General features: G+C 46.1%; 1 protein-coding gene across 1 annotated transcript; it reads left to right on the forward strand.

Moving 5' to 3' along the window:
• The first annotated feature begins 11,730 nt into the window (after positions 1-11,730).
• On the forward strand, positions 11,731-45,712 carry LOC149449570 (uncharacterized). Its single transcript, XM_089693067.1, has 9 exons — positions 11,731-11,776; positions 14,019-14,176; positions 22,965-23,113; positions 28,367-28,545; positions 39,442-39,735; positions 40,456-40,608; positions 43,140-43,288; positions 43,398-43,498; positions 45,178-45,712. The coding sequence occupies exons 1-9, from the start codon at positions 11,731-11,733 to the stop codon at positions 45,281-45,283; spliced, it is 1,335 nt and encodes a 444-aa protein (XP_089549193.1). The 3' UTR covers positions 45,284-45,712.
• Positions 45,713-72,089: the final 26,377 nt, after the last annotated feature.

Genomic DNA, 72,089 nt, shown 5'->3' on the forward strand with positions numbered 1-72,089 from the left:
CCGCTCCGGTCTCAAGTCTTCTGCAGACTCTAACAGGTTTTCTTCTAAGATTGCCCTGTATTTGGCTCCATCCATCTTCGCATCAACTCTGACCAGCTACCCTGTCTCTGCTGAAGAAAAGCATCCCCACCACATGATGCTGCCACCACCATGTTTCACAGTGGGGATGGTGTGCTCAGGGTGATGTGCAGTGTTAGTTTTCTACCACACATAGCGTTTTGCTTTTAGGCCAAAAAGTCCCATTTTGGTCTCCTCTGACCAGAGCCCCTTCTTCCACATGTTTGCTGTGTCCCCCACATGGCTTCTCACAAACTGCAAACGGGACTTCTTATGGCTTTCCTCCAACAATGGCTTCTTCTTGACACTCTTCCATAAAGGCCAGATTTGTGGAGTGGACAACTAATAGTTGTCCTGAGGACAGATTCTCCCCCCTGAGCTGTGATCTCTGCAGCTCCTCCACAGTTCCCATGATCCTCTTGGCTGCTTCTCTGATGAATGCTCTCCTTGCCCGGCCTGTCAGTGTAGGTGGACAGCCATGTCTTGGTAGGTTGGCAGTTGTGCCGTACTCTTCCCATTTTCGGATGATGGATTGAACAGTGCTCCGTGAGAAGGTCAAAGCTTGGGAGATTTGTTTATAACCTAACAGTGCTTTAAACTTCTCCACAACTTTATCCCTGACCTGTCTGGTGTGTTCCTTGGCCTTCATGATGCTGTTTGTTCACTAATGTTCTCTAACAAACCTCTGAGGGCTTCACAGAACAGCTGGATTTATACTGAGATCACATGACACACAGGGGGACTCTATGTACTAATTAGGTGACTTCTGAAGGCAATTGGTTCCGCTAGATTTTAGTTAGGGGTATCAGAGTAAAGGGGGCTGAATGCAAATGCACGCCACACTTTTCACAGATTTATTGGTCACAAATGTTGGAAACCATTTCTCATTTTCCTTCCACTTCCCAGTTATGTGCCATTTTGTGTCGGTCCATCACATCGAATCCCAATAAAATACATTGAAAAAAAAATAAATTCTCCTGCAAAGTGATATCATACCAGCTAATGGGGGATGGAAAGGAGCGGGGGCAGGCATTTCACAACATATTACTCCCTGAATATGGGTGTAGAATGTAACATGTTATAAAAGGTGGACCTATGTCTGCTTCAATTTCCAGGTGGAGAAGTCGGTGCAACATCAGGATCATCAGGATCATCAGGTGAGGTGTGGACCTGCCTCGTTCTTTGTCTTCTCCATGTGGGGGTCGTACAGGTGAAGGGCACCGAATCCATAGCACATCATAAATGATAATAAATATCACAGTTGGACAAGTCTAAGATCTGTACATGAATTACCCCCTTGTCCTCCAGAAGATGTACCCCCCGTCCGGGCCAGGCCATTTTTTTTTTTCGATACAGCGCTGCGTTACTTTAGCTGACAATTGCACGGTCATGCAACGCTGTACATAAACAGAATTTTTGTCATTTTTTTTCTCCAACAAATAGAGCTTTCTTTTGGTGGAATTTGATTTTTTTGTATGTTTGCGCTATACGCAAAAACATTTTTTTTAAGTATCAAATACAAAAAAAATAAAAAAATCTAATTTCTTCATAAATTTAGGCCAAAATATATTCTGCTCCATATTTTTGGTAAAAAAAATTCCAATAAGCGTATATTGATTGGTTCATGCAGGTGAGAATATCCGTTAGCCAAGCTGAGGTCAGATCAGGAGAGCAGGTGAGAACATCTACTAGCCAAGCCGGGGTCAGATCAGGAGAGCAGGTGAGAAGATCTATTAGCCAAGCTGAGGTCAGATCAGGGGAACAGGTGAGAAGATCTATTAGCCAAGCTGAGGTCAGATCAGGGGAACAGGTGAGAATATCTATTAGCCAAGCCGGAGTCAGATCAGGAGAGCAGGTGAGAACATCCATTAGCCAAGCCAGGGGTCAGATCAGGAGAGCAGGTGAGAACATCCATTAGCCAAGCCAGGGTCAGATCAGGAGAGCAGGTGAGAACATCCATTAGCCAAGCCAGGGTCAGATCAGGGGAACAGGTGAGAACATCCATTAGCCAAGCCAGGATCAGATCAGGGGAACAGGTGAGAACATCCATTAGCCAAGCCAGGATCAGATCAGGGGAACAGGTGAGAACATCTACTAGCCAAGCTGGGGTCAGATCAGGGGAACAGGTGAGAACATCTACTAGCCAAGCCGGGGTCAGATCAGGGGAACAGGTGAGAATATCTATTAGCCAAGCCGGAGTCAGATCAGGAGAGCAGGTGAGAACATCTATTAGCCAAATCGGGGTCAGATCAGGAGAGCAGGTGAGAACATCCATTAGCCAAGCCAGGGGTCAGATCAGGAGAGCAGGTGAGAACATCCATTAGCCAAGCCAGGGTCAGATCAGGAGAGCAGGTGAGAACATCCATTAGCCAAGCCAGGGTCAGATCAGGGGAACAGGTGAGAACATCCATTAGCCAAGCCAGTATCAGATCAGGGGAACAGGTGAGAACATCCATTAGCCAAGCCAGGATCAGATCAGGGGAACAGGTGAGAACATCTACTAGCCAAGCTGGGGTCAGATCAGGGGAACAGGTGAGAACATCTACTAGCCAAGCCGGGTCAGATCAGGGGAACAGGTGAGAACATCCATTAGCCAAGCCAGTGTCAGATCAGGGGAACAGGTGAGAACATCCATTAGCCAAGCTGGGGTCAGATCAGGGGAACAGGTTAGAACATCTACTAGCCAAGCCGGGGTCAGATCAGGAGAGCAGGTGAGAATATCTATTAGCCAAGCCGGGGTCAGAACAGGAGTCAGGTAGAGAAGACAGATCCAGGAACAAGCCAAATCGGTCACAGTAGATCACAGTAGCAAAGGATAACGGACAACGGTACTGGGGAGCCAGAGATCAACCAGCAATTTGAGTGATGGGCTTTCTTATAAAGGCCATCTGGCGCCAAACTGAGCTAATGCGTGCATAAATATTTACCAGTGCGCATGCGTGTTCCGACTTGCGTCCATGCACCAATGCGCATAGATTTTCGCCAGCAAGCATTTCTGCGGCCATGCAAAGTACTGGCAGGAATGCTAGGTCTCTGAGTACCTCTGCTGACAGACCCTGTGTACACTGTGCTGCGTTTTCTAAAAGAGGTGATGGATCTGATTCCTGGCTTTGCAGGGACACACGATCCATCACTTCCCTCCTGTCAGAAGGGAGCTCTACCTTGTTCATATAGGCAGAGCTCCGATCTGTGTCTCTGCCAGATGATTGGTGGGTGCTGGAAGACATCCACTGCTTAGCACCCTCTGATCGGCTTCAGCTGTGAATAATCACAGGTGAAGTGGCCCTCCCTTGACACACGTACACGCCCCCTCCTAGGCGAAGGCGCATAATCACGTTTATATGTATGATTTTGCACAGGAAGGCCACCCTGTAGCGGTATATCTGCAATGGGGGGGTCCTAAAGCGGTTATTGGTTGTGAAATTAAAACATAACTGATGAATAATAAAATGAACAACCACAATTTATTATAAAAAGGTGTGTTCCTCGGGGGAGGGGCATAATCATACCAGGGCTGTACACTTCTCCTCTGCCATTGATTGGTACAGTAAGGAGTTTTCATCTCACACAAAGCCAATCACATGACTGGCAGCAGCCCGGGACAGACCAATAGTCAATGCTTTCCCCTCACTTTCCAAATGAAGACAAAAGGTAAAGCCGTGTGACGTGTCATGTGATGGCAGAAGTGATCCGAGTGACCGGAACCGGCAACACACAGGGGGGTATTTATACCGAATGTCCATGACACATCGCCCAATGAGAGCGAATCTACATCAGTTCTGTGTAAGTGGAGGAGGAAGAATCCAGGAATGTTAGGAGAGGATTTCCTGTGTTGGCTGGAAGGTTTCCTGGAATGAAAGCAGAAAATTCCGAGTCCGGCTTCTAGACGGAGCGTTCTATTCTAGGAATCCCGAGTCCGTCTTCTAGATGGAGCGTTCTATTCTAGGAATCCCGTAACCAGCTTCTAGATGGAGCGTTCTATTCTAGGAATCCCAAATCTGGCTTCTAAACGGAGCATTCTATTCTAGGAATCCCGAGTCCGGCATCTAGACGGAGCGTTCTATTCTAGGAATCCTGAGTCCGGCTTCTAGAAGGAGCGTTCTATTCTAGGAATCCCGAGTCCGGCTTCTAGACGGAGCGTTCTATTCTAGGAATCCCGAGTCCGGCTTCTAGATGGAGCGTTCTATTCTAGGAATCCTGAGTCCGGCTTCTAGATGGAGCGTTCTATTCTAGGAATCCCGAGTCTGGCTTCTAGATGGAGCGTTCTATTCTAGGAATCCTGAGTCCGGCTTCTAGATGGAGCGTTCTATTCTAGGAATCCCGAGTCTGGCTTCTAGATGGAGCGTTCTATTCTAGGAATCCCGAGTCCAACTTCTAGATGGAGCGTTCTATTCTAGGAATCCTGAGTCCGGCTTCTAGATGGAGCGTTCTATTCTAGGAATCCCGAGTCTGGCTTCTAGATGGAGCGTTCTATTCTAGGAATCCCGAGTCCGGCTTCTAGATGGAGTGTTCTATTCTAGGAATCCCGAGTCCGGCTTCTAGAAATACCATAAATAGTGTCCGGCTGTCTCTCCATCATTACTGACTGTCTCTATTATTCCATATTACAGGACAGTCTCTCCTGTGTCCGGCTGTCTCTCCATCATTACTGACTGTCTCATTTATTCCATATTACAGGACGGTCTCTCCTGTGTCCGGCTGTCTCTCCATCATTACTGACTGTCTCTATTATTCCATATTACAGGACGGTCTCTCCTGTTTCCGGCTGTCTCTCCATCATTACTGACTGTCTCTATCGTTCCATATTACAGGACGGTCTCTCCTGTGTCCGGCTGTCTTTCCATCATTACTGACTGTCTCTATTATTCCATATTACAGGACGGTCTCTCCTGTGTCCGGCTGTCTCTCCATCATTACTGACTGTCTCTATTATTCCATATTACAGGACGGTCTCTCCTGTGTCCGGCTGTCTCTCCATCATTACTGACTGTCTCTATTATTCCATATTACAGGACGGTCTCTCCTGTTTCCGGCTGTCTCTCCATCATTACTGACTGTCTCTATTATTCCATATTACAGGACGGTCTCTCCTGTGTCCGGCTGTCTCTCCATCATTACTGACTGTCTCTATTATTCCATATTACAGGACGGTCTCTCCTGTGTCCGGCTGTCTCTCCATCATTACTGACTGTCTCTATCATTCCATATTACAGGACGGTCTCTCCTGTGTCCGGCTGTCTCTCCATCATTACTGACTGTCTCTATCATTCCATATTACAGGACGGTCTCTCCTGTGTTCGGCTGTCTCTCCATCATTACTGACTATCTCTATCATTCCATATTACAGGACGGTCTCTCCTGTGTTCGGCTGTCTCTCCATCATTACTGACTGTCTCTATCATTCCATATTACAGGACGGTCTCCTAGATGTCCAGATCTTTGGATCCACTCCAATAATATGTGTTATTTCTTCTCTGAGAAGAAGAAATCCCATTCAGAGAGCATCAAAGACTGTGCAGAACGTGATTCCAGTCTTGCCCTTGTGAAGGAGAAGACCATACAGGTCATTGTCGGGGTCACCGATGGGATGGGGGGTGGGGAGAAGCTGGTACTACTTAGGAGACATCCAGGTAGATGATGGGAATAATCTGCTGTGTATTGTGTTCTCCAGAGACTGGTGGCCATCACAGGAAAGGAGTTCTGGGTTGGAATATCCCATTATAACATCCATGGTGGACTGTGGATAGGAAAATGGACAGATGGAAGCCCAGAGTAAGTATCACAGGGTTGGGGTTCTCTGCCTCCACAATGATTGGCTCACACTCTGAATGGGTGACAGGACAGTTCATTTCCCTCTACAGAACTCTGACAGCCATTGAGAATTCTATGAATAAGTACAAATAAGTGGTGTCATTAATCAGCAGCCCACGGCTATGACAGATCTTCTCTGACACCCCATGCTGACCAATCTCTTATAGATTCTAAGACAATTCTCACTCTCTCCCTTCTCTCAGTGGGTCCCTCATGGGCCCGAGTGACCCCTCTGATGCCCCCCTTGACCCCATTCACTTGTATAGGACTGGACGTGTTATATCTATGCAGTGTCCTCTATGGTTCCTCATCACCAGACACTGGAGTGTGACAGCCGGTGTGTGCACCAACCCAACTACATATGTAGAGGTCTCTGTACGTGTTTTACTCCATGGTCTCCTCTGTACCCCCATCTTCTTACTGCTCATCCTCAATCACTGTGTACATTCTCTACCATTCATCTCCTATCTAGAACTGTCACCGAAGGGACTGGAACATGTGCCAAGCTGGGATCACGTCTGACACTGGAGAACTGTTATACTGAACTGAACTTTATCTGTGGGAAAGGCATTGTGTGAATGTTTTGTTCTCTGTACAATAATCCTGAATTGTATATAAAGTACAGATGGAGTCATAGTTGTATTTTCTGTTTTGTGTTGATTTCTGTATTTCTCAGATAATAAAACGTTTGATACCAATATGTGTGTACTGATGTACTGAGTCTTGTGACATTAAAGGATGAGGAGACTTTTCTTGCACCGTCCTCAGATGTCTCTTCTGAAGAGTGTTCATAATAGGTTACACTGCAATGGAGCTTTTTATTTGGGGGGGGGCAAGAAAGAGTGAAGGGTTCAGGAGAGGAGGTTTGAGAAGGAGAAGTGAATTAAGAATTGAAGAAAGGAAAGGAGAGAAGAGAAGGGTTCAGGGAAGGAAAGGACAGGAGGTTAGAGAAGGGAATGTGAGAAGAATGGAAAGATTGTGTAATCCAGCCAAGAATGAATATGCCTGAATTATGTATTCATAAAATGTTACAAATAATAGCAAACCTGCTATGACAGACCGTAATAAAGTGTCAAAGGGAGGCCAAATGTATATTCTGTATATCCTCCCAGTGTGTGTGTGTGTGTGTGTGTGTGTGTGGGGGGGGGGTCATTTAGATCCTGTGAGTTCCCCACTGGACACCAGATGGTGTGTCTACATCCCACATTAGCACAGACAAGGAGTAAAGTCTCCCCTAACCTCAGAGACAAATGTATGAATTTCAATCTTCAACATTCTGAAAGGTGTAATAACTCATACCCCATGCAAAGGCAAGAGCCTGGTTGTACACTAAGAACATGTCAGACTTACAGATGGGTGGCTGTCAGGTTTCTGTGGTAGTGAGTCCTTCAAGTCTCAAGTCTAAGGACCAGCCTGCTTCTTCACCAGGGTGCCAGATGGTGGGGATGGACTTTCAGTAAGCTGAATCCAGTTTGAGGCCCCCAGGTACGCCTAGCTGAGGATGCAGAGACCCCCAGCATGTGCAGAGTACACCTGTAGGAGACTGAAGGGAAAAGCAAGAAACAAGCCAAGGTCAGGGCAGGCAGCAGGCAAGCAATAATGGTAGATGAAGCCAGGATTGGTACAAGGGAAGTCTGACACTGAATACAAGTAATGCCAGGCAAACCAAGATCCCAGAGAAACAGGGAAGTTGCTCTGGTAGCGCAGGCTCTGCTGAGCATGTCTTATATAGGGAAGCAAATTGGGAGGCAGGCCAGCAAGTGATTGGAGAAAAAGGAAATATAAACCCACAGAATAGCAGGCGGTGCCCATAGGTGAGCACAGGAGTCGGCAGCACATGAGTAAGTTATCAGGTCTAGTAGACGTACTGCAGCAAGGAGGTGAGAATTACACTGGCAGGAACTGCAGGCTATACGGTGGCAGTGGCGTTGTCACGATGAGGGGTCAGGCTCGAAGACCAGTTGCTATGGCAGTGGAAAGGCTCACACCGAAACCATCAGGATAGGTACACAGGCAGGTCACCTTGGTGGAGGAGAGGGCTCACCTGAGGTGCGGAGTCTAAGTACTAACTGGTGTACACCAGAGCTCCTCATGGTGGAGATGGATTTGGCTGCATGTTAGCACCATGTTGCGGTCCTCAGGATCACCCCACCAGGAGGTGAGCAAGCGGAGGTCCAGTAGTGTATTAAACAGGTAAGGATCCAAAGGATAGTCAGTAAACAAGCCAAAGGTCAGTAATAACCAGTCGCAGGTTGGGATCAGGCAGAAGCGTAGCTGAGAACAAGCCAAGGGTCAATAATAAGTAGCAGCAAAATATGGATGACAGCAGAGAAGGCAAGGAGCGAGATACTGGCTGGAGAGCACAATAATCTGGCAAACAGGAAGTGCAGAGACATGGCTTATATCAGGAAGTTCATGGGAGGAGCAAGGAGTTCAAGGTTCATGACAAACAAGGACAAGGCAGGATCATTCAAATAATTGCCAAGGGAGCTGTCCAGCATTCCAGGTGGCTCAGCAAGTAGAAACATTGCCACTCACCGCAGAAGGCCCAGGTTTGGACCCAGACTCTGACAGGTGTTCATCAGCTCCTTCATCAGCAGTGATATCTTCATCAGCTCTTCTTCTAAGTTTGGGAACTTTGGTCAACTTGATGCCATGACACCCAGAAAATGCTGGTGGGATTGAGCACAGAGCTGTATGTGGGTGGGAGCACCCTGTATACCATACACATGAGGGGGGCACATGCAGGAGAGCAGGCCACCCATTACACAGAGCTTCAGGCACATGAACCTTCCTTCTGCCAAGCTTGAACTTGTACAGGTGTGCTGATGCCACAGGTCACACACAGCCTCGTCTCATCCCCTGGTAGCCACTACTTAGCCCCTTCTCACCTAGAGCTCACATTTATACAGGTCTGTGATACTCTCCTGGTCCAGGACACAGCTTCCAAAGTCCATCTGAACACTCAGGCCCATGTTACCTGGCTCATACAACCTGATGGGGCCATCTCTCACTGCCAGGGGGTGACTGTGCCTCTCTTACCATCACCATTCCAACCACCACCAGCTCTTAGACCAACCAGGTTACACCAAACACTTCACAATTACCAGGACCCCACTCAACTGAATTTGTTCTTCTTCATACACACTGCAGGACAGTAACATGTATCTACATATGGTATACGGCCCCGGATACTGGTCCCCAGCTAAGTCAAGAATGAAACAAGTTGCATCATTGCTTGAAATTTTCAAAATATTTAAATGTGTAGCACTACCCCCTAAGGAGTCGCTGACATTTTGGGTCCCCATATAGTCCTGCCATGCCAGGCAGCATGCATTTCCTTTGCTCAGACTTGCATCCAGGAAACAGTAACAGGTCCGTGAGTTTGTTTTTTTGTATTTTATTAGGGGAATTGAACATGGATAGGGGAAGGGTGTATGGGTTGCCCATGAGTATAGCAACCGAGGACAATGTCCTGCAACTATGTACAAGTCTCTAGACAAAAATGTACTTCTTGGAGAGTTAGCCAGCATCTCCTCTAGTACCACCCCAGACCCCTGATTCTCCTAATCCGGGCTGCCTGAAGGAATCCCTGGTCAGGGGATCCAATGCCTGTCACTTTAAATGTAAGACAGTAAGCTAAACTAGTTTCCCACTGAAGTGCGCCTTCCCCTTTCTGGCCCAGGGGGTGCAGGTCTACTCACTCAGTCCTCTGTCTGTTAGCTGATGGGTTGGTGGCTCCTTCCCTGCTGCACAGGTGGTCCTCTCTCTAGGGGCTGATGTGGTGCTGAGTTTTCCTCCTTTACAATGTCCCTGCCTGGAGGTGATCCCCTCTCCACCTGGGCTCCCTCCCAGGCTCATGGTCTTCAGCCTCACCTCTTCATCTTTCACCCAAACTCTTTCCTCTTCTTCTCCTCTAGCTGAGCATGCTCAGTCCCTCTTACGGACTGTCCTGGTCCAAAGCCAAGCCTCCTGTTAGGGATTATCCTGGATCCCTTGAAAGCACAAACCATCCATTCCTCACTCCCTCCCACTGCTTTTAGAACTTTCTCCAAAGCTCTAGTGCTGGGGGAAATCCCAAAGAGCTGATCTTCAGAGCCTCTCAGCTCCTGCCCAAAATTTTACCCCTCTGACTATTACACTGATGCTGCTACTCAGCCCTTCTAACCAAAAATTAGAACTCTAGCTCCCCCTAGCTACCTAGGAGGGTGCTACAAATGTGTAACAGTCCCTACATTGGCAGAATATAAGGTGTGTCCCATTAATTATTCAAAGATGGTATTAGATGCAGGACATCAATGAATAGTTCCAAATCCTGGGGTAAAGTTAAAAATGTGTATTAGAAACAGTCCCACTATATACTGGGTTGCAGGAGGGGTGCTGTGGTCTACCCACTCAGTGTCCCATTGGGAGTCCCAGGCCATAAGACTCTAACCCAAGTTCTAGGGTTGGGGGGGCGCTCTCACTCTGGCCAGGCATCTTTCTCTATTGCTGCAGGCATCCAAAGAGAGAGAATTGAACTCTTCCTACTAAATAAAAATGGAGAAGGCCGGACAATGGCTACCAGCCCACCTACTAAGGGGGGTGACTAGAGATAAAGGGAAACTCTCACTTCCACCTGCCTACATGTGTATGCTGCCCAATGCCAGCACTAGAAGGATGACAACACCAAGAGACCATATAACAAGGGTCCAGGTGCCTTCTGGTCATAATCAGTGGAATACATGTCCAGGTTCCTCTAATCAGTGTAAATGGCCCTGTCATGTCAGCACAGGGTGCCACAACCCATAACAAGTCATTTCACGTTTTTGTATTTTTCCACGTATCCTCCATATACTGGAATGTTTATATAATGACTCCCATATACTGCCATCCACATCTTTATATGATATATGTCCTTCTATATACTGTATAAGATAGAATTTAGTCCTTCAGGGGTGTGGACATTTTTGGAAAAACAACTTGTCCAGGGACTAAATCCGTGTCCCAAGTGGTCTCTCATGACAATCTACTTGTCCAGATAAAAAAAAAAAATTAACCAAATTGTATTTAAATCTGAGGTGCTTTAATGGAATGTCTGGGGGTTTTAAAAACAAAAGGGGTTTCATGGCGACTTAAACATTTCATATTATTACCATTGTGCTGCTTATATCCTCCTCACCTCCCTGCTTGTCTCCAGCACTGCACCCGAGGACTAGCAGGGAGGAAAGAGACCTTGCAGTATAATGAACACTGATTGGGTGCTCATCAGGGAAGTGGAGTTTTCTCTTCTTGGGTTCCCCGCTGGCACTCCTGGCTCCTCCCTCTTGTTGGGTGCCCCCACAGCCAGCAGCTTGCTATGGGGCACACTCTGCTCCGTGTGTCCATTCACACACAGAGCCACGGCTTGGCCCCACCCTCTCTTTCTCCTCATTGACTCACTGGTTGTGACTGAGAAGAAGCAGTCCTGGGAGAGCCAAGACTCCAGTGCACATTGCTGGATCGAGAGGGGGCTTAGGTGAGTATTAGCAGGTGCTGGGGGGGCTGCTGCACAGAGAAGGTTTTTCACCTTCATGCATGAAATGCAAGCAGCATTATTTGGATGTTCTACACAAACAGCAAACTAAGACCGCTCCGTACACATTGGACATCTCTGTACATCTGCTAGAGAGATGCGGGGGATGTGTTGGCACTCTCATGTGATCCTCCACTATTTCTTTATTTCCTTTCCTTATTTAGAAAATCAGCCCCATCATATCTAATAGACGTCACACTCTTGTTCTGTCCCCGTACACGGCTGACCACAGAGGAGCTCTCAGGTCTCATTACCTCTTCCCCTCCAGCTGGAGAGAGCACAGAACATCATATGGGAGCAGAGACAACATGGAGGAGGACACCAAGTCTGCCTGGAGGAGCACTCAGAAAGCAGGTAACCTGGGGAGGGTTGGGAGAGAACAAAGTGAGAACATTTATAAAGCAACTGAGGCTCAAATCAGCAGTCTGCCTGTGCAGTGTGAGTGTAGGAATGTCTACAATGATCTTTGTGTCTCTTTTCTGACCAAAGAGACAAATGTAGTTTTGTGTGGTTGTGCCTCCAAATAGTGATTGTCCATCTCATTTCTCTGTTGTGCCACAACTGTGAGCGTCTTTTTATCAATTACATCTAACCTCCGAACTGTCACAGAAAGTAGAAGTGCTAAGAATAGAATAGATAGAATAAGACACTTCTATCAGTAGTCATTGCCAGAATACATCACCATGGCCATCACTTTCCCTATCACCAACTGTCCATAAGATGCTTCTATTGGTGGTCATTGCCAGAATACATCACCATGGCCATCACCCTCCAATCGCCAACTGTCCATAAGACTCTCCTTCCGGTGGTCATTGCCAGAATAAATCACCATGACCATCACCCTCTGTATCACCAACTTTCCATAAGACACTTCTGTTGGTGGTCATTTCCAGAATAAATTATCATGATCATCACCCTCATATCACCAACTGTCCATTAGACGTTTCTATTGGTGGTCATTGCCAGAATACATCACCATGACCATCACCCTACATACCACCAACTGTCCATAAAACACTTCTATCAGTGGTCATTGCCAGAATACATTACTGTGACCATCACCCTCTGATCACCAACTGTCCATAAGACACATCTATTGGTGGTCATTGCAAGAATACATCACCATGACCATCAGTCTCTCTATCACCAACTCTCCATAAAACACTTCTATTGGTGGCCATTGCCTGAACATATCACTGGCACACACACAGTCAGCTCTGTTCTTTCTCAGGCAGATTATTATACAATTCATGGTATTAGTGTTTGGAGAGATGTAGATGTCAAAGTACGAATAGACCAAGGAAGGTGACAGAGGAGATGGGGAGTGAGAACACTGATCATCACCAGTACTAGTTAGTCCCATTCAGCTGGACTTGTTCTGTAATAATGAAGACATTTCACAGCTTCTCCAACCATCATCTTCAGTTCTAATGAGTGTCAGGAACATCCTTCAGTATTTATATCAAACAACAAACAGAGAAAAAAATCCCAGCTCAACTTACCAACCAGCCTGCAACCAACCGGATTGTTCTATCTGACAGTTTGCATTAAAAAGAGGGGTTACAAATACTGTACAAATACTGTACATGTGTAAGCTTCAGAACCTCTTCATAGTACCCCAGTATTTTCTGCAGTCCTAACTCTATAATTGTGAGAGCCTCCATAGTAGAAGCACATGTATAATAATGGATAGACTGAGGGCAGGTATGGCTGGAGGGAGCCCACCTCTCTTTGAAGGCACAGGGGTGCACTGGACACCCAGCATATAGCACAATGGCAGCCAATGTGTCCAGTGTGTCCCCTCACCAGTATTCCAACAGTACAAACAAATGACAACTGCCCCAATCTATAACTGGCCTTGGCAGGGCAGATGCTCTGAAGAGGATAATGATGATAATGAATGTCAAATTCAAACATCCATAAACGTCCCCCCACCCTCACTCATCCCAATCACATCTGATCTATCCATCCCCCACATCATCACCAACCCAAACTATTTCAGTACTCTCTCAATCAATCAAAAGACCATTACCAAGCCGAATCTCTCAGCCAACCTAATCCCCTCGCTCATTCCTAACCCATCACCCAACCCAAACATTTTACCCGGACCAAACACCTTCCTCTATTGTAAACATACTACCTCAACCCCAATCTGTTCATCCTACCCAACACTCTCACCAAACCCAAATATCCTCACCCAACCTAAACATTGCCTCTCTCAAACCACCCTTACACAACCCATACAGTATATCCTCATTAATCACCCTCATTCATGCCAGAAATCCTCGGCCAACTTAATTACTCCTGATACACCCAACTATTTATACAAACATATTTATTCAACATAATTATATTTAATTAATCGACATGTCCTTACCAATCCCTCATTCAAACCAAATGACGTGTCCGAATCTACACATCCCTGAAGAATGGGGCAGTTCTGGGTTCCTGAAACTTGTCACCTGCACCTACAGATCTTAATTTAATGATTTTATTGGCATCAACACTTCTGGACTCTAATCTCCTGGAATGTCTCTCCTGTTCATCGTTCTTCCTCCAACCATCCTTCATCTTTATGTACTCTGTGTTTTTCCAGAATCTGATAGGGAGGGTGCAGACCCTGGATCCAGCTTTCTGAATGTGGTCCCTGCATCACTCATTTATGAGCATGTGGTCCTGGAGTCTTCTGAGTATGACAATGTGGCCCCGGCATCGTCCAGAGATATTCCTAAAACGTTCAGCTCTCAGCATGAGGTCATCAGATCATCAAGAAGAAAGCATGTGGTCCATGGAGCACCCCGCTGTGGTTGTCTGGTTCCTGCACTGCTCATGGTGTTGCTGTTGACATGTGCCACTCTGCAGTCACTGCTGATATCACTCCGATTATCAGGTAAAAGATTCCTCAGGGGTGGGGCTGATTGTACATACTAAAGTGTCTTGTGGGCGATCTTAAAGTCGTGCAGCGTGCACCAATCCATGTACCTGGCCAGGACTTGTACTGGAGATTGGCGCAATGCTTTTACAACTGTCACACAAGTCTGTGAGGAGAAATTGTTTTCTAAACTTGCTATTGGAGAAAATATATCAAAGGAACATCTTTAGAGGAGAATTATCACCGTACAACCCGAGTCATTGAGATTCCTATCCGATCATTTCCTAAAGTTTACATAATTGATATGTAGGTGAGGAGGATGTACTATACATAGAAAGAAAAGGAACCCTCTGTGGGGTGGTGGTTGGGACTGCTGCCACACATTGGGGGAGATTTACATACTACTTGCAGAGGAACCAATCAGCTTCTAACTTCAGATTTTTCAATTAAGCTTTGAAAATAAAACCTGAAAGCTGATTGGTTACTATGCACAGGTGCAAAAGATTCTTTGTACTTCACTTTCCAGTGTTAGTGAATCTTCCCCATTGGAAGCTTCATGGGTTTGATTGCAGAGTTATTTCTGACTTGTTTTTGTGGTTTCTTTTCAATATCGCATTTTATCATCAAACAAATGACTGACAGGACTCCTCCATACTCCTCCGTACTCCTCTGTACTCCTCCGTACTCCTCTGTACTCCTCCGTACTCCTCCGTACTCCTCCGTACTCCTCCATATTTATTTCTGACTTGAGTGGTTTAGTGTTTCATGTGATGGGAGGAACAAGTTAGGAGTTTTACCATTTGTATAAACAATGAATCTTCAGTTGCCCCTCATGTGTACTGAGTGTAAAATCGCTCCGTGTTGTTGGGTGTCAGTGTGCGTGTTATTTGTCACATGTATGTGGCAGCCCATTGATTTCAAAGGCTGCCCTATGGATGATACAAACACGCCAAAGTAGCTCATGTAGATTTGTGAGAGTTACACTTCACACATGTTACAACCATGCATTGTAATGTATTTGTTGAGTGCTTTCATGGTGGAAAAATGTGCGTCTACTTGGCGCATTTGGGGTGCCATTAACAATGAATGGAAACGCACGTGTGACATGTATATTATTTATGTGCATTACGTAAAAGTGTGATTCTGCATGCAGTCATGACATGCTCAGGTGTGAATGACAAGTACAGTGCCTTGAAGAAGTCCCCCTCCCCCTGAAATGTCCCCCATGTTGTTATGTTACAATGTATCCCCCCCTGAAATGTCCCCCATGTTGTCATGTTACAATGTATTCCCACTCCCCCCTGAAATGTCCCCCATGTTGTCATGTTACAATGTATTCCCACTCCCCCCTGAAATGTCCCCCATGTTGTCATGTTACAATGTATTCCCCCTCCCCCCTGAAATGTCCCCCATGTTGTCATGTTACAATGTATTCCTCCTCCCCCCTGAAATGTCCCCCATGTTGTCATGTTACAATGTATTGCCCTCCCCCTGAAATGTCCCCCATGTTGTCATGTTACAATGTATCCCCCCTCCTGAAATGTCCCCCATGTTGTCATGTTACAATGTATCCCCCCCCTGAAATGTCCCCCATGTTGTCATGTTACAATGTATCCCCCCCCCTGAAATGTCCCCCATGTTGTCATGTTACAATGTATTCCCCTCCCCCTGAAATGTCCCCCATGTTGTCATGTTACAATGTATCTCCCCCCCTGAAATGCCCCCATGTTGTCATGTTACAATGTATTCCCCTCCCCCTGAAATGTCCCCCATGTTGTCATGTTACAATGTATTCCCCCCCTGAAATGTCCCCCATGTTGTCATGTTACAATGTATTCCCCTCCCCCTGAAATGTCCCCCATGTTGTCATGTTACAATGTATTCCCCCCCTGAAATGTCCCCCATGTTGTCATGTTACAATGTATTCCCCTCCCCCTGAAATGTCCCCCATGTTGTCATGTTACAATGTATTCCCCCCCTGAAATGTCCCCCATGTTGTCATGTTACAATGTATTCCCCTCCCCCTGAAATGTCCCCCATGTTGTCATGTTCCTAGATTATAAGCTCCAAGGAGCAGGGCCCTCGATCCCCTCATGTTTTGCATTGTATTGGTATTGTTCTGTCACATGTTCTGTCCCCCTTTGTAATGTACAGCGCTGAGCCAACTATTGGCGCTTTATAAATACTGTATAATAATAATAATAATAATGTTACAATATATTTATCAGGATTGGATGTGATAGGCCGACACAAAGTGGCACATAATTGTGAAGTGGAAGGAAAATGAGAAATGGTTTCCAACATTTGTGATCAATAAATCTGTGAGAAGTGTGGAGGCATTTGTATTCGGCCCCCCAGAGTCAATACTTTTGTAGGACCCCCTTTGGCTGCAGTTCCAGCTGCAGGTCTTTTTGGGGATGTCTCTTTGCACATCTAGAGAGGGACATTTCTACCCATTCTCCTGTGCAGAATCCCTCAAGCTCTGTCAGATTGGATGGAGAACGTCTGGGAACAGCAATTTTCAGGTCTGGCCACAGATTCTCCATTGGATTTGGTTGTGACTGGGCCATTCTAACGCATGAATATGCTTTGATCTGAACCATTCCATTGTAACTCTGGCTGGATGTTTCGGGTCGTTGTCCTGCTGGAAGGGGAACCTCCGCCCCGGTCTCAAGTCTTCTGCAGACTCTAACAGGTTTTCTTCTAAGATTGCCCTGTATTTGGCTCCATCCATCTTCCTATCAACTCTGACCAGCTTCCCTGTCCCTGCTGAAGAAAAGTATCCCCACCACATGATGCTGCCACCACCATGTTTCACAGTGGCGATGGTGTGCTCAGGGTGATGGGCAGTGTTAGTTTTCTACCACACATAGCGTTTTGCTTTTAGGCCAAAAAGTCCCATTTTGGTCTCCTCTGACCAGAGCCCCTTCTTCCACGTGTTTGTGTGGACTGACACAGGGAAACGCAGGCTTCAGATATGGTATAATAATAATATTTATTATTAGCTGCACAAATAAACACACACAGTGCAAACAAAACTAACCTTAAGCTAATAGGTACACAGTGCAAACAAAACAAACCAATAGGTACACAGTGCAGTCAGGGCTGGAGAGGTGGAGTGGTCAGGCAGGCCAAGCCCACAGCATGGATTTCCTCAGGGCGCGGGGTCTAAGTCCCACCACTATTGGCGAATCCATTCCTGACAGTACCCCCCCCTCAAGGAGCAGCGTCAGGAAGCTCCAAACAGTCCTAAATGGGCAAAATGTTCCACTGCCAGGGTCTGGTAACTGGCGGGATATCAAGGACTGGCACATCAGGCTATGCAGCGGGCAGAGGCACGTCAGGCTGGGCACCGGACAGGGGCACGTCAGACTGGGCACCGGACAGGGGCACATCAGGCTGGGCACTGGACAGGGGCACATCAGACTGGGCACTGGACAGGGGCACGTCAGGCTGGGCACCGGACAAAGGCACATCAGGCTGGGCATTGGGCCACCAGGCGGAGCAGCGGGCACCGGGCCACCAGGCGGAGCAGCAGGCGCCGAGTCATCTGGCAAGACTGCGGGAACCGGGTCATCTGACAAGACAGCGGGCATCGGGTCGTCAAGCAAGACAGCGGGCGCCGAGTCATCTGGCAAGACTGCGGGCGCCGAGTCATCTGGCAAGACTACGGGCGCCGAGTCATCTGGCAAGACTGCGGGCGCAGAGTCATCTGGCAAGACAGCGGGCACCGAGTCATCTGGCAAAACAGCGGGCACCGGGTCATCTGGCAAGACAGCGGGCATCGGGTCGTCAAGCAAGACTGCGGGCACCGAGTCATCTGGCAAGACTGCGGGCACCGAGTCATCTGGCAAGACTGCAGGCGCCGAGTCATCTGGCAAGACTGCGGGCACCAAGTCATCTAGCAAGACTGCGGGCGCCGAGTCATCTGGCAAGACTGCGGGCACCGAGTGATCTGGCAAGACTGCGGGCACCGAGTCATCTGGCAAGACTGCGGGCACCAAGTCATCTGGCAAGACTGCGGGCATCGGGTCATCAAGCAAGACAGCGGGCTCCGAGTCATCTGGCAAGACAGCGGGCACCGAGTCATCTGGCAAGACAGCGGGCACCGAGTCATCTGGCAAAACAGCGGGCATCGGGTCATCAGGCATCAGGTCATCTGGCTCGACAGCGGGTACCGGGTCATCTGGTTCGACAGCGGGCATCGGGTCACCAGGCATTGGATCGTCTGGCTCAACAGCGGGCATCGGGTCACCAGGCATTGGATCGTCTGGCTCGACAGCGGGCATCGGGTCACCAGGCATCAGGTCATCTGGCTCGACAGCTGGCATCGGGTCATCAGGCATGACAGTGGGCATCGGGTCACCAGGCATCAGGTCATCTGGCTCGACAGCGGGCACTGAGTCACCTGGCATGATAGGATCATTAGGCTGGATCAGTTCATCAGGTTGGGTACAGACATCAGTCTGGGTAGAGACATCAGGCTGAATTGCGGGTGCCGAGGCACCAGGCTGAACCACGGAAGGCGGGTTCTCAGACGGCAGCAGGCTGACCGGTTTGGATACTGGCAGGATGGTATTGGTTGGAAAGAATTTTCGCTTTTTTCTGGTTTTAGTTACTGGAGCACTGCAAGTAAACGCAGGTCTGTAAACGAATGGAGCAGCTGAAGACAGAGAAGAGCTGGAGGATGGAACAGGAGAGGGAACAGTTGCTACAGAGGACTTCTTTACAGGGTTAAAGAAAGGATAGGTGCAGCGAGTGGGAGCAGGGGACTGGTATGTGGTAGTTAGAGTATACTGGGCCGTCACTGGGGGTGCTGTCGGGGATGCAGGAAGAGTGCCTTGAGCAGAGGAATGATGTTGCAAGCTGACTGAGGCTGGGTGTAACAAGTCTGACCATGCCTGCAGTATGGGTTGAACAAAGCTCAGCTTACACAAAGCCTTTCTGGTCAATGACTGCACTGCGTTTATACAATCTGTTAGTACCTGTTGTGAACATGCAGAATAACGCTCCAGAAAGTAATCCACATCATCCTCCAGTAACCAAGCCAGGGACTCTACCTGGTCGGCACTAAATGGCAGCAAAAATTCATCCCTGCATTCGGGGGTACCAGATGAAACCAACTCTGTACAAGCCTGAATCAATGGTTGCACCTCAGAGAACTCTGTGACCTGATCTACTAGAACATGAGCGAACCGTATACATTCTAGCAATTCATCCCGGGGATACTCCTTCAGAGTCTGATAAGCATACTCCCTGTCATCAAACACTAGCAGAGACAAATACACAACCTCATCAGGATCCATCCTTCCCATCAACAAGCCAAGATGGCTTCCCTGTGCAGCCACTTCTGGTCAGGATTGACCTTGGTGTTCTGTTAGGGATCCGGGTATGACCAGAGGTGTGTGGACTGACACAGGGAAACGCAGGCTTCAGATATGGTATAATAATAATATTTATTATTAGCTGCACGAATAAACAAACACAGTGCAAACAAAACTAACCTTAAGCTAATAGGTACACAGTGCAAACAAAAAAAAACAATAGGTACACAGTGCAGTCAGGGCTGGAGAGGTGGAGTGGTCAGGCAGGCCAAGCCCACAGCATGGATTTCCTCAGGGCGCGGGGTCTAAGTCCCACCACTATTGGCGAGTCCATTCCTGACAGTACCCCCCCCCCCTCAAGGAGCGGCTTCGGGATGCTCCAAACAGTCCTAAATGGGCAAAATGTTCCACTGCCAGGGTCCGGTAACTGGCGGGATATCAAGGACTGGCACATCAGGCTACGCAGCGGGCAGAGGCATGTCAGGCTGGGCACCGGACAGGGGCACGTCAGGCTGGGCACCGGACAGGGGCACTCCAGGCTGGGCACCGGACAGGGGCACGTCAGGCTGGGCACCGGACAAAGGCACATCAGGCTGGGCACCGGGCCACCAGGCGGATCAGCGGGCAGCGGGCCACCAGGCGGAGCAGCGGGCGCCGAGTCATCTGGCAAGACTGCGGGCACCGGGTCATCTGGCAAAACAGTGGGCACCGGGTCATCTGGCAAATACAGGGGGCATCGGGTCATCAAGCAAGACTGCGGGCACCGAGTCATCTGGCAAGACTGCGGGCGCCGAGTCATCTGGCAAGACTGCGGGCGCCGAGTCATCTGGCAAGACTGCGGGCACCAAGTCATCTAGCAAGACTGCGGGCGCCGAGTCATCTGGCAAGACTGCGGGCACCAAGTCATCTAGCAAGACTGCGGGCGCCGAGTCATCTGGCAAGACTGCGGGCACCGAATGATCTGGCAAGACTGCGGGCACCGAGTCATTTGGCAAGACTGCGGGCACCAAGTCATCTGGCAAGACTGCGGGCATCGGGTCATCAAGCAAGACAGCGGGCTCCGAGTCATCTGGCAAGACAGCGGGCACCGAGTCATCTGGCAAGACAGCGGGCACCGAGTCATCTGGCAAAACAGCGGGCATTGGGTCATCAGGCATCAGGTCATCTGGCTCAACAGCAGGTACCGGGTCATCTGGTTTGACAGCGGGCATCGGGTCACCAGGCATTGGATCGTCTGGCTCGACAGCGGGCATCGGGTCACCAGGCATTGGATCGTCTGGCTCGACAGCGGGCATCGGGTCACCAGGCATCAGGTCATCTGGCTCGACAGCTGGCATCGGGTCATCAGGGACGACAGTGGGCATCGGGTCACCAGGTATCAGGTCATCTGGCTCGACAGCGGGCACCGAGTCACCTGGCATGATAGGATCATTAGGCTGGATCAGTTCATCAGGCTGGGTACAGACATCAGTCTGGGTAGAGACATCAAGCTGAATTGCGGGTGCCGAGGCACCAAGCTGAACCACGGAAGGCGGGTTCTCAGACGGCAGCAGGCTGACCGGTTTGGATACTGGCAGGATGGTATTGGTTGGAAAGAATTTTCGCTTTTTTCTGGTTTTAGTTACTGGAGCACTGTAAGTAAACGCAGGTCTGTAAACGAATGGAGCAGCTGAAGACAGAGAAGAGCTGGAGGATGGAACAGAGGAGGAAGCAGTTGCTACAGAGGACTTCTTTACAGGGTTAAAGAAAGGATAGGTGCAGCGAGTGGGAGCAGAGGACTGGTATGTGGTAGTTAGCAGAGTATACTGGGCCGTCACTGGGGGTGCTGTCGGGGATGCAGGAAGAGTGCCTTGAGTGGAGGAATGACGTTGTAAGCTGACTGAGGCTGGGTGTAACAAATCTGTCCATGTCTGCAGTATGGGTTGAACAAAGCTCAGCTTACACAAAGCCTGTCTGGTCAAAGTCTGCACTGCGTTTATACAATCTCTTAGTATCTGTGGTGAACATGCAGCATAATGCTCCAGAAAGTAATCCCCATTATCCTCTAATAACCATACCAGGGACTCTACCTGGTCGGCCCTAAATGGCAGCAAACATTCATCCCTGCATTCGGGGGTACCAGATGAAACCAACTCTGCACAAACCTGAATCAATGGCTGCACCTCAGAGAACTCTGTGACCTGATCTACTAGGCAATGAGCGATCCGTATACATTCTAGCAGTTGATCCCGGGGATACTCCTTCAGAGTCTGATAAGCATACTCTCTGTCATCAAACACTAGCAGAGACAAATACACAACCTCATCCAGATCCATCCTTCCCAGCAACAATAAGCCAAGATGGCTTCCCTGTGCAGCCATTTCTGGTCAGGATTGGCCTTGGTGTTCTGTTAGGGTTCCGGGTATGACCAGAGGTGTGTGGACTGACGCAGGGAAACGCAGGCTTCAGATATGGTATAATAATAATATTTATTATTAGCTGCACAAATAAACACACACAGTGCAAACAAAACTAACCTTAAGCTAATAGGTACACAGTGCAAACAAAACAAACCAATAGGTACACAGTGCAGTCAGGGCTGGAGAGGTGGAGTGGTCAGGCAGGCCAAGCCCACAGCATGGATTTCCTCAGGGCGCGGGGTCTAAGTCCCACCACTATTGGCAAGTCCATTCCTGACAGTCAGTTTAGGTGGACGGCCATGTCTTGGTAGGTTTGTAGTTGTGCCGTACTCATTCCATTTTCGGATAATGGATTGAACACAGTGCTCCGTGAGATGTTCAGAGCTTGGGAGATTTGTTTATAACCTAACCCTGCTTTACACATCTCCACAACTTTATCCGTGGCCTGTCTGGTGTGTTCCTTGGCCTTCATGATGCTATTTATTCACTAATGTTCTCTAACAAACCTCTGAGGACTTCACAGAACAGCTGGATTTATACTGAGATCACATGACACACAGGGGGACTCTATGTACTAATTAGGTGACTTCTGAAGGCAATTGGTTCCACTAGATTGTATTTAGGGGTATCAGAGTAAAGGGGGCTAAATACAAATGCACGCCACACTTTTCACAGATTTATTGGTCACAAATGTTGGAAATCATTTCTCATTTTCCTTCCACTTCCCAGTTATGTGCCACTTTGTGTCGGTCCATCACATCGAATCCCAATAAAATACATTGAAAAAAAAAAAATTCTCCTGCAAAGTGATATCATACCAGCTAATGGGGGATGGAAAGGAGCGGGGGCAGGCATTTCACAAACATATTACTCCCTGAATATGGGTGTAGAATGTAACATGTTATAAAAGGTGGACCTATCCTTTACGTGTCTGCTTCAATTTCCAGGTGGAGAAGTCGGTGCAACATCAGGATCACCAGGATCACCAGGATCATCAGGATCATCAGGATCATCAGGATCATCAGGATCATCAGGATCATCAGGTGATGTGTGGACCTGCCTCGTTCTTTGTCTTCTCAATGTGTGGGTCGTACAGGTGAAGGGCACCGAATCCATAGCACATCATAAATGATAATAAATATCACAGTTGGACAAGTCTAAGATCTTTACATGAATTGCCCCCTTGTCCTCCAGAAGATGTACCCCCCGTCCGGGCCAGGCCATTTTTTTTTTTCGATACGGCGCTGCCTTACTTTAGCTGACAATTGCACGGTCATGCAACGCTGTACATAAACAGAATTTTTGTCATTTTTTTTCCCCAACAAATAGACCTTTCTTTTGGTGGAATTTGATTTTTTTGTATGTTTGCGCTATACGCAAAAACATTTTTTTTAAGTATCAAATACAAAAAAAATAAAAAAATCTAATTTCTTCATAAATTTAGGCCAAAATATATTCTGCTCCATATTTTTGGTAAAAAAAATTCCAATAAGCGTATATTGATTGGTTCATGCAGGTGAGAATATCTGTTAGCCAAATTGGGGTCAGATCAGGAGAGCAGGTGAGAACATCTACTAGCCAAGCCGGGGTCAGATCAGGAGAGCAGGTGAGAAGATCTATTAGCCAAGCTGAGGTCAGATCAGGGGAACAGGTGAGAACATCTATTAGCCAAGCTGAGGTCAGATCAGGGGAACAGGTGAGAACATCTATTAGCCAAGCTGAGGTCAGATCAGGGGAACAGGTGAGAACATCTATTAGCCAAATCGGGGTCAGATTAGGAGAGCAGGTGAGAATATCTATTAGCCAAGCCGGAGTCAGATCAGGAGAGCAGGTGAGAACATCTATTAGCCAAATCGGGGTCAGATCAGGAGAGCAGGTGAGAATATCTATCAGCCAAGCTGAGGTCAGATCGGGGGAACAGGTGAGAACATCTATTAGCCAAGCTGAGGTCAGATCAGGGGAACAGGTGAGAATATCTATTAGCCAAGCCGGAGTTAGATCAGGAGAGCAGGTGAGAACATCTATTAGCCAAATCGGGGTCAGATCAGGAGAGCAGGTGAGAACATCTATTAGCCAAATCGGGGTCAGATCAGGAGAGCAGGTGAGAACATCTATTAGCCAAATCGGGGTCAGATCAGGGGAACAGGTGAGAATATCTATTAGCCAAGCTGAGGTCAGATCAGGGGAACAAGTGAGAATATCTATCAGCCAAGCCGGGGTCAGATAAGGAGAGCAGGTGAGAACATCTATTAGCCAAGCTGAGGTCAGATCAGGAGAGCAGGTGAGAACATCCATTAGCCAAGCCAGGGGTCAGATCAGGAGAGCAGGTGAGAATATCCATTAGCCAAGCCAGGGTCAGATCAGGAGAGCAGGTGAGAACATCCATTAGCCAAGCCAGGGTCAGATCAGGGGAACAGGTGAGAACATCCATTAGCCAAGCCAGGATCAGATCAGGGGAACAGGTGAGAACATCCATTAGCCAAGCCAGGATCAGATCAGGGGAACAGGTGAGAACATCTACTAGCCAAGCTGGGGTCAGATCAGGGGAACAGGTGAGAACATCCATTAGCCAAGCCAGTGTCAGATCAGGGGAACAGGTGAGAACATCTACTAGCCAAGCTGGGGTCAGATCAGGGGAAAAGGTGAGAACATCTACTAGCCAAGCCGGGGTCAGATCAGGAGAGCAGGTGAGAATATCTGGGTAATGCCCATAGGTGAGCACAGAAGTCGGCAGCACATGGGAAAGTTATCAGGTCTAGTAGACATACTGCAGCAAGGAGGTGAGAATTACACCGGCAGGAACTGCAGGCTATACGGTGGCAGTGGCGTTGTCACGATCAGGGGTCAGGCTCGAAGACCAGTTGCTATGGCAGTGGAAAGGCTCACACCGAAACCATCAGGATAGGTACACAGGCAGGTCACCTTGGTGGAGGAGAGGGCTCACCTGAGGTGCGGAGTCTAAATACTAAACAGTGTACATCAGAGCTCCTCATGGTGGAGATGGATTTGGCTGCATGTTAGCACCATGTTGCGGTCCTCAGGATCACCCCACCAGGAGGTGAGCAAGCGGAGGTCCAGTAGTGTATTAAACAGGTAAGGATCCAAACAGAAGCGTAGTCAGTAAACAAGCCAAAGGTCAGTAATGAGCAGTCGCAGGTTGGGATCAGGCAGAAGCGTAGCTGAGAACAAGCCAAGGGTCAATAATGAGTAGTAGCAAAATATGGATGACAGCAGAGAAGGCAAGGATCGAGATACTGGCTGGAGAGTACATTAATCTGGCAAACAGGAAGCGCAGAGAAATGGCTTATATCAGGAAGTTCATCGGAGGAGTAAAGGGTTCAAGGTTCATGACAAACAAGGACAAGGAATGATCATTCAAATAATTACCAAGGAAGCTGACCAGCATTCCATGTGGCTCAGCAAGAAGAAACATAACTGTTCACCGCAGAAGGTCCAGGTTTGGACTCAGGCTCTGACAGGTGTTCACCAGCTCCCTCACCAGCAGTGATATCTTCATCAGCTCTTCTTCTAAGTTTGGGAACTTCGGCCAACTTGATGCCATGACACCCAGAAAATGCTGGTGGGATTGAGCACAGAGCCGTATGTGGGTGGGACCACCCTGTATACCATACACATGAGGGGGGCACATGCAGAAGAACAGGCCACCCATTGAACAGAGCCTCAGGCACATGAACCTTCCTTCTGCCAAGCTTGAACTTGTAAAGGTGCGCTGATGCCACAGGTCACACACAGCCTCTTCTCATGCCCTGGGAGCCACTATTTACCCCTTCTCACCTAGAGCTCACATTTATACAGGTCTGTGATACTCTCATGGTCCAGGACACAGCTTCCAAAATTCATCTGAACACTCAGGACCCATGTCACCTGGTGCATGCAAGCTAATGGGGCCATCTTTCACTGCCAGGGGGGTGACTGTGCCTCTCTGACCACAACCATTCCAACTACCAACACCTCTGAGACAAACCAGGTTACACCAAACACTTCACAGTTACCAGGACCCCACTCAACTGAATTTGTTTTTCTTCACACACACTGCAGGACAGTAACATGTATCTACATATGGTATACGGCCCCGGATACTGGTCCCCAGCTAAGTCAAGAATGAAACAAGTTGGTCCATTGCTTGAAACTTTTAAAAGTATGTAAATGTGTAGCACTACCACCTTAGGAGTTGCTGACATTTTGGCTCCCCCTATAGTCGTGCACTGCCAGGTAACATGCATTTCCTTTGCTCAGACTTGCATTCAGGAAACAGTATCCAGTCTGTGAGTTTGGTTTTTTGGGGGATTTTATTAGGGGAATTGAACATGGAAAGGGTAAGGAGTGTATGGGATGCCCAAGACCTAGCAACTGAGGACAATGTCCTGGAACTATGTACAAGTCTCTAGACAAAAATGTTCTTCTTGGAGAGTTAGCCAGCATCTCCTCTAGTACCACCCCAGACCATCTGGGTTCCCTCCCAGGCTCCTGATCTCCAGCCTCACCTCTTCATCTTTCACTCAAACTCTTTCTTCTCCTTCTCCTCTAGCTGAGCATGCTCAGTCCCTCTTAGGGACTGTCCTGGTCCAAAGCCAAGCCTCCTGTTAGGGATTATCCTGGATCCTTTAAGAGTACAAACCAGCCACTCCTCCCTTCCACTGCTTCTAGAACTTTATCCAAAGCTCTAGTGCTGGGGGAAATCCCAAAGAGCTGATCTGCAGAGCCTCTCAGCTCCTGACCAAAATTTTACCCCTCTGACTATTACTGCTACTCAACCCTTCTAACTGAAAATTAGAACTGTAGCCCCCCCTTAGCTACCTAGGAGGGTGCTACAAATGTGTAACAGTCCCTACATTGGAAAAATATAAGGTGTGTTCCATTAATTATTCAAAGATGGTATTAGATGCAGGAGATCAATAAACAGTTCCAAATCCTGGGGTAAAGTTCAAAATTTGTATTAGAAACAGTCCCACTATACACTGGGTTGCAGGAGGGGTGCTGTAGTCTACCCACTCAGTGTGTCATTGGGAGTCCGTCCCAGGCCATAGGACTCTAACCCAAGTTCGAGGGTTGGGGGGGGGGGGGGCGCTCTCACTCTGGCCAGGCATCTTTCTCTACTGCTGCAGGCATCCAAAGAAAGAGAATTGAACTCTTCCTACTAAATATAAAGGGAGAAGGCCGGGCAATGGCTACCAGCCCACCTACTAAGGGGGGTGACTAGTGATAAAGGGAAACTCTCACTTCCACCTGCCTACATGTGTATGCTGCCCAATGCCAGCACTAGAAGGATGACAACACCAAGAGACCATATACTGTAACAAGGGACCAGGTGCCTTCTGGTCATAATCAGTGGAATACATGTCCAGGTTCCTCTAATCAGTGTAAATGGCCCTGTCATGTCAGCACAGGGTGCCACAACCCATAACAAGTCATTTCACGTTTTTATATTTTTCCACGTATCCTCCATATACTGGAATGTTTATATAATGACTCCCATATACTGCCATCCACATCTTTATATGATATATGTCCTTCTATATACTGTATAAGATAGAATTAAGTCCTTCAGGGGTGTGGACATTTTTGAAAAAAACTACTTGTCAAGGGACTAAATCCGTGTCCCAAGTGGTCTCTCATGACAATCTACTTGTCCAGATAAAAATATTTTTTTTTAACCAAAATCGTATTTAAATCTGCTTTTCAGGAATGTCTGGAGCTTTTAAAAACAAAAGGAATTTCATGGCAACTTATACATTTAATATTTAATAAGTGCGTTTTATCCCCTCCTCACCCCCCTGCCTGTCTCCAGCACCGCATCCGGGGACTAGCAGGGAGGAGAGAGACCTTGTAGTGTAATGAGCACTGATTGGGTGCTCATCAGGGAAGGGAGTGTCCTCTTCTCGGATCCCCCCACCGGCGCTCCTGGCTCCTCACTCCTGTTGGGTGCCCCCACAGCTAGCAGCTTGCTATGGGGGCACCCTCTACTCCATGTGTCCATTCACACACATGGCCATGGCTCAGCCCCTCCCTCTCTTTCTTCTCATTGACTCACTGGTTGTGACTGAGGAGCGGGAGTCCTGGGATAGCTGAGACTCCAGTGCACATTGCTGGATCGAGAGGGGGCTTAGGTGAGTATTAGGGGGTCCTGAGGGGTCTGCTGCACAGGCAAGGTTTCTCACCTTCATGCATAAAATGCAAGCAGCATTATTTGGATGTTCTACACAAACAGCAAACTAGGACCGCTCCGTACACATTGGTCATCTCTGTACATCTGCTAGAGAGATGCGGGGGTTGTGTTGGCACTCTCATGTGATCCTCCAGTATTTCCTTGTTTCCTTTCCTTTTTTAGAAAATCAGCCCCATCATCACTCTTGTTCTTACTGTCCCCGTACATGGCTGACCACACAGGAGCTCTCAGGTCTCATTACCTCTTCCCCTCCAGCTGGAGAGAGCACAGAACATCATATGAGAGCAGAGACAACATGGAGGAGGACACCAAGTCTGCCTGGAGGAGCGCTCAGAAAGCAGGTAACCTGGGGAGGGTTGGGAGAGAACAAAGTGAGAACATTTATAAAAGCAATTGAGGCTCATATCAGCAGTCTGCCTGTGCGGTGTGAGTGTAGGAATGTCTACAATTATCTTTGTGTCTCTTTTCTGACCAAAGAGACAAATGTAGTTTTGTGTGGTTGTGCCTCCAAATAGTGATTGTCCATCTCATTTCTCTGTTGTGCCACAACTGTGAGCGTCTTTTTATCAATTACATCTAATCTCCGAACTGTCACAGAATGTAGAAGTGCTAAGGAGCAATTTATAAATGTGCAGATATGTACCTGAAGCCATCCCTCCATCACCATGACCATCCCCCTCCGTATCACCAACTGTCCATAAAACACTTCTATCAGTAGTCATTGCCAGAATACATCACCATGGCCATCACTTTCCCTATCACCAACTGTCCATAAGATGCTTCTATTGGTGGTCATTGCCAGAATACATCACCATGAACATCACCCTCCAATCGCCAACTGTCCATAAGATGCTTCTATTGGTAGTCATTGCCAGAATACATCACCATGAACATCACCCTCTGTATCACCAACTGTCCATAAGACTCTTCTATTGGTGGTCATTGCCGCAATACATCATCATGATAATCATCCCTCATATCACCAGCTCTCCATAAGACTCTTCCATTGGTGGTCATTACCAAAATACATCACCATGGCCATCAACTTCCCTATCACCAACTGTCCATAAAATTCTTCTATTGGTGGTCATTGCCAGAATACATCACCACAATCATCACCCTCCATATCACCAACTGTCTATAGGATACTTCTATTGGTGGCCATTGCCTGAATACATCACCATAATCATCACCCCCCATATCACCAACTGTCTATAGGATACTTCTATTGGTGGCCATTGCCTGAACATATCACTGGCACACACACAGTCAACTCTGTTCTTACTCAGGCAGATTATTATACAATTCATGGTAGTAGTATTTGGAGAGATGTAGATCTCAAAGACCAAGAAAGTTGGCAGAGGAGACGGCAATTGAAAACACCGATCATCTCTGGTACTAGTTAGTTCCATTTAGCTGGACTTGTTCTGTAATATTAAGGACATTTCACAGCTTCTCCAACCAGCATCTTCATAGAAACATAGAAAAGTGATGACAGAAAAAGACTGCGTGGTCCATTTTTCCGCCTGTTTTGTTTTTTTTTTTTTTTGGGGGGGGGGGGTTATGTTTGTTTTTTGTTTTGTTAACTTTTTTTGTATAGATATGTTTGAAGCTATTTACTGTTGACTGGCTCACTGTCTATGCTGGCAGTTTATTCCAAGCATCTACTACTCTTGTCAGTAAAATAGTATTTTCTGAGATTAGTTTGAACGTTTCTCCAGTTAGTTGGAGGTCATGTCCTCGTGTTCCTGATTTTGGTTTCATGTTGAAAATCCTGCCCTCCTGAACCTTATTCACCCCTTTAATGTATTTAGAGGTTTCAGTCATGTCTCCCCTTTCCCTTCTTTCCTCCAGACTGTACATGTTAAGTTCCTGAAGTCACTCATGATATGTTTTAGCCCTCAGACATTTCACCCTTTTTGTTCCCCATCTCTGGACTTGTTCTATCTTATCAATATCTTCATGTAAGTGAGGTCTCCAGAACTGGACACAGTACTCTAAATGAGGTCTAACTAAAGATCTATATAGAGGAATTTGGACCTCCTTCCTCCCGCCGGTGACCCCTCTAGTGATATAAAGATCTATATAGAGGAATCAGAACCTCCTTCCTCCTGCCGGTGACCCCTCTAGTGATATAAAGATCTATATAGAGGAATCAGGACCTCCTTCCTCCTGCTGGCGACCCCTCTAGTGATATAAAGATCTATATAGAGGAATCAGGACCTCCTTCCTCCTGCTGGCGACCCCTCTAGTGATATAAAGATCTATATAGAGGAATCAGGACCTCCTTCCTCCTGCTGGCGAACCCTCTAGTGATATAAATATCTATATAGAGGAATCAGAACCTCCTTCCTCCTGCCGGTGACCCCTCTAGTGATATATAGATCTATATAGAGGAATCAGGACCTCCTTCCTCCTGCCGGTGATCCCTCTAGTGATATAAAGTTCTATATAGAGGAATCAGGACCTCCTTCCTCCTGCCGGTGATCCCTCTAGTAATATAAAGATCTATATAGAGGAATCAGGACCTCCTTCCTCCTGCTGGCGAACCCTCTAGTGATATAAATATCTATATAGAGGAATCAGAACCTCCTTCCTCCTGCCGGTGACCCCTCTAGTGATATATAGATCTATATAGAGGAATCAGGACCTCCTTCCTCCTGCTTGTGATCTCTCTAGTAATATAAAGATCTATAAAGAGGAATTGGGACCTCCTTCCTCCTGCTTGTGACTCCTCTAGTGATATAAAGATCTATATAGAGGAATCAGGACCTCCTTCCTCCTGCCGGTGATCCCTCTAGTGATATAAAGTTCTATATAGAGGAATCAGGACCTCCTTCCTCCTGCCGGTGACCCCTCTAGTGATATAAAGATCTATATAGAGGAATCAGGACCTCCTTCCTCCTGCCGATGACCCCTCTAGTGATATAAAGATCTATATACAGGAATCAGGACCTCCTTCCTCCTGCTTGTGATCCCTCTAATGATATAAAGATCTATATAGAGGAATCAGGACCTCCTTCCTCCCTCCGGTGACCCCTCTAGTGATATAAAGATCTATATAGAGGAATCGGGACCTCCTTCCTCCTGCCGATGACCCATCTAGTGATATAAGGAACTATATAGAGGAATCAGGACCTCCTTCCTCCTGCCGGTGACCCCTCTAGTGATATAAAGATCTATATACAGGAATCAGGACCTCCTTCCTCCTGCCGATGACCCATCTAGTGATAGATCTATATAGAGGAATCAGGACCTCCTTCCTCCTGCCAGTGACCCCTCTAGTGATATAAAGATCTATATAGAGGAATCGGGACCTCCTTCCTCCTGCCGGTGACCCCTCTAGTGATATAAAGATCTATATAGAGGAATCGGGACCTCCTTCCTCCTGCCGGTGACCCCTCTAGTGATTTAAAGATCTATATAGAGGAATCAGGACCTCCTTCCTCCCTCCGGTGACCCCTCTAGTGATTTAAAGATCTATATAGAGGAATCAGGACCTCCTTCCTCCCTCCGGTGACCCCTCTAGTTATGCATCCTAGAATTGTATTTACTTTCCGCACTGCCTGGCCACACTGTTTTCTCATTTTGCAATCATCTGAAATAAGCACCCCCAAATCCTTTTACTCTGAAGTGCTGGCTAACACTGCACCCCCAATGTTATACTCTTTCAAGGGATTGTTTTTCCCTAGGTGCATTATTTACATTTAGAAACATTGAACTGCAATTTCCACATTTTTGACCAATCTTCCAGCAATGCCAAATCCTATTCCATGTTACAGACACCTCCATGGATATCCTCTCTATTACACACCCTTGTATCATCAGCAAAAGAACATACCTTACCCAACAACCCTTTAGTTCTATCACTTACATACAGTATCTCCCAGAAGTGAGTCCACCCCTCCCCCGGACTGTATACAATGCATGTATATATATATATATATATATACACAGTATCTCACAGAAGTGAGTCCACCCCTCACATTTGTGTAAATATTTGATTCTATCTTTTCATGTGACAACTTTGCTACAATGTGACGTCACGTCAAAATAACTCAACACACCGCCATCAATGTCTACACCACTGGCAACAAAAGTGAGTCCACTCGTAAGTGACAAGGTCCAAATTGGGCCCAATTAGCCATTTTCCCTCTCCAGTATCATGTGACTCGTGTTACAAGATCTCAGATGTGAATGGGGAGCAGGTGTGTTAAATTTGGTGTTATCACTCTCACTCTCATACTGGTCACTGGAAGTTCAACATGGCACCTCATGGCAAAGAACTCTGAAGATTTGCAAAAAAAAGAATTGTTGCTCTACGTTGCTCTACGTAAAGATAACCTAGGCTATAAGAAGATTGCCAAGACCCAAGACCCTGAAACTGAGCTGCAGCACGGTGGCCAAGATCATACAGCGGTTTAACAGGACAGGTTCCACTCAGAACAGGCCTCACCATGGTGGACCAAAGATGTTGAGTGCACGTGCTCAGCGTCATATCCAGAGGTTCTCTTTGGGAAATATGCATACAAGTACTGCCAGCATTGCTGCAGAGGGTGAAGGGGTGGGGGGTCAGCCTGTCAGTGCTCAGACCATACGCCACACACTGCATCAAATTGGTCTGCATGGCTGTCATCCCAGAAGGATGTCCATGTCCTGTGGTCTGATGAGACCAAGATAAGATGGGTTCAGATGGTGTCAGGCGTGTGTGGTAGCAACCAGGTGAGGAGTACAAAGACAAGTGTGTCTTGCCTATAGTCAAGCATGGTGGTGGGAGTGTCATGGTCTGGGGCTGCATGAGTGCTGCTGGCACTGGGGGGCTACAGTTCATTGAGGGGTCCATGAATGCCAACATGTACAGTGACATACTGAAGCAGACCATGATCCCTCCCTTCGGAGACTGGGCCGCAGGGCAGTATTCCAACATGATAATGACCCGAAAAACACCTCCAAGATGATCACTGCCTTGCTAAAGAAGCTGAGGGTGAAGGTGATGGACTGGCCAAGCATGTCTCCAGACCTAAACCCTATTGAGCATCTGTGGGACCTCCTCAAATGGAAGGTGTAGGAGCACAAGGTCTCTAACATGCACCAGCTCCGTGATGTCAACATGAAGGAGTGGAAGAGGACTCCAGTGGCAACCTGTGAAGCTCTGGTGAACTCCATGCCCAAGAGGGTTAAGGCAGTGCTGGAAAATAATGGAGGACACACAAAATATTGACACTTTGGACCCAATTTGGACCTTGTCACTTAGGGGTGTGCTCACTTTTTTTGCCAGCAGTTTAGACATTAATGGCGCTGTGTTGAGTTATTTTGAGGGGACAGCAAATTTCCATGTTATACAAGTTGTACACTGACTACGTCACATTGTAGCAAAGTGTCATTTCTTCAGTGTTGTCACGTGAAAAGATAGAATACAATGTTTACAAAAATGTGAGGGGGGGCTCACTTCTGGGAGATACTGTAGAACAGGACCTAGTACAGAGCCTTGTGGTACACTAGTTACTGGTCTCTGTTCTGAGTGAACCCATTTACAGTCACACTCTGGAATCTATCCTTTAGCCAGCTGCATATCCACTGAACCACCCAAGGGCTAAGTCCTAGCTTGTCCAACTTTTGTATTAGATCATTATGTGGAACTGTATCACATTCCTTGCTAAGATCAAGATATGCCATGTCCACAGCACCACCCCAGTCCAAGACATTGGTAATATAATCAAAAATTCCAATCAGATGAGTCTGCTATGATCTCCCCTCAGTAAAGCCATGCTGCTTTGGATCCAGCAAGTTGTGTGATTTTAGGTGATCAATGATCCTTCCTTTCAGGAGTGATTCCATTAACTTGACTACAACCGATGTTAGACTCACTGGCCTGTAATTGCCAGCTTCTACCTTGCTGCCCTTCTTGTGGATCGGTACAATATCAGCTGTCCGCCAGTCACGGGGAACTTCTCCTGTTAGAATAGATTGATTAAAAAGATCAGTTAATGGTCCAACAACTAAACCTCGAAGTCCTCTCAGAACTCTGGGATGATCCGTCAGGGCCCTTTGCTTTATTAATCTTTAATCAAGCCAGTTTCCTCTGCTACCTCTGTCTCCGGAAATCCAAAAAATGTTCCATCATTGCTAGAACCAATATGATTTCCCAACTTATTATTGTTAGTATAATTTATTTCTGAGAAGACTGAACAAAAGTAATTGTTTAAGTGGTTTGCTACATCCAGGTCTCCCTCAATATAAGTGTTGTGCCCAGTTTTCATTTTAGTGATCCCATCGTATGTTTACTTTCTATCACTAACATACCTAAGAAGGTTTTATCTTCTTTCTTTGTAGATTTAGCAATGTCCTCCTCTTTCTGTGCTTTGGCAGCGCTGATAATGTGTTTGGCCTCCTTTTGTCTATTCTTATACTCTTCTCTGTCGGCTCCGCCTCCTGTTTCCTTGAATCTCCTATATGCTGATATGTTTTCCTTTACTAGCCTACTTATCTCTTTAGTGAGCCATATTGGATTATTCTTCTGTTTAATCCCACTAACTTGCCTGACATGTAATCTAGTTGCCTCCAGGATGGTAGACTCTAACAGTGCCCACGGATTACTTACTCCGGTCATTTTTCTCCAACCTTGCAACTCATTTTCAGAAATTCGCCCATTTCAGCAAAATTCATTTTTTTGAAATCTAAACCTTTTTTGTTTTTGTGTATGATTTTTCACTTCTGATTTTAATATCAAACTAAAAACATTGGAGCTCACTAGAACCCAAATTTTCTCCCATCTCAACATTAGACAGTCGATCCTCATTTGATTGCCTCGGGTTGGACTTTTTACTACCTGCTTTACAGAAAGCCCATTCAGTGCTTCCATTGCATCCCTGTAAGAATCGGAGAATTCCAGTTAATGTCAGGCATGTTGAAGTCACCCATAATCAAACCCTCCCCCTTCATTGCCGTTTGAGTTATCCCATCAATTAACAAGTTATCATAATCTTCAGTCTGTCCTGGGGGTCTGTATATGACACCAATTCTATGGGAAGATCCCTCTCTGGTTGGAAGGCAGACCCAGAGGGTCTCCAATATTTCATTTTTTGTTTGAATTAATGTTCTCTTTATGCTATTTATGACATATATGACAACTCCACCTCCCCTCCCCCTACTCTGTCTTTCCTGTATAGTGTATACCCTGGTATAGTTATTTCCCAGTCATTTGAATCCTTGAACCAAATTTCTGTAATTGCAACAAGGTCCAAGTGGTCCCTAGACATAAGAGCTGTCAGCTCACAAACCTTGTTGCCTAAACTCGGGGCATTAGTGCCATGACATGACAAACACTGCCATCTACTGCTTTATGTTTACCACCAGAAACTGTAATTGAAGTGACCCCATCAGCCCCGTCCTGAGCAACACCAACCCTCACATTTGTTTCATCCTTCTGGGGACCGAAACGCTCCTCAACAATGACATCTCTGCCCCCATTTCTCAGTTTAAATACATGTCCAAAAAACTCCTAAATTCCATATTAAGAAGCTTAGCACCCTTTATCTCTATTGTACAGCTCAATGTCAGACCATCTGATGGCATCATGACTAACGTAACCAAAACCTCCAGCTTTGCACCAATCCTTTCACCAAACATTGGACTCTGCTATACCAAGTACTTCCTCTTGTTGTCCATTATGCACAGGTAAGACCTCCAAAAATGTAACTGTACAGCCGAACTGTTGAAGATCCTGTCCCAAATACTGAAAGTCCTTCTGTACAGAACACACATCATTCTGGGACAAAACAATTGTGCCAATGTGAACAAAAACATCAACATTGCACTCTTCACCAGCTTTTTTGACAATTTTTAAATACACCTTTTATCTCTCCTAACAGTAGCACCAGGTAAACATCTAACTTCCTGTGACATTTCCTATAACTTCCTTTGACATTTCCTCTAACTTCCAGTGACATTTCCTCTAACTTCCTTTGACACTTCCATTCTAATGACACTTTGACATTTCCTCTAACTTCCTGTGACATTTCCTTGAACTTCCTGTGACATTTCCTTGAACTTCCTTTGACATTTCCTCTAACTTCCTTTGACATTTCCTCTAACTTCCTTTGACATTTCCCCTAACTTCCTTTGACATTTCCCCTAACTTCCTTTGACACTTCCATTCTAATGACACTTTGACACTTCAGTACTGAGTGTCAGGAACATCCTCCAGTATTTCTGTCCACACAGATATCTCAGTCACCTTCATCCGATCACCATGGAAGGTGTTAGGGCAGATGATGATTGTACAAGAGCATGATGGGAGTTGTGAATGTCTGTGAAACCATCTTGTTCTATTTTCATCATCCAAACCCATGGTGTCCTGAAGTCAGGGGCAAGTGTTAACTATTCGAGTTAAATGGCTAAAGCTTTGAATTGTTGTATTTCTGGGGTAAAATGGCAGTTATATGTGGGTGAGATATGATATCCAAGGCCACCGCCGCTGCCTAAATAAGAAGAAAAATGTCTTCATCATTATAGTCCAGCTGAATGTGAACAACTACCATTATATATACCATGACCAGGATACACGAGAACCTTCACAGACAACACAGATCATCTTTTTATTTGGTAGAAACACTAAACGCCTTCTCTTTGCATGTAAAACCAATATACTATCTTACAAAACAATGTATCCTCCGTGAGACAGAATAATATATTACTACTCAACCATAAAGTGTACCAACAAAAAATGATGAATTTAGAATAATGTGATGTGAAAAATGTTATCTGCCCCTTAAAGTGAAAAATCACTTGTGACCATATGTTAAAGTGAGATACGGAGCTATACAAGCATGCTATGTAAACAGTATTCCAACTGTGATATAAACATACAAGACCTAAAAGTGATATAAATCAATGAGTCTAAGAGCAAAATAAAAACAAGAACAGGAGTCCCACACCAAGTTGTAGATCAAAAACAACGGTGCATAGTCTTCTGGTGCCCAATAAATTGCTCCATGCAGATCCTTTGTGCTCCACCACCATAAGACAATATATTGCACTCACCAACCATCCATGACCTCTTCATTAAAAGAAGGCCCAATGTGCTTTGTGTCCCCAAGAATTTGGTACATCAATGTATATCTTCTCAATGGTCTCCCAATTTACTCCATAGCCAAGGTTACCACGAAGGAGAAATGTCTCATAGTATTGTATATTTATTTAAAACATGGATAAAAATCAACCAAATATGCACTCACATTGGTTGGTGCCCAATCCTCGGCTCAGGACCCTAGCACTGCTCAACTGGGATGTCGGCGCGTGTTCCATGTACCGGAAGCGGATGTGACGTCACCGAACCCAGATGTGGCTGGACGTGATTCTGCCTCTACATGTTTCCCCTAACCGGCATCTTCAAGAAGCATCTTTTTATTGTTGTTTTACTTTAATCAATTATCTGATATGAGAAGGAATATACAGTGCTCTGGAGAGAGGGTGTCTGAGAGGTCCTGCTACTGGCCACAGTCATGGTATATTAACTCCCACCGATGACATCCCTATAGTAGCCTTATGGTTTTGATATATCAAGTGGATTTTTAGGTAAAACAGCCCAAGTACCATCCTCCAATTCATACACCCTTATTACATTCTAACTGTCAAGGTCCTACCTTTTCCCAGAGGTTATGTTACTCCATGTGCTGGCATCCATCTTGGATTTCTGCTGTGCATGATGGGAATCTTTTATGCCTTCAGGTCTCTGAGGTCCATCCCCCAGAGGGGTGTGGCTGAGTACATATAAGCCTGTGATCCGCACATGCTCTTTGCACTTGTGTCTTGGTCTTGCTACAGCTCTGTGTATACGCTCGTGACTCTTCTGGTATCTGACTCGGCTTGTGACTAAGACCATTCTCTGTGTTTTCCTTCGATCTGACCTTCCGTTGCTGAACCCGGCTTGTGACCTGTGATTCTCTGTCTACTGTTCTGTACCGTTTTGTCCCGTTGTTGTTGACCCGGCCTGCCTGACTACGCTATTGTCATTCTTACCAGCTACACGCCATTGGCGGCGGCCATTACCGCAGCCGGGGTGTCTCGGGGGCCGCGACCTGGTTCCTGGTTGCGTCAAGTCCATCCCCACCATCAGGGGCCCTGGTGAAGGGCAGCCTGGGACTTAGACTCCGCGCCCTGAGGGACTTCGGTCTGTTGGTGGTGGTTGTCGTCAGCCAGTGCGTTACCCTGCCACTAGGCCTACCTGTCCGTTCCACAGCCCTGCCCTGACACTAACCAAAGAGCCAAAACAAAAGCCAAAATCCCATTTCTATATGAAATCTCTTATCCAAGCCACTCTCAGCCAGCTCACCCCTCACTCATTCTAAACCTTTCATCCAACCCAAGCACCTTCTCCCATCCCAGATTCCCATACACAACCCAAACATCCTCATGCAGCCAACTTAATCTCACTCAGTACAAACACCTTTATTGCACCCTAACCCAATCAGAAGACACCCCTAAGCCAAATGCCTCCTTAAACAGCCCACAATACCCATGAAAATCCTTCAATTGAGACATATACACTGCATCTTCAGCCAACCTGATCACCAATACTGAACCAAAATGTCACCAAGCCTAAACATTTTACTCAACCCAAATCTCTTTATCTAATCAAGACATTCTTCAGTAGCCCAAATGTTCTTACTGAACCCAAACACCCTCACCCAAACCAAACACCTTTCTCTACCGCAAACACCTAACCTCAAGCCCAGTTGCTTCAATGTCTTTACCAGGGGCGGACTGACCATTTGAGCACTCAGGCACTGCCCGAGGGCCTAGGGTCAGTAGGGGGCCCCATGAAATGCTCCTGGTACCTTTTTGTATAGGCTTTTTTGAGTGTGGGCAGGGACACATGAGCCCCATAATCCCCTATTGCCCGGGGGGCCCCATGAGTTGTCAGTCTGGTCTTTACTCAGTCCAAACGTTTTTACCAAGCCTAAATGTCCTCAACTGAGACATCCTTACCTAATATAAATGTCCCAACCCAACCCAAACAACCTCATCCAAACCAAATGCCATGACCCAATCTACACATCACTGATGAACAGGGCAGTCCTGGTATCCTGAAATACTGTGGCTGCACCTACTGATGTTGATGAAACAATTTTACTGGAATAAACAGTTTTTGGGGCTCTATCCTCTTGGTGTTCTGCTCCTGTTCATTGTTCTTCCTCAACCCTTCCTTCATCTTTATGTACTCTGTGTATTTCCAGAATCTATCAGTGAGGTTGTGGGCTCTGGATCCAACTACCTGAATATGATCCCTACAGCATCCATTGATGAGCATATGGTCCGGGAATCTTCTTTGTATGAAAATATGGTCGTATCACCATCCTGGATCAGCCCTACGACATTCATCTCCCAGCATGTGACCCCAGCATCATCCAGAAAAAAACATGTGGTCTATGGAGCATCCCGCTATGGTTGTCTGCTCCCTGCGCTGTTCATGGCATTGCTGTTGATGATTGTCATTCTGCTGTCAGTCCTGATAGTTCTAATAGTTTCAGGTAAAAATAAACTCCTCAGGGGTGGGGCTAATTGTACATACTAAATACATTGAGAGATAAATCGGTGCAGAGATTCTGAATTGTATAAAACAAGTCTATCCAGAAAGACATCTAGGTGTTGATGGCTATTTCTAGAAATACTTTCCCTCACAACTGCTTCCAGGTCTCCTGATGTCCAGTTGCCCCTGTGTTGGAGACCAGATTTTCCCTGAATGGGAAGGTCTCTTATCTGGTTGATATTCTGGATTGGTCATGGCCAGGGGCGGACTGACAACTCATGGGGCCCCCGGGCAATAGGAGATCATGGGGCCCCTGTATCCTTGCCCAAACTCAAAAAAGTCTATGAAAAAGGAACCAGGGGCATCTCATGGGGCCCCCTACTGACCCCGGGCCCTCGAGCAGTGCCCGAGTTTCCAAATGGTCAGTCCGCCCCTGGTCATGGCCAATGTAAGCTGGGTCTGCTTGCAGCTTAGTCCTGGTTCTGGTCTGATAACAGAAGTCCAGGAGACAAATGACCAGTGTGACCATCAAACCCCACTGTGCGCCATTTCATACCATCAGAAGAGTGACAGTTCTCTAGAAAAATACCTCTGTATTGTACTGTACAGGAAGTATTATAGATGGGAGACGGGCAAGAGGCTGCAGTCCCGTCTGCACATTGTTCCTGAATATGATTCCTGCTTCTCAGGACTTGTTCCTAATGGTGGATGTGTATCACAGGAAAAGAGAGAGACGTCAGGAGAGACGACACCGACACCAAATCCCACCTGTGTGTGTCAAAGGAAGAACCGACTACAGATCTACCGATGAACAGAAGCCAACAATGCGACCAATGTGAGCAAATCTACCTCCAGAGAGAGCAGAGCCAACAAGGTGATACCGCGTCCCTCCATCATTACTGACTGTCTCTATCATTCCATATTACAGGACGGTCTCTCCTGTGTCCGGCTGTCCCTCCATCATTACTGACTGTCTCTATCATTTCATATTACAGGACTGTCTCTCCTGTGTCCGGCTGTCTCTCCATCATTACTGACTGTCTCTATTAGTCCATATTACAGGACGGTCTCTCCTGTGTCCAGCTGTCTCTCCATCATTACTGACTGTCTCTATTATTCCATATTACGGGACGGTCTCTCCTGTGTCCGGCTGTCTCTCCATCATTACTGACTGTCTCTATCATTCCATATTACAGGACGGTCTCTCCTGTGTCCGTCCTTCTCTCCATCATTACTGACTGTCTCTATTATTCCATATTACTGGACAGTCTCTCCTGTGTCCGGCTGTCCCTCCATCATTACTGACTGTCTCTATCATTCCATATTACAGGACGGTCTCTCCTGTGTCCGGCTGTCTCTCCATCATTACTGACTGTCTCTATTATTCCATATTACGGGACGGTCTCTCCTGTGTCCGGCTGTCTCTCCATCATTTCTGACTGTCTCTATTATTCCATATTACGGGACGGTCTCTCCTGTGTGCGGCTGTCTCTCCATCATTACTGACTGTCTCTATCATTCCATATTACAGGACGGTCTCTCCTGTGTCCGGCTGTCTGTTCATCATTACTGACTGTCTCTATTATTCCATATTACAGAACGGTCTCTCCTGTGTCCGGCTGTCTCTCCGTCATTACTGACTGTCTCTATTATTCCATATTACAGGATGGTCTCTCCTGCGCCCGGCTGTCTCTCCGTCATTACTGACTGTCTCTATTATTCCATATTACGGGACGGTCTCTCCTGCGTCCGGCTGTCTCTCCATCATTACTGACTGTCTCTATTATTCCATATTACAGGATGGTCTCTCCTGCGCCCGGCTGTCTCTCCGTCATTACTGACTGTCTCTATTATTCCATATTACGGGACGGTCTCTCCTGCGTCCGGCTGTCTCTCCATCATTACTGACTGTCTCTATTATTCCATATTACGGGACGGTCTCTCCTGCGTCCAGCTGTCTCTCCATCATTACTGACTGTCTCTATTATTCCATATTACAGGACGGTCTCTCCTGTGTCTGGCTGTCTCTCAGTCATTACTGACTGTCTCTATTATTCCATATTACGGGACGGTCTCTCCTATGTCAGGCTGTCTCTTCATCATTACTGACTGTCTCTGTTATTCCATATTACAGGACGGTCTCTCCTGTGTCCGGCTGTCTCTCCATCATTACTGACTGTCTATCATTCCATATTACAGGACTGTCTCTCCTGTGTCCGGCTGTCTCTCCATCATTACTGACTGTCTCTATTACTCCATATTACAGGATGGTCTCTCCTGTGTCCGGCTGTCTCTCAGTCATTACTGACTGTCTCTATTATTCCATATTACAGGATGGTCTCTCCTGTGTCCGGCTGTCTCTCCGTCATTACTGACTGTCTCTATTATTCCATATTACGGGACGGTCTCTCCTGTGTCCGGCTGTCTCTCCATCATTACTGACTGTCTCTATTATTCCATATTACAGGACGGTCTCTCCTGTGTCCGGCTGTCTCTCCATCATTACTGACTGTCTCTATCATTCCATATTACAGGAAGTTCTCTCCTGTGTCTTGCTGTCTCTCCATCATTACTGACTGTCTCTATCATTCCATATTACAGGACCGTCTCTCCTGTGTCCGTCCGTCTCTCCATCATTACTGACTGTCTCTATTATTCCATATTACAGGACGGTCTCTCCTGTGTCCGGCTGTCTCTCCATCATTACTGACTGTCACTATTATTCCATATTACAGAACGGTCTCTCCTGTGTCCGGCCGTCTCTCCATCATTACTGACTGTCTCTATTATTCCATATTACAGGACGGTCTCTCCTGTGTACGGCTGTCTCTCCATCATTACTGACTGTCACTATTATTCCATATTACAGAACGGTCTCTCCTGTGTCCGGCCGTCTCTCCATCATTACTGACTGTCTCTATTATTCCATATTACAGAACGGTCTCTCCTGTGTCCGGCCGTCTCTCTATCATTACTGACTGTCTCTATTATTCCATATTACAGGACGGTCTCTCCTGTGTCTGGCCGTCTCTCCATCATTACTGACTGTCTCTATTATTCCATATTACAGGACGGTCTCTCCTGTGTCTGGCTGTCTCTCCATCATTACTGACTGTCTCTATTATTCCATATTACAAGACGGTCTCTCCTGTGTCCGGCTGTCTCTCCATCATTACTGACTGTCTCTATTATTCCATATTACAGGACGGTCTCTCCTGTGTCCGGCTGTCTCTCCATCATTACTGACTGTCTCTATTATTCCATATTACTGGATGGTCTCTCCTGTGTCCGGCTGTCTCTCCATCATTACTGACTGTCTCTATTATTCCATATTACAAGATGGTCTCTCCTGTGTCCGGCTGTCTCTCCATCATTACTGACTGTCTCTATCATTCCATATTACAGGACGGTCTTCTAGATGTCCAGATCTTTGGATCTCCATCAATGACAAATGTTATTTCCTCTCTAAGAACAAGAATTCCCATTCACAAAGCAATAAGGTCTGCGAAGATCTTGACTCCAGACTGGCCATGGTGAAGGAGAAGAACATACGGGTCAGTGTCGGGGTCACCAGGTTGGGTGTGGGGTGGATATCAGCAGTTCTCAAGGGACATCCACTGATGGGAATACAGTGAATAATCTGTTGTGTATTGTGTCCTCCAGAGACTGGTGACCATCACAGAAAAGGAATTCTGGGTCGGATTAATCCATTATAACACCCTTGATGGAATGTGGAGAGGAAAATGGATAGATGGCAGCATGGAGTAAGTATCACAGGACTTTGTTTCCTCTTACACAGTAGACACACACAACCATTCAGTAGAAGTATCTCTGTATGATGTCATGCTTCCTCCTTCTTCCTCCTCAAGGATTTGCACACATTCTGATTGGATATCATAACAGAATAGTTCTCTTTACTGAACCCTGACAGCCAATGTGAAATCAATTAGTAAGTCCACATACAGTACGTGGTGTTATTACTTGTTAGCAGTCCAGGGTATGACAGATCTCCTATGGGGGGTCTCTTGTGTCTGCTCTCTGATGGCATCTCTCTCATCACAGATCTCTTATGGGGGGTCTCTTGTGTCTGCTCTCTGATGGCATCTCTCTCATCACAGATCTCTTATGGCACTCCTCTTCTGGTGCCCCTCCTATGGTAGCTGTCTTATGGCACTCCACTTCTGGCATTCCTCCTTTGGCAGCTGTTTTATGGCACTCCTCTTCTGGCACCCCTCCTATGGCAGCTGTCTTATGGTATTCCTCTTCAGGCCCCTATCCTAAGGCAGCTGTTTTATGGCACTCCCCTTCTGGCACCCCTCCTATGGCAGCTCTCTCATAGCACTACTCTTCTGGCACCTCTCCAATGGCAACTCTTATGGCACTCCTTTTCTTGTACCTCTACTATAACAGCTCTCCTACGGCCCTTCTCTTCCTGTATCCCTCCTATGGCAGTTGTCTTATGGCACTCCTCTTCTGGCATATCTCATATAGTAGATCTCTTATGACACTCATCTTCTGGCACCTCTCCTATGGCATCTCTCTTCTGGCACCTCTGCTATAGCAGGTCTCTTATAGCACTCCTCTTCTGGCACCTCTCCTATAGCATCTCTCTTATGGCACTCATCTTCTGGCACCTCTCCTATAGCAGGTCTCTTATAGCACTCCTCTTCTGGCACCTCTCCTATAGCATCTCTCTTATGGCACTCCTCTTCTGGCACCTCTCCTATAGCAGGTCTCTTATAGCACTCCTCTTCTGGCATCTCTCCTATAGCAGGTCTCTTATAGCACTCCTCTTCTGGCACCCCTCCTATGGCAGCTCTCTTATGGCACTCCTCTTCTGGCACCTCCTATAGCAGGTCTCTTATAGCACTCCTGTTTCCTGTCGTGGTTTTTCCATCCCAGCTCTCTTGTTCCAGCTTCCCTATGGTTGCTACAGGAGATCTCCTATGGAAGCTCTTTTATTGCAGTTTTCCTATGGACGCTCTTCTATGGCACCCTTCCTTTGGCAGCTCTGTTATGGCTGCACTCCTTTGGCAATTCTCTTAAGGCTGATCTCCTATAGCAGGTCTCCCAAAGAAAACCCTTTAATGAAAGCTCTCCTGTAGTAGTCCTATGGCACCCCTCATTTGATAACTCCAATGTGCACTCCCATGGCAGCTCTCTTACAGCTGCTTTGTTAGAGCAGATTTCCCAGGGCAGTCCTCTTATGGCAGCTCTCCCAAGGTGGTTCTGTCTTTCAATGGGGCTGTTATGGGCGCTAGTCACCCATCTGAAACACATCTGTGACCCCATTCCCCTGCATTGGGACTGGACATGTTATATCTGGGCAGCGCCCTCTATAGTATCTGTGTGGCCCCTGTACATATTTCTCCCCCTTCCCCATACTACTGCTTATCAACAATGACTGTGGGAATGCTCTCATCTGATTTAAACCCCTTTCTAGAAATGTCACTGGAGGGGCTGGAAGCTGTGCCAAGTTTGGATCTCACCTGAGGCTGGAGAACTGTTACAGAGAACTGTTCTATATCTGTGAGAGAGACCCTGTATGACCGCACTGATCTGAGGAACGCTGTGTGACCGCACTGATCTGAGGAACGCTGTGTGACCGCACTGATCTGAGGAACGCTGTGTGACCGCACTGATCTGAGGAACGCTGTGTGACCGCACTGATCTGAGGAACGCTGTGTGACCGCACTGATCTGAGGAACGCTGTGTGACCGCACTGATCTGAGGAACGCTGTGTGACCGCACTGATCTGAGGAACGCTGTGTGACCGCACTGGTCTGAGGAACGCTGTGTGACCGCACTGATCTGAGGAACGCTGTGTGACCGCACTGATCTGAGGAAGCTTGGGTGAAAGTTCTGGTCTCTGGGTCACTATCTTGAATTGTATATAAAATACAGATGGAGCCATACTTGTATTTTGCTATTTCATGCTTATTTCTGTATTTCTCAAATAATAAAATGTTTGCTTCCAATATGTGTTTACTGATTACTGTAAGATTAAAGGAGAAGAAAACTTTTCTCACGCAGTCCTCAGGTGTTTGCTCCGAGGAGAGTGTTTGTAATACACTGGAATGGAGGTCCTCAGAGGAGAGTGGAGAGGAGATGTTATGGAGAGGAAGGATAGAGGAGGGGAAAGGAGAAGAGAAGAATGGAGGAGACTGATAGGGAAAGGATTAAAAAAGAGGGGAAGGAAAACAAAATGGATGGCAGGAGAATTAATAAGTGGTTGGGGGGGGGGGGGGTGGGAGGTTATAGAGGCTGAAGGAAGAGGGTGCAAGGGTTTAGGTGTAGAAGAGTGAGGAGGGTAATAAATGGGGATGGAGAAGAGTTGAATGATGAAAGTGGAGAGAAGAGCTGGAAGAGGAGAAGAGTAGAAGGGGGAGGAATTAAAAAAAGGGGGGATGGAGAAAAAAGTAGAAAGGAGAGGTGTGTACTGGACGTGGTGGGGAGAGGAGAGGAAGAAAGGGATGAGGAGTGGGTGATGGATGAATAAAGGGGTGGTAAGGGGACAAGAAGTGAAGAGGAAGGATGGGGATAAGTGAAGGAGGGTGAGGATTAGTGATGAGCTGAATGTACCTGGGATGGGTTCATTTCACCAAAACATAAGTAAAGGTCAGGTGTCGAATCTGAATCTCACTGAAGTCAACGGGAGCCGAATGTAAAAAGCATTCTGGACTATTTCCTAGGCTACCAGGCAATGAACTGTAAAACTATTATTATACATTGTATCATTATATACATCCTATTATACATTGTATCATTATATACATTCCATTATACATTGTATCATTATATACATCCTATTATACATTGTATCATTATATACATTCCATTATACATTGTATCGTTATATACATCCTATTACACATTGTATCATTATATACATTCCATTATACATTGTATTGTTATATACATCCTATGATACATTGTATCATTATATACATTCCATTATACATTGTATCGTTATATACATTCCATTATACATTGTATCGTTATATACACCCCATTATACATTGTATCGTTATATGCATCCTATTATACATTGTATCATTATATACATCTTATTATACATTGTATCATTATATACATCCCATTATACATTGTATCATTATATACATCCCATTATACATTGTATCATTATATACATTCCATTATACATTGTATCATTATATACATCCCATTATACATTGTATCATTATATACATCCCATTATACATTGTATCATTATATACATCCTATTATACATTGTATCATTATATACATCATATTATACATTGTATCATTATATACATCCTATTATACATTGTATCATTATATACATCCCGTTATACATTGTATCATTATATACATTCTATTATACATTGTATCATTATATACATTCTATTATACATTGTATCATTATATGCATGCCATTATGCATTGTATAATTATATACATTCTATTATACATTGTATAATTATATGCATCCCATTATACATTGTATCATTATATACATTCCAGTATACATTGTATCATTATATGCATCCTATTATACATTGTATCATTATATACATCATATTATACATTGTATCATTATATACATCCTATTATGCATTGTATCATTATATGCATCCTATTATACATTGTATCATTACATGCATTCCATTATACATTGTATCATTACATGCATTCCATTATACATTGTATCATTATATACATTCCATTATACATTGTATCATTATATACATTCCATTATACATTGTATCATTATATACATTCCATTATACATTGTATCATTATATACATCCTATTATACATTGTATCGTTATATACATCCTATTATACATTGTATCGTTATATACATTCTATTATACATTGTATCATTATATACATTATATTATACATTGTATCATTATATACATCTCATTATACATTGTATCATTATATACATCATATTATACATTGCATCATTATATACATTCTATTATACATTGTATCATTACATGCATGCCATTATACATTGTATCATTATATACATCATATTATACATTGTATCATTATATACATTCCATTATACATTGTATCATTACATACATTCTATTATACATTGTATCATTATATACATTCCATTATACATTGTATCATTATATACATTCTATTATACATTGTATCATTATATGCATTCCATTATACATCGTATCATTATATACATCCTATTATGCATTGTATCATTATATACATTCTATTATACATTGTACCATTATATACATCCTATTATGCATTGTATCATTATATACATCATATTATACATTGTATCGTTATATACATCCTATTATACATTGTATCATTATATGCATTCTATTATACATTGTATCAATATATACATCCTATTATACATTGTACCGTTATATACATTCCATTATACATTGTATCATTATATATATATATATATATATATATATATATATATATATATATATATATATATATATATATATATATATCCTATTATACTGTGTATCATTATATACATTCTATTATACATTGTATCATTATATACATCCTATTATACATTGTATCATTATATACATTATATTATACATTGTATCATTATATACATCCTATTATACATTGTATCATTATATACATTATATTATACATTGTATCATTATATACATCCTATTATACATTGTATCATTATATACATTATATTATACATTATATCATTATATACATCCTATTATACATTGTATCTCTCTCTCTCTCCCCTTGCACAGAGAAAAAAACTGTTGGTTAAAAAAAAAAAGATAAATAAATATTAAAAAATAAAAGATAAAAATAAAGAATAAAATACCTAGATCAAGGTTTGATGTAGTTCAGCACCAGGGTTAGTGTTTGGGTCAAGGTCAGGGTTTAAAAAAAAAAAAAAATTTGGTATCAGTGTCAGTTAGTGTCAGTGTCAACAATTAACATACACATATATGGTGTCGCTGTGATCGTCAAGAGCTGGACAATGTATTTTGGGTTGTTCTGTGGTGGTAGGTTATGGTAGTAACAAGAAACACACAGTTACATTTAAAAAAATGTTTTTTTTTTACTATTTTGTGCCAATTTTCCTTTGATAATAAAAAAAAATAATCAGGAGATCTCCATTGCCATTTACCACGAAATGAAAGCCCAATTTGTCCTGAAAAAAAGCAGTACAATCCCCCCGGATGTACAAAGTATGTACGGTGTTACTAACATGTCAAAGTTGCAAAATTGTGCTTCGGTGTTAAGATTTGTGTTACCCTTAGGCATGAAGGGGTTAAATAACATGCCTGGGGGAGGAGCCCTGCTCTTGTCTGCCATGTGGTGCATTTGTACGTTGTAACCAACTTGACCTGGAATTCCATTCATCTATATATCCTAAATGAGGGTCTGCTATAGATTTTAACCCCCCCAATAAAAAAAATAAAATCTGCATGAAATTCCCTATTCAATTCATACCAGGACCTTCCAGTCTTGGTATGAATGAGTACATCCCCCTACTTAATCACAAACAAATGGAAACAGTAAAAAAAACAAAAAAAACAGACAAAGTTTTTGACAAGTCCTGCAATTAAAAAACAAAACAAAAATAAATGTCCCATGGTGTTTATCCTCCATCAATCACATTGTCCAGTGATGTAGATCCACATCAGTCACCATGCCTGATGCCCACCAACCAGCCAAAAGAAAATGTAATGCTGTCAACTGACACGTGTCTGTGTCTTCATTTTGGTCCCGTCCAATGTTGGGTCTGGAGGATGACAGCAGATATATATGTATCACGACCCCCAAAGGAGCCACTGTTGTTCTTGTCCCCCGGTCCTAGTGCCAACAACCCTCCCAGCCGTACAACACACTCTGGCACACCAAGGCTGAAGAAAGAATATTTATTTGCCTATTTACCCAATAAAGCAACAGTAAAGGTAGCAACCATGAACAGTCACAAACTAAGGCAAAGACAAGGCTATAAAGTACAATGGAAAATAATACCACCAAACTATCTGAAAATGCTAACACACACTCTGAAATGTGATGGTTCAATACTACAGAAAGAACAGAAATATAGTATAACGCCCTCAAGGTTGGCTAGATAGGCTGCTTGTATTTTGTTTGTTAGATAGAGGCTGAGAAGCAGTCTGGGATAAGTCAGCCTGTGAGTAAGGCAGGAGGTCACCTCAGGACAGGCTGGGAGGCTCTAACAGGTCAGGGCTTCTGGAGCCCTCTCACCTTTCCAGAAACCTGAGAGCTTTCTGAGGGGTGGAAGAGGGGAGGAGGCCCAGATCTGCATGTTTAAGTGACCTTGGCCAATCCCTTGACAGGATGCTGAGCATGGTGACCAAGGCAACCCTCAAATGTGGCAGAGCCAGGGGGGAGGTGTACAGTTTCAGGTGAAAGATGGATTGAGGAAGGCTGGTGTGTGGAGCCTGGGAGGGGGCCCCAGGGGGGGGAGCCCACCTACAGGCAGGTCACTGGAGAAGAGGATCTTCACTGCCTCAACGTCTCCCAGGGAGGACAGCTTGTGCAGCAGGGAAGGAGCCAGCCCAGCAGAAGGCCTGAAGGTGGCCACCAACCCAACAAGCTAACAGGAGAGGACAGCGTGAGTAGTCCTACACCCCCTGGGCTGGATAAGTGGAGAGGGCAATAAGGTGTAAGACCCAACTAGCTTCTCCTTTGGGACTGTTCTAGATTAACAGATCTTGGGCTTCCTTGCCCAGGGATACCCTCAGGCAGCTGGGTGAAGAGGAGGAATCATCCGGTGTTGAGGAGGTACACTGGAAAGAGCCTTTAGTGCTCTTCAAGGAAAGACTGTTGCTATCTGCATTTTTGTACATAGCTGCTAAAGAGTTTGTTAAGGAGTTTGTCATCATGTCCTACAGTTCCTCAGGTATCCCATGTACCCCTAAACCCCATCCAAGTTTAACCCCTTAATAAAAAAAACACAAAACCAAGTTTAAGGACTGTTTGCTGACTCCAGTGTGCAAAGTGGGGAAAATGCATTTTGCCTGGCCGTGCAAAGCTAAGGGGGACCCAATCAAATCCAGTGGCCCCTAAGGGGGTAGTGCTAAATCAGTAACACTCTATACCACTCTCAGGCAAAACAGCACAACTATCAATACATGAGGACAGCCAACCGGCTCCTTCCCAATGTCTCTGGGTAAATCGGTGTCACTCAAAAAAAATAATTTACCCACAAGGACCTAATTCTAAAGCAAGGTCCCTCAATGCTTCACTGGCCAATGGGGAGATAACTGATGTTGACATGTGCTGGGGCCCAATGTCTTGCATTGGAGTGATAAAATACATTTGTAATCCCAGAAGGGCAACACAGTCCAACCAAACAGGCAATGAAGGAAGGCTGTGGCCAAGAGACCTCATAGCAGTCCTAATGAAAGTGAAAACCTCCTGCACTCTCCTAAATCAATAAAACGAATGAAGCTGCCATCATCCAATCATATACCCAATGATCTATATGCAAATAACACAATAAATGATGTAGCGCTAATAGCAAAAGTGCATAAGTGAAATACACAAATATCAGTGGAAGATATATAAATGAAACATATATAAATATAAATAAAAAAAATGGTAATATAAGACAGAGTATACAACGTGACTGTAACCTCATAGGCTCCGCCTATATACAGTGGGGCAAAAAAGTATTTAGTCTCCACCAATGGTGCAAGTTCTCCCACTTACAGAGATGAGAGAGGCCTGTAATTGGCATCATAGGGAAACCTCAACTATGAGAGACAAAATGAGAAAACAAATCCAGACAATCACATTGGCTGATCTGGAAAGAATTTATTTGCAAATTATGGTGGAAAATAAGTATTTGGTGAATATGAAAAGTTCATGTCAATACTTTGTTATATATCCTTTGTTGGCAATGACAGAGGTCAGACGTTTCCTGGAAGTCTTCACAAGGTTGGCACACACTGTTGCTGATATGTTGGCCCATCCTCCATGCAGATCTCCTCTAGAGCAGTGATGTTTTGGGGCTGTCGCTGGGCAACACGGACTTTCAACTCCCTCCAAAGGTTTTCTATGGGGTTGAGATCTGGAGACTGGCTAGGCCACTCCAGGACCTTGAAATGCTTCTTAAGAAGCCACTCCTTCGTTGCCCGGGCGGTATGTTTGGGATCATTGTCATGTTGGAAGACCCAGCCACGTTTCATCTTCAATGCCCTTGCTGATGGAAGGAGGTTTGCACTCAAAATCTCACGATACATGGCCCCATTCATTCTGTCCTGTACATGGATCAGTCGTCCTGGTCCCTTTGCGGAGAAACAGCCCCAAAGCATGATGTTGCCACCCCCATGCTTCACAGTAGGTATGGTGTTCTTTGGAAGCAACTCGGCATTCTCTCTCCTCCAAACACGACGAGTTGTGTTTCTACCAAACAGTTCTATTTTGGTTTCATCTGACCATATGACATTCTCCCAATCCTCTTCTGGATCATCCAAATGCTCTCTAGCAAACTTCAGAGGGGCCCGGACATGTACTGGATTAAGCAGGGGGACACGTCTGGCACTGCAGGATCTGAGTCCCTGGCGGCGTAGTGTGTTACTGATGGTAGCCTTTGTTATGTTGGTCCCAGCTCTCTGCAGGTCATTCACTAGGTCCCCCCGTGTGGTCCTGGGATTTTTGCTCACCGTTTTTGTGATCATTTTGACCCCACGGGGTGAGATCTTGCGTGGAGCCCCAGATTGAGGGAGATTATCAGTGGTCTTGTATGTCTTCCATTTTCTAGTTATTGCTCCCACAGTTGATTTCTTCACACCAAGCTGCTTGCCTATCGCAGATTCAGTCTTCCCAGCCTGGTGCAGGTCTACAATTTTGTTTCTTTTGTTTCCTTCGACAGCTCTTTGGTCTTCACCATAGTGGAGTTTGGAGTGTGACTGTTTGAGGTTGTGGACAGGTGTCTCTTATGCTGATAACATGTTCAAACAGGTGCCATTGATACAGGTAATGAGTGCAGGACAGAGGAGCCTCTTAAAGAAGAAGGTCCAGGTCTGTGAGAGCCAGAAATCTTGCTTGTTTGTAGGTGACCAAATACTTATTTTCCACCATAATTTGCAAATAAATTCTTTCCAGATCAGCCAATGTGATTGTCTGGATTTGTTTTCTCATTTTGTCTCTCATAGTTGAGGTCTCCCTATGATGCCAATTACAGGCCTCTCTCATCTTTGTAAGTGGGAGAACTTGCACAATTGGTGGGGACTAAATACTTTTTTGCCCCACTGTACTGTGAGGTCTGAGTATGAAGTTTGATCCTCCAGGGATCATAATGGTGAAAGATGATAATGTGAATAAACAAAAAGAAAGTGTCAACAATAATCACACAAAATGTGTGTGTGGATTGATCCTAATTGGATCTATAAGTGGTGGTAAACATCCAAATAGTCCAAATGGGACTAGTGCATCAAGTGTGCCCAAATAGGGATAAACGAGAAATAATGCATGAAACGTATACAAAGAATTCCCCGAAAACAAAACAAAAAAAACAACTCAAATATCTATACACAAAACAGTGTCAACAAAAAACGCACACATGACCACATGCGTGATGGTGCATACAAACTTTCACATACCGCGAATGCGCACAACAATCGCTAGAAAACGCATGCCACTAAAAATGCGTATACATGCTAATAAATAGATAGATAAATGTTCAGAGTGATGTGAAAACACAATGTATTCCAATAAGACAAACACCTGTGAAGGTGGGTGATAGGTGTATATGATGACAAGAAGGTATCCACAAATGGCTGTAATGCACGTTCACCTCCTTGCCTCGACCCGCAAAGGGCTAAAACACCTTTTGGATCACTACACTGGATCCTCCATGCATGAGACTCCTCTGGAATCGCGTCACTCTCCCTATAGTAGTCTCCGCCTCAAGGACAGGCTTAATGGTGGTAAACCTCCTTCTCCAGGCAGATGGGTAAGATGTGGCCAGTTATCCCATTATAAAACACAACCAAGAACTCCCATAATGTAATTCTATTTGTTTTATAAAGAAGTGAAATCCTCCAAAATATCACATTTCAGTACGTCTTGATCAGAGCATTGATAAGCATAACCTCATGTTCTGGGTGTAGTTGCATGGGTGTACAAAGATGGCGTCCAAACCGGAAGTGCTTCACCACGTGCCTACGTGTTGCCTCACGTTAGTCACGTGATTTCCTCAGGGCTTGCGTGATTTACGTGATGCAACGTGTGACGCAACGCGTGAGCACGCGGTGACGCACTTCCGGTTTGGACGCCATCTTTGTACACCCATGCATCTACACCCATAACATGAGGTTATGCTTATCAATGCTCTGACCAAGATGTACTGAAATGTGAGCGGATATTTTGGAGGATTTTGCTTTAATTCTTTATAAAATAAATAGAATTACGGTGAGTTAGACACCGTAGATTGTACGCTCCTGGAAGGAAGGGACTGATGTGAAAGCACACCATGTGTAAAGTGCTGTGTAAATTGATGCTATAAAAGTACCTGTAATAAATAAAATAAATACACCAAGGACCAGACCTTGAGATGGCAATGTTAGTGCACCACACCACTTTCATTCTGCAGCACAAGAGTAGGAGTAATCCATTCATACAATACAGCTTGGAATGGAGATCCCAATGATGACTATCCACATGCAGGCCACATTTCTTGCTCCAACAGCATATTCTTTGGATCTTTCTTACCTTCTACTTTTCACTACTTAGTAAATGTCCCATTCATCATTTTTTTTTCCTATTTTGTTTTTTTTTTATCATCAAGTAAAGTGTTTGCACGTTCTTTAGTCTCTAAAAGACATCCCACTCTTGTTATTATTGTCCCCTGACCACAATCTGCAGACACTGAGGAGCTCTCAGGTCTCGTTACCTCTTCCCTTCCATGTGGAGAGACCACAGAACATCATATGAGAGCAGAGACAACATGGAGGAGGATGCAGAGTCTGCCTGGAGGAGCGCTCAGACGGCAGGTAACCTGGGGAGGGATGTGGGAATACAAAATTGGCAACTTTGATGGAAACTTTCTTTTTGTTTGCAGTTGTTAAGCTGTTGCTTCTTTTCTTTTAAGTGAAATTTAGGAACAGATTGAACTTTTTATGCATATTGTGTAATACATTGGCTGCTATCACAAGGGACAAGGAGGTGGTGCAACCCAGAGCAACCAACCACAGGTCAGCTTCTGGAAGGTCCATGTGTTTGATGAAAGATATTATGGGACATAGAGCCATCCTTACTCCTTGTACTGAGCTATCACCAGAATTCTACAGATGGAGCAGATTATCAGAACACTTCTCTGTGAGTATCATATACAATGTCAGGCTGCCCCCAGATCACTTCCATCCACTGGACTAATTGGGTAAAATGTTCTGTCCATGAAGAATTCAGCCGTGTCCCCAGTCAGGCCTCACACAGCACCAATGCTTCTGGTGGGTTTTGGCATTGTAGTGTATGGAGGTTGAAGCACCTCTGCAACAGGACATGAGGTGTGAAGAAGAACAACAAAAGAGAAGCGCACCAACCTTGCGCATTACCTCAGTTTGCAGCTCTGAGGAAGAAGGCATGTCCTTCGAAACGCGTCAGCTGTACTGAGTGGCTTCCTCCATGATGGGATTCGCATTGGCATCTTGCCTCTAAAGTCCCTTTGAGGACTTACATGCTTGTTTTTATTCGCTGTTTGTGAGTACCATTCTTTTATTTAATAAATTTTGGTTACTGAGGTAATGCGCAAGGTTGGTGCGCTTCTCTTTTGTTGTTCTTCTTCACAGTTTTGTTTGGGCTTCCCCAGCCTTGGTGTGGAGCTGCACGACCTTGTCTATTCCGGTGGTCCCTTCCTTTTTGGAGTTTGATTCCATCTACTCACCACCGGCCTGGGTCCCGGAGCGCAGGAGACACTGCATTTGGTTCACAGGACATGAGGTGCCAGACCCTAAACACCATGTGACTTTGCTGTGACCTCCCAATAATTGGAGAAGGTTCTGGAAGCTGCATGATCCAGGTACCATTGGCAAGCGGACAGCTAACCTCACATCTGGATGAGGTTTACCACCATACAGGACAAGCCTTGTTTGCTATCCTAAATATGCTTGTGGATAGTTGCCAATATCATGGACCATTATTTATTTCAGGTACTTATATAGCGCCATCAATTTCCACAGAGCTTTACATATATATTGTACATTCACATCAGTCCCTAACCCTCAAGGGGCGTTCAATCTACATACACATACTAGGGCCAGTTTAGACAGGATCAAATTAACCTCCCAGCATGTCTTTGGAGTGTGGAAGGAAACTGGAGTACCCCGAGGAAACCCACCCAGGGAGAACATGCAAACTCCAGGCAGGTAGTGCTGTGGCTGGGATTTGAACCAATTACCCGAGTACTGCCAGGTGGAAGTGCTGACCATTTAGCCTCTGTGCTGCCCAATTAATATATTGTTCAGTTCAGTTGATCCCTCTGATTCAATTTCTGTAACTGTTAAAGACCTTTAAAACATGAGACCAGCAACAGGACCTCCTACACCATCACAATCCATTTCACATAATCAACTGTCCATATTGTGACACCTTAATAGTCATTCATCACCAGAATACATCAACGGCAGACACAGTCAGCTCACATTACTCCATTCTGAACAGTGTGACAGTGCAAGGCCATGATGGGAGATTATGGAGAAATGGTTAGAAAAATGACACAAGATTCTTAAAAGAGCAATTTGCAAACCTCCAGCATGAGTTTTGTGGGCAAAGAAAACAGTTTTTTTAAAGTTTTGTCTTAGTTTGGTTGTCCTGGATTGGATTCGGGAGTTTGACAGTACCACAGCATCTTTGGTGGGTTTGAAACCTTTAATCTTGTGTCCGGATTCTGCTAGATACCTGCAGCCTGTTAGTGTACAGGTGAGTGGGGTCGTTATACGGGAGATCTGAGAGGAGATCAAAGCAGTTGCTTCCATTTAGAGAGAGAATCTTTGTGTGAAGATAATGGATAGTGGTGTGCTCCAGCCAGGAGGGGTAACTTTCTCGGGAGACAAGATCCCACAAATCTATCTCTCTACCCCTCACCTCACCCCTTCAGTCTCCACTCGCATTACTAACCTACTAAGTGACATATCTCCATGGATGTCACTCCACTTCCTCAAACTCAATCTTTCCAAAACTGAGCTCTTAGTATTCCCTCCAGCCTGTGCCCCCTCCCCCGACTTCTCCATCAAGATCAATAACACAACCATCAGTCCCTCCCCTCATGACAGGGTGCTAGGTGTAATCCTAGACTTCCATCTGTCCTTTCAGCCCCAAATCCAATCGCAGTCCAAATTTTGTAGACTTCACCTCCGCAACATCTCCAACCTCCGCAACATCTCCAAGATACGCCCGTTCCTAACCTCGGAAACCACTAAGCAACTTATTCACTCCCTTGTTATCCCTCGCCTTGACTATTGTAACTCCCTCCTCATTGGCCGACCTCATCGCAGGCTATCCCCTCTTCAGTCTATCATGAATGCTTTTGCCAGACTCATCCACCTTACTAACCGTTCTGTATCTGCCACCCCTCTCTGCCAATCCCTCCACTGGCCTCCATTCAGTGTCCTCCACCCCCCTCTACCAATCCCTCCACTGGCCTCCACTCAGTGTCATCCACCCCTCTCTGCCAATCCCTCCACTGGCCTCCACTCAGTGTCCTCCACCCCTCTCTGCCAATCCCTCCACTGGCCTCCACTCAGTGTCCTTCACCTCTCTCTGCCAATCCCTCCACTGGCCTCCATTCAGTGTCCTCCACCCCTCTCTGCCAATCCCTCCACTGGCCTCCATTTAGTGTCCTCCACCTCTCTCTGCCAATACCTCCACTGGCCTCCACTCAGTGTCATCCACCCATCTCTGCCAATCCCTCCACTGGCCTCCACTCAGTGTCCTCCACCCCTCTCTGCCAATCCCTCCACTGGCCTCCACTCAGTGTCCTTCACCTCTCTCTGCCAATCCCTCCACTGGCCTCCATTCAGTGTCCTCCACCCCTCTCTGCCAATCCCTCCACTGGCCTCCATTTAGTGTCCTCCACCCCTCTCTGCCAATCCCTCCACTGGCCTCCACTCAGTGTCCTCCACCTCTCTCTGCCAATCCCTCCACTGGCCTCCACTCAGTGTCCTCCACCTCTCTCTGCCAATCCCTCCACTGGCTTCCAACAGATAAAATTCAAAACATTAACAATAACATATAAAGCCATTTATAACTCCACCCCAAATTCCATCACCAATCTTGTCTACAAATATCACCCAAACCGTACTCTTCTCTTCTCGCACAACCTCCTACTCTCTAGCTCCCTTGTCCCCTCCTCCTATGCTCATCTCCAGGACCTCTCCAGAGCTTCCTCCATCCTCTGGAACTCTGTATCCCAATTTATCAGACTATCACCTACTCTGCTCACTTTTAGGCGATCTCTGAAAACCGATCTCTTCAGGGAAGCCTATCCTGCCCTCAGCTAATACTGGAATCTTCTACTCCTCCTACCAGTCCATCCCCCATAGTTACTACCTTTTGTACCACTAGCCCCTCCCTCTTAGATTGTAAGCTCCAAGGAGCAGGGCCCTCCTATCCCTCTTGTATTGAACTGTATTGTTGCTGTATTGTCTTCCTTTATATTGAGCAAACTGTTGGTGCCGTATAAATCCTGTATAATAATAATAATGTTGAAGGAACATTTAGCTATGTTACATTTTTGTTTCAATAAAAGTGGGCCGCCATACCCTTAAACACACTTCTGACTGACATGAACTCACCACCTTCGAGCTAACAACCCCCCTATCATAACAGATACACATTGTATGCACGAGAACCGTGAGTAGAGATGGGGATCTGAAAGTTTCAGATGTACATTTCAAGGTGACAATAGGAAGGAAGAGAGGGTGTTGGTCACAGTATATCATCATTATTCTTCCTGTGAGAAGTGAGAACATTGTGCAGATTTTTTTTGTCTATTTTTCTAAGATAGTTAAATCAATTATTTGATAACAGAAGTAAAATATAAATCAGAGATGGAGCTCTATACAGTCTACACAACGTAGGCAGATTCTCTTCAATATGTGTCTGTGGGATCAATTCTTTGTCTGCAAACCGGTTCCTGGCAGTTACTTTTAGCCAGTAGATCTCCTGGAATGTCATCAGGTGATTTATGGAGTAATGAGGCACCAAATCTGGTTGGTAACTACATTACCAACTGAAGACAAGGACCGGCTATAACATTTGGTTATTACAAGAACATTCCTGAGGCAGTTTAAACAATTAAGAGGATTTTCTGGGATAAAGGATCAACAGTGCATGACTCCTACCTTAAACTAATGTTTTAAGTCCTCTTTACAAGCAAACCCCACAAGATTCCCCCCATTACCTTCATTAGACCAACAAACTTTGACTTATCCCCACTCTGAACTGGTTTCATCTGCCTCTGCTGTGCAATGCAATGGATGCTCTGAGGGCCTCCATTCCACCCTTTCCCATACCTAACTACACCCCTATCAGCCCACTAACACCCTTCAGTTATTCTGAGCCCTTTACTCAACCTAAGCAACCTCATCCAATCCATATATTCTCACCCAATCTAAGCCCCTCCTAACCATACGCCTGCTTCCAAGCAAACTTTTTCATCCAACCCAGTTACCCCCTGCATTGTAAACGCCTCACCTAATCCAAATTCCCTCTCCAAACCAAAGTATCCTCATCATTCCTAAAGACTCTGTAATGGAACCGACCCCAGACTGCACTTGGGTACTTCCATTAGACTCCCGTTTCCTGTCCGAACACAGACACCACAGCAGACCATACAAGACTAGACAACACCAGTCTTGGAAGTAAACCAGGAAATAGGATACTTTATTTTAATACAGATACAAGATATATACATTCAAAGGAACAACCCCCCCCTGCATAATGACACAGGGCGGGAAATCTACCTTTAGTAACAAGAGACATACCAGGGCAGGGGCGGACTGACCATTTGGAATCTCGGGCACTGCCCAAGGGCCCGGGGTCAGTAGGGGGCCCCATGAGATGCCCCTGGTACCTTTTACATAGGCTTTTTTCAGTTTGGGCAAGGACACAGGGGCCCCATGATCCCCTATTGCCCAGGGGCCACATGAGTTGTCAGTCCGCCCCTGCACCAGGGGACAGTCCTATCAAGAGGGAGGGCTTCTGGAGACACCCCCCACCAAGCCAATACACATAAACACATACATCCCATAATAGTTTGCTCCCAAGCACACAATAGAACAATGGAATACAACCACATGACATTAAACAATCCACAACCCCCCACCCCAATATTAGGACAGATCACCCTGTACCCCTAACAGGCACAGGGTGACTTACACATAAGAGGGATATGGGGAGCTGAGACAGGGGTCTCCCCACCTCTCCAAAGTGAGCTGTGTTCCATGGGCCTCCCACCCAAAGTGACTCCCATCACAGACCCCTCAACAGTTCCAGTCACCAATATCCAGCCATACATTATGACCCAGCCCAGACACGCTGATTATCCCCTCAGAAACCAAAAGTCAAATCTTCCAAATGAACCCATCCCTCATTTATTTCAAAACCCTCAACACACCAAACTCCTTCCTGCAACTCAAATACCCAATTGTAACACCAACATCCTCATCCCACCCAACACTCTAAGACAACCCAAATATTCTCACCCAGCTCAGAAACTCTCATTACCCAATCACCCAACTAAAACCTCCTCCCATTCTCTCATCCAAGCCAATCTCCCCCAACACGGTTTTCTTACTCATTCTAAAATTCCTATCCACTTGCCCTCCAGAGGATCCCCCCCGACCAGGCAATTTTTTGTGATATGGCACTGCGTTAATTTAACTGACAATTGTGCGGTCATGCAACGTCCTTTTTCCCCCCCACAAATACAGCTTTCTTTCAGTGCTATTTGATCGCCAGTGCGGTTTTTTTATTTTTTGCGCTACAAAAAAAAGCCTGACAATTTTGAGAAAAACACGTTTTTGAATTTTTGCTATCAAATATGTCCAGTAATGGCAGAGGAGAGATGGCCTTCCATCATCTTTTGTTTTTAGCTGAGCAGACACACAAGTCAACTTACACCCACCTGTCCATAGGGACACATCATGGATCTTCTGATCAGGTCCGCCTGAAAAACTTTCAGATGGACCTGATCGAATTGTCCATGTGAAAGGGGCCGAACTCCTTTTCAAATTCCTATTGACATACTGGTTACCTAAACCAGGGCTGTGGATAAGGGGGTACCACCAGTCCTCCTGTACGGGGCCCAGGTCAGCAGGGGGGCCCAGGCAGCTATGTGAATCGGAAGTGGGCAGGGAAGGTGATCAGCACAGTGTGGGGGGCAGTTTATGGAACCAATCCCCTGTGTGGCTCTCTCTGCAGCAGCTGAAAGCTGGCTTCTTCTCCTCTTCCTCCCGCTGGCTTTCAGCTGCTGTAGAGAGAACCATACAGGGGATGGGTTCCAATAATTGCCCCTTCCTTTCTGGAATGAACACACTGAGTGATTGGTACTGATCACTCACGGTGTCTATTCATAACTGAAGCATAGTATACTGTGTTTTTTGGGGGGGCGGGGCTCTGTCAGGTTTGCTGTATGGGGCACTGTGGCTTCTGTCAGCAGCCCTGACCTAAACAGGGAGATCCGTAGTGACCAAACTAAGGACTACCGCTCAACTCAAACCCACATGGAAGAAAAATATATTTGAAATATATTGCACCTGAAATCAGCATGTCCCCCGACTTTGAGATCTTGTGACTTCACTGTAAGTTGCATGATTTCAAAGGCAGGTTTGATGTGACCGGGGGGATAAACCTACTCTCAGCCCCATTCTAAGCCTAGCCTATCTAACCCCGGACAGAGAAGGTTGCTATACTTACCTATTCGGAAGCCGCTTTGGTCTGGTCCCACGTTGAGCTGTCAGCGGTGGCTTCTGTGTAGAGGCAGTCAGCCACGGCTATTGGTGACGTCATCTTCTATTGATTTCCCAGCCATTGTTGGCTTCCTCTCTCTACACAGAAGCCGTTCCTGGAGGTCTCAGATTAGGTAAGTATAGCAATCTTTGTTTCACAGGGTTAGATAAAATAGGCTCAGAATGGGGCTGGGTGTAGGTTTAGAGGTAGTTAGGTGTTGGGTGTGTAGCACCACCCCCTTAGCAGCCACTGGATTTGGGAATAGTCCTTGAGCTTGGTTTTGTGATTTTATTAAGGGGTTAAGGGCTAACTTGGATGGGGTCTAGGGGTATATGGGATGCCCAGGAAACTGCAGAACTTGAGAACAAACCTCTGGTACAAAAATGCAGGTAGCATCAGTCTCTTCTTTGAGAGCACGAAAGGCTCTATGGTGTTCCTCCTCAGACCCTGGATGATTCCTCCTCTTCATTAGCTGACCGAGGATACCCCTGAGCAAGGAGGCCCAAGAGCTGCCAATTGAGCAGTCCCATATGAGAACTAGTTGGGTATTACACCTGACAACCCTCTCCCCTTATCTGGCCCCAGGGGGTGTAGGAGTCCTTATCTGGCCCCAGGGGGTGTAGGAGTCCTTATCTGGCCCCAGGGGGTGTAGGAATACTCACACTGTCCTCTCCTGTTAGCTTGGTGAGTTGATGGCTGCCTTCAGGTCTTACACTGAGCTGGCTTCTTCCCTGGTCCACAGGCCGTTCTGCCTGGGAGACGTTAAGCCTTTGGAGATCCTCATCTCCAGCATCCTGCCGTAGGTAGGCTCCCCTCGCTGCCCCCCCCCCCAGGCTCCACACTCCATCCTTCCTCTCAGTCCATCTTCCGCCTGACACTCCCCAGGATCTGTCACATTTAAGAATTTGCCTTGGTCACCGTGTCCAGCCTCATGCCAGGGGATTGTCCAAGGTCCCTCAAATATGCAGATCTGAGCCTCCTCCCCTCTTCCTCCCTTCTTCCAGAAAGTTCTCTAGTCATAGGTGAGGTGAGAGAGCTCCAAAAGCCCTGACCTGTTTATTATTTATTTTTTACAGGTACTTATATAGAGCTGTCAATTTCCGCAGTGCTTCACACATATATATATATTATACATTCCCACCAGTCCCTGACTCTCAAGGGGTGTACAATCTAAGGTCCCTAACTTACATTCATACATACACATACTAGGGACAATTTAGACAGGATCCAGTTCACCTAACTACATGTCTTTGGAGTGTGGGAGGAAACCGGAGTACCCAGAGGAAACCTACATAGGCACATGGAGAACATGCAAAATCCAGGTAGGTGGTGTTGTGGTTGGGATTTGAACCAACGACCTTAGTACTGCCAGGCAGAAGTGCTAACCATTTAGCCACTGTGCTGCCCATGTTAGAACCTCCCAGCCTTCCCTGAGGTGACCACACCACCTCACTCCCAGGCTGACTCATCCCAGGCTTCTACCCAGCCTCTATCTAAAAAAAAACTCCTACCCAACTAACCTGGAAGGCGTTACATATGGAATTCCACATTAAGAACTATTTTGTGCAAAATCCTGCATGTAGGAATATGACTCAATCTTTGGTCTATAGGCATACTGAATTGAGAAATGCGTCCCTCTATTCCTTTTATTTTTTTATCCAAAAAGATGGTGGGTGAAGATGTGGGAAATAGGCCGGGTACAATAACCACATGAGGACAAGGAGGTTGTGAGAGGAATGAAGAGAGGCCGGGTACGATAACCACGTGAGGACAAGGAGGTTGTGAGGGGAATGAAGAGAGTCCGGGTACGATAACCACGTGAGGACAAGGAGGTTGTGAGAGGAATGAAGAGAGGCCGGGTACGATAACCACGTGAGGACAAGGAGGTTGTGAGAGGAATGAAGAGAGGCCGGGTACGATAACCACGTGAGGACAAGGAGGTTGTGAGAGGAATGAAGAGAGGCCGGGTACGATAACCACGTGAGGACAAGGGGGTTGTGAGGGGAATGAAGAGAGTCCGGGTACGATAACCACGTGAGGACAAGGAGGTTGTGAGAGGAATGAAGAGAGGCCGCGTACGATAACCACGTGAGGACAAGGAGGTTGTGAGAGGAATGAAGAGAGGCCGGGTACGATAACCACATGAGGACAAGGAGGTTGTGAGAGGAATGAAGAGAGGCCGGGTACGATAACCACGTGAGGACAAGGAGGTTGTGAGAGGAATGAAGAGAGGACGGGTACGATAACCACGTGAGGACAAGGAGGTTGTGAGAGGAATGAAGAGAGGCCGGGTACGATAACCACGTGAGGACAAGGAGGTTGTGAGAGGAATGAAGAGAGGCCGGGTACGATAACCACATGAGGACAAGGAGGTTGTGAGAGGAATGAAGAGAGGCCGGGTACGATAACCACGTGAGGACAAGGAGGTTGTGAGAGGAATGAAGAGAGGACGGGTACGATAACCACGTGAGGACAAGGAGGTTGTGAGAGGAATGAAGAGAGGCCGGGTACGATAACCACGTGAGGACAAGGAGGTTGTGAGAGGAATGAAGAGAGGACGGGTACGATAACCACGTGAGGACAAGGAGGTTGTGAGAGGAATGAAGAGAGGCCGGGTACGATAACCACATGAGGACAAGGAGGTTGTGAGAGGAATGAAGAGAGGCCGGGTACGATAACCACGTGAGGACAAGGAGGTTGTGAGAGGAATGAAGAGAGGACGGGTACGATAACCACGTGAGGACAAGGAGGTTGTGAGAGGAATGAAGAGAGGCCGGGTACGATAACCACGTGAGGACAAGGAGGTTGTGAGAGGAATGAAGAGAGGACGGGTACGATAACCACGTGAGGACAAGGAGGTTGTGAGAGGAATGAAGAGAGTCCGGGTTCGATAACCACGTGAGGACAAGGAGGTTGTGAGAGGAATGAAAAGAGGACAGGTACGATAACCACATGAGGACAAGGAGGTTGTGAGAGGAATGAAAAGAGGCCGGGTACGATAACCACATGAGGACAAGGAGGTTGTGAGAATGGAAAGATTTCATCATTAGACCAGCTGATAAGGAAGAGGGATTATTGTGTTGGATAAAGAAGACTATCTCAAGGGGATGTACCCAATCCTTAGCGACTCAGAGACTTACATCCCTTCAAATAAAGACTCTTTCTGTGTGCAGCATCCCCCCAGCCCCCTCAGTACTTACCTGAACCCCATCCCGATCCAGAGATGTGAACAACAGCCTTGGCTTATCCATCATGCCATACCATCAGGGAGGCGAGTGATTGGCCCAGATTTATTCTGCAGAAGGACAACCACCCCAAACATCCAGCCAATGTCATTAAGAACTCTCTCCAGTGTATAGAAGAAAAAGGAGTCCTGGAAGTGGTGGTTTGGCCTTCACGGAGCCCTGATCTCACCATCATGGAGCCTGTCTGGGATGAAATGAAGAGACAGAAGGATTGGAGGCGGCTGACATCCACAGAAGATCTGGGCTTAGTCCTCCAAAATGTACATAGAACATGTGGCCTTCCAAGTTCCTTCACTGGGTGCAAGTCTACCTAGAAGAAGGCAAAGGGCGGTCACACCAAATATTGATTGGATTTGGATTTCTCTTCTTCATTTACTTTCCATTTTGTTAATTGATAACAAATAAACTATTAACACTTCTATTTTTGAACGCATTCTTCATTTACAGCATTTTTTCCCATCTGCCTAAAACATTTGGGCACTACTGTACATATGGAAATGCCTTCTAAGAAGCCAAAAGCCACAAAATAACTCATTAGGACTCAGATTATCATAATCAAGATATGATGAAACCGTGAATGACGGCCTACATCAAGACTTCCGACCACCGACCACAAGACGAGTCTTCTCGGAGCCTTCACCGTCCAGCATGAAGAGTATCTGCTACTCTCAGCTCTTCTGGTTCTTAGCATTGCTCTCAGCGGTTTCTTATGTCCCCACTTCCTGATTTTTACAATAAGACTTTCTCTTCCTCTTTTTTCATTTATTCTGATATCTTACAAAGCTTTGATTTGCCCTTCTGATCATGTGCTTCCCATATTGGAGGAAACAGGGCTTTTTTTTCCCAGTGAATAGCTGCAGGAACTTTCCCTCTCAGCCAACTCACCGGCCTCAACGCTGACATTCCTAATGAGTAAAGAGGCACCAAATAGTCTATACATTGCCTGAGAGGCAAGGAGTACCGCACTCAGGAGTGCCTAACACACAGAGCACAGGAGGGTGTGAAGTGCTGAAGTGTGAGTGTCACGCAAGGCACAGAAGAAATCAGCACAAGGGACAGTACTTATATATCTCCCCTCCATCTAGTCCTTCCCTCTGCAAACATTATCCACAGCTCACCTCTTCTTCTCCCCATCCACAGCTCACCTCTTCTTCTCCCCATCCACAGCTCACCTCTTTATCTCCCCATCCACAGCTCACCTCTTCTTCTCCTCATCCATAGCTCAACTATGTACCTCTGTCCACAGTTCACCTTTGTACCCCCTGTCATCAACTCAACTCTGCACCCCCCTGTCCACAGTTCACCTTTGTACCCCCTGTCATCAACTCAACTCTGCACCCCCCTATCCCCAGTTCACCTTCATACCCCCCTGTCCCCAGTTCACCTTTGTACCCCCTATCAGCAACTCAACTCTGCACCCCTCTATCCCCAGTTCACCTTTGTACCCCCTGTCAACAACTCAACTCTGCTCACCCTATCCCCAGTTCACCTTTGTACCCCCTGTCAACAACTCAACTCTGCTCACCCTATCCCCAGTTCACCTTTGTACCCCCTGTCAACAACTCAACTCTGCTCACCCTATCCCCAGTTCACCTTTGTGCCCTCTGTCAATAAGTCAACTTTGCACTCCCCTGTCCACAGTTCACCTTTGTACCCCCTGTCAACAAAGCAACTCTGCTCCCCCTATCCCCAATTCACCTTTGTGCCCCCTGTCAATAAGTCAACTTTGCACTCCCCTGTCCACAGTTCACCTTTGTACCCCCTGTCAACAACAGAACTCTGCAACCCCCTGTCCTCAGTTCACCTTTGTACCCCCTGTCAGCAAATCAACTCTGCAACCCCCTATCCTCAGTTCACCTTTGTACCCCCCAGGGTCGGACTGACCATTTGGAAACTTGGGCACTGCCCGAGGGCCCGGGGTCAGTAGGGGGCCCCATGAGATGCCCCTGGTTCCTTTTTCATAGGCTTTTTTGAGTTTGGGTAAGGATACAGGGGCCCCATGATCTGCTATTGCCCAGGGGCCCCATGAGTTGTCAGTCCGCCCCTGGTACCCCCTGTCAGCAAATCAGCTCTGCACCTGCCTGTCCTCAGTTCACCTTTGTACCCCCTGTCAACAACTCAACTCTGCTCCCCCTATCCACAGTTCACCTTTGTACCCCCCTGCCAACAACTCAACTATATAAAACTAAAAAAAAGTCCCCATAAGTAGATCCAACATCAATCACAATTCCCTCAACCTGAAAAAAGAAAAAAAAAAACCCGCTCCGTCCTCAATCCCGGCTCCGACCGTCTGACAGCTGTACTGGGATGACAGTTCTTAAGTAGGGTGATGATGTGCCCTTGTGACGCCATCATGCCCTGGGACTGGCCAAAGCAAAGCACCTGACTTGTGGTCAAGTGCTGTCAAAGGGCAGTGCATTCTGGGGTGCGCCGGGTGAACAGACTGCTGAACGCTCGTGTAGTTCGTGCATTCAAAGACTAAAAACTCGACACAAACATGTAGACCATCACTCGAACATGTAGACATCACAAGAGCAAGGACACGATGTCCTTCCTGGAAGCCTCTCATTTGGGTATGGACCGGCTAGGCCGTATTCCACCCCTCAGACACAGTGAGGCTCAGCCATGCCCCCCACTCCCTCTTCACAGGATTAGGATGAGCTCCCAGAAGCCATCTTGTCTTGTGTAGACGTTGGTTGTGGAAATCTGATGGCTTTGTGTATGGAGGAATACAGTGCTACATGGTGCTATACACGTTTATGGGGAGATTCCTAATTTCTTCAGAACCTGTGTGGCCCACTTTCATATTTGTGTTATAAATCCTCGATCCTGTCATTCGGAGTGTCGTCTTTATTTCCTGCCCCAGTGTCAATAGAATAAAAGAAGGATTTACGATGGCATTCTTTCTGCATGATACATGCTGAAATCTTTCCCAAGAAAATGGAATTTGTGGTTTTTCTTTGTCACATTGCTTGGTAAGTAGAAGTCTGTTATTTGATGTCAGGAATCCATCTCAGTGTGTTGTGAATCATTAATATTGATCAATCACTTCATCAATGGGCACATATTGATTGCATAAATGAGGCCACTTCTTTCACCAGAGGGCTGGGACTCGGATTTGGGGTCATATGTGAATTTGGTATTTATGGTTCAAAATCAGCAAATTTTTACATTTTAGTAGAATGCACATTCTGGGAACATTTCTGCACACCTATAATGTCCGGCACACACTCTGGTCAGCAGCTGACTAACGATGGAGAGACAAGATAGGTGGATTAGTTAACAAATTGTACGTGAGTTTTGTGGATTGCAGTCGTGGAGCACACTGTCCATTGGGTTGGCCAATGAGATGAGTTGACATCATTGCCCCACAGTAGATGGAAGTAGTTGAGTTTGAATATATTTGATCGACAAATGATTTGTGATGTTTTAGCAAAGTTTCCCCATCTGGTCCACCTGTATGTAGCACTACCTCTTTAGGAGTCGCTAGAGATTTTGGTCCCCCTATAGTCCCGCACAGCCAGGAAACACACATTCCTCACAGACTTGCATCCAGGAGACAGTAACCAGTCCTTGAGCTTGTTTTTTTTTTCCTTTTTTTATTAGGGGATTTGAACTTGGATGGGGTAAGGGGTGTATGGGATGCCCAAGGGAACTGCAACTGAGGACAACTTCCTGTAACTATCTAAAAGTCTTTTAGACAAAAATCCTCTTCTTGGAGAACTAGCCAGCCTCTCCTGGTGTACCACCCAGAGACCCCAGATAATCCTCTGCCATCCAGCTGTATGAAGGAATCAGGCAAGGAGCTAATCCAGTTTCCCACTAGAGTGATTCTTTCCCCTTAACTGGCCCAGGGTGTGTAGGACTCACTCAGTACTTTTCCTATGAGCTGTTGGGTTGGCAGCTGCTTCTGCTGGGCCTGCTCCTTCCCTGTTGCACAGGTAGTCCTCACTCTGCTGGCCAATAAGGTCTGAGCATTCCTCCTCTCCAGCACCACTGCCTGGAGGTGAACCCGTTCATAACTGGGCCCCCTCCCAGGCTCCTGCTCCTCAGCCTTCTCTGTCAATCATACACCCAAACTCTCCTGCTGCTGAGCAGGCTCTAGGACATTTAAAGGCTGCCCTAGCCCCATGCCAAGCTTCCTGTTTGGGGATTGGCCAGGGTCCCCCAAGTGTACAGGCCTGCTCCTTCTCACCCCTGCCCACTCCAAGATTCTCGAACAGGAAGAGGTGTAAAGGAACTGTAAAGGAACTGACCTGCAGAGCCTCTCAGCCCTGACATAGCCCTCTGACTCAGCCCAGGCTGCAACTCAGCCTTCCTAGCTGAAAAACCTGAGCTAGCTCCCCCTAGATACCTAGGAGGGTGCTACATGTATGTACAGGCCCCTCCTACATAGCATTTAGTGATTGGTCATTCCAGCTGGAAGAAAAGACTACGTGGATGAGTGGTAAAGCCACCCAAAATGAGCAGGGCCTATGATGTACTGAACAAAGATACTACTTCCCTACAAACTTACACTATATTGCCCAAAGTATTGGGCCGCCGGCCTTTCCACGCACATGACCTTTAATGGCCCCCCAGTCTTAGTCCGTAGGGTTCAATATTGAGTTGGCCCCGCCCTTTGCAGCTATAACAGCTTCAACTCTTCTGGGAAGGCCGTCCACAAGGTTTAGAAGAGTGTCTATGGGAAGGTTGGACCATTCTTCCAGAAGCACATTTGTCAGGTCAGGCACTGATGTCGGGGGAGGAGGCCTGGCTCGCAGTCTCCGCTCTAATTCATCCCAAAGGTGTTCTATGGGGTTGAGGTCAGGACTCTGCGCAGGACAGTCAAGTTCCTCCACCCCAAACTGGCTCCTCCATGTCTTTATGGACCTTGCTTTGTGCACTGGTGGGCAGTCATGTTGGGACAGGAAGGGGCCATCCCCAAACTCTTCCCACAAAGTTGAGAGCATTAAATTGTCCAAAATGTCACCTTAAGAGTTCCCTTCATTGGAACTAGGGGGCCAAGCCCAACCCCTGAAAAACACCCCCACACCATAATCCCCCCTCCACCAAACTTTAAACTTGCAAAATGCAGCCAGGCAAGTACCGTTCTCCTGCCAACCTCCAAACCCAGACACATCCATCAGATTGCCACACAGAGAAGCGTGATTGGTCACTCCAGAGAACACATCTCCACTGCTCTAGAGTCCAGTGTTGGCGTGCTTTACACCATGGCATCCAATGCTTTGCATTGCACTTGGTGATGGAAGGCTTGGATGCAGCTGCTCGGCCATGGAAACCCATTCCATGAAGCTCTCTACGCACTGCTGTGCTAATCTAAAGGCCATACCAAGTTTGGAGGTCTTTAGCTATTGACTCTGCAGACTCTATGAGGGCAATGTCCTCACTTTGAAGAGATTTCTTCTCACTTCCTGTTGTGACTTCTTGACAAGGGTAGAATATATGCCTTCCAACCTAACCAAAACTGCTAGGCCATCCCCTCCCCCGTTCCCGATATACAAAATATACCAACCAAGTTTTTGGAGTCAAAACATCCATAGCAGCCTTTTATTAACTAATAAATTACTTCAAAATAATTAACATATCATTAAAAAATTTGAAACAGAGGAAAACATGGTGGTCATTTGAGGGCCATAAACCCAACTTCACTTTTGTGGAAAACATTTGTTCAACTTAGGCCCCCAGCCGTAACCCACCGGCTCGGGGACAACCCTACTTATCTCCAGCAGCAACCCACCGGCTCGGGGACAACCCTACTTATCTCCAGCAGCAACCCACCGGCTCGGGGACAGCCCTACTTATCTCCAGCAGCAACCCACCAGCTCGGGGACAATTTTACTTATCCCCAACCGCAATCCACCGGCTCGGGGACAATCTTACTTATCCCCAACCGCAACCCACCGGCTCGGGGACAATCCTACTTATCCCCAACCGCAACCCACCGGCTCGGGGACAATCCTACTTATCCCCAACCGCAACCCACCGGCTCGGGGACAATCCTACTTATCCCCAACCGCAACCCACCGGCTCGGGGACAATTCTACTTATCCCAGCCGCAACCCACTGACTCGGGGACAATCCTACTTATCTCCAGCAGCAACCCACCGGCTCAGGGACAATCCTACTTATCCCCAACCGCAACCCACCGGCTCGGGGACAATCCTACTTATCCCCTAGCTGCAACCCACCGGCTCAAGGACAAGCCTACTTATCCCCAGCTGCAATCCACCGACCTACTTATCCACGGTAACCATCATTTTACCTATTCCGAGTTAACCCCTTGTTAACCAGAATGTACCGAGGTCCCCATACCACTGATGGGTCCCGAATCTGTCTCCAGACTGAATTCTTTCCTCCTCCAAAGACCAACCACTGCCAAGGCCGCCGTGACAATCCAAACCAAAGCATGAAGAGGAGGGAGGGTGGGAAGTTTATTCTTCTTCCTGAGATCGGACACTTCTTTTCCTCCCTGTGAACCCTCCCCAACATTCCCATCCAATCAGCCATAATCCCAAAATCTTCCTGCCATCTTTTAACCCTCTGTTGTCCCTCTATTCCCCCTAGTCATGTCGTCCCTGTGCTTATTTATTTATTTGCTCCAGGCCTACCTGGTTAGGAAGCAAAAGAAAATTCCTTCAATGGGACAAAATTAACAAAAAGCTGTACTTAAACCCTAAAACCAAATATCGAATGAAGCGCTACCCTCCTGATGGCCGCTGGATTTGATTGGGTCCCCCCTAAGCTCTGCATGACCAGGCAACACGCATTTTCCACACTTCCACCTTCAGGGTCAGTAAACAGTCCTTGAGATGTTTTTTTAGTTGTTTTTATAAAGGGGAGGGGTGGTAACAACTTGGACAGGGTCTAGGGGTATATGGGATGCCCAAGGAACTGCAAAACTTGAGGACGAACGTTCTTATCAACAATACTGTATAACAATGTGGATCCAGAAATAGCATCTGTCTCTTTAAGGAGCAGTGAAGTCCCCTTGGTGTACCTCCTCAGAACTCCAGATGAATCCTCCTCTTCACCCGGCTGCACTGGGGGTATCCCTGTGCAAGGGATTTCAAGACCTAGCAATGGAGTGGTCCCAGCGGAGAACTAGTTGGGTCTTGTACCTGACCGCCCCCTCCCTTTGTCTGGCCTGTGGGGT

This window comes from Staurois parvus, unplaced genomic scaffold (genome assembly GCF_062004578.1).
Source record: "Staurois parvus isolate SC_StPar_1 unplaced genomic scaffold, SC_StPar_1.0 ptg000612l, whole genome shotgun sequence".
Lineage (NCBI taxonomy): Eukaryota > Metazoa > Chordata > Amphibia > Anura > Ranidae > Staurois > Staurois parvus.

Coding starts and splice junctions, on each gene's coding strand:
- LOC149449570 (XM_089693067.1), top strand. CDS start 11,731: ATGGAGGAGGACACCAAGTCTGCCTGGAGGAGCACTCAGAAAGCAG. Junction 11,777..14,018: donor GAGGAGCACTCAGAAAGCAG/GTAACCTGGGGA, acceptor GTGTTTTTCCAG/AATCTGATAGGGAGGGTGCA. Junction 28,546..39,441: donor GAGGAGCGCTCAGAAAGCAG/GTAACCTGGGGA, acceptor GTGTATTTCCAG/AATCTATCAGTGAGGTTGTG.